Below are 72,089 nucleotides of genomic sequence, written 5' to 3' on the forward strand. Positions count from 1 at the left end.
TGTTTGTGATATACATAAATGATCTGGACGTGGTCTGATGAGCAAGTTTGCAGATGATATTAAGATTGGTGGAGTTGCAGATAGTGAGGAGGACTGTCAGAGAATACAGCAAAATATAGATAGATTGGAGAGTTGGGCAGAGAAATGGCAGATGGAGTTCAATCCAGGCAAATACGAGGTGATGTATTTTGGCAAATCTAATTCAAGAGCAGACTATATGGTCAATGGAAGAGTCCTGGGGATAATTGATGTACAGAGAGATCGGGGAGTTCAGGTCCATTGTACCCTGAAGGTGGCAACGCAGGTCGATAGAGTGGTCAAGAAGGCATACAGCATGCTTGCCTTCATCGGACGGCGTATTGAGTACAAGAGTCGGCAGGTCATGTTACAGTTGTATAGGACTTTGGTTAGGCCGCATTTGGAATACTGCGTGCAGTTCTGGTCGCCACATTACCAGAAGGATGTGGATGCTTTAGAGAGGGTGCAGAGGAGGTTCACCAGGATGTTGCCTGGTATGGAGGGTGCTCGCTATGAAGAAAGGTTGAGTAGATTAGGATTGTTTTCATTGGAAAGACGGAGGTTGAGGGGGGACCTGATTGAGGTCTACAAAATTATGAGATGTATGGACAGGGTGGCTAGCAGCAAGCTTTTTCCAAGAGTGGGGGTGTCAATTACAATGGGTCACGATTTCAAGGTGAGAGGGGGAAAGTTTAAGGGAGATGTGCGTGGAAAGTTTTTTTATGCAGAGGGTGGTGGGTGCCAGGAACGCTTTGCTAGCGGTGATAGAGGCGGGCATGATAGCATCATTTAAGATGCACCTGGACAGATATATGAACAGGCGAGGAACAGAGGGAAATAGATTATTGGAAAATAGGCGACAGGTTTAGATAAAGGATCTGGATCGGCGCAGGCTGGGAGGGCCGAAGGACCTGTTCCTGTGCAGTAATTTTTATTTGTTATATTTGTTATTTTTTTAAATTTATGTCCCCTTGTAATGATTTGTTCCACCTGAGGAAAAAGTTTCTGACTGTCTACTCCATCTATTCCCCTGATCATCTTATAAACCTCTATCAAGTTGCCCCTCATCCTTCTCTGTTCTGATGAGAAAAGGCCGAGCACCCTCAACCTTTCCTCGTAAAACCTAATCTCCATTCCAGGCAACATCCTGGTAAATCTCCTTTGCACCTTTTCCAAAGCTTCCACATCCTTACTAAAATGAGGCGACCAGAACTGCACACAGTACTCCAAATGTGGCCTGACCAAGGTTTTGCACAGCTGCATCATCACCTCACGGCTCTTAAATTCAATCCCTCTTCTAATGAACGCTAGCACACCGTAGGCCTTCTTCACAGCTCTATCCACTTGAGTGTCAACTTTCAAAGATTTTTGAACATAGACCCCAAGATCTCTCTGCTCCTCCACATTGCCAAGAACCCTACCGTTAATCCTGTATTCCGCATTCATATTTGTGCTTCCAAGACCGTTCAAGACCTCTCCTATCTCTTCTGACTCAATACACAATCCCCCGCTACTGTCCTTGATCGGACCCACCCTCGCTCTAGTCATTCTCATATTTCTCACATATGTGTAAAAGTGCTTGGGTTTTTCCTTGATTCTACCCGCCAAAGATTTTTCATGCTCTCTCTCTTCGCTCTCCTAATCCCTTTCTTCAGTTTTCTCCTGGCTATCTTGTATTCCTCAAGCGCCCTGTCTGAACCTTGTTTCCTCAGCCTTACATTGGTATCCTTCTTCCTCTTAACAAGACATCCAACCTCTCTTGTCAACCATAGTTCCTTCACTCGACCATCTCTTCCCTGCCTGACAGGGACATACATATCAAGGACACGTAGTGTCTGTTCCTTGAACAAGTTCCACATTTCAATTGTGTCCTTCCCTGACAGCCTATGTTCCAATTTATGCACTTCAGTTCTTGTCTGGCAGCATCATATTTAACCTTCCCCCAATTGTAAACCTTGCCCTGTTGCATGCGCCTATCCCTCTCTATTACTAAAGTAAAAGTCACAGAATTGTGGTCACTATCTCCAAAATGCTCCCCCACTAACAAATCTATCACTTGCCCTGATTCATTACCAAATACCAGATCCAATCTGGCCTCCCCTCTGGTCGGACAATCTACATACTGTGTTAGAAAAGCTTCCTGGATACACTGCACAAACACTATTCCATCCAAACTATTTGATCTAAAGAGTTTCCACTCAATATTTGGGAAGTTGAAGTCATCCATGACTACTACCCTGTGACTTCTGCACCTTTCCAAAATCTGTTTCCCAATCTGTTCTTCCACATCTCTGCTGCTATTGGGGCCCTATCGAAAACTCCCAACAAGGGGACTGCTCCTTTCCTATTTCTGACTTCATCCCATACTACCTCAGTAGGCAGGTCCTCCTTGAACTGCCTTTCTGCAGCTGTTATACTAGCTCTCATTAATAATGCAACCCCCCCTCCCACCTCTTTTACCACCCTCCTTAATCGTATTGAAACATCTATAACCAGGACCCTCCGACAACCATTTCTGACCCTCTTCTATCCAAGTTTCCGTGATGGCCACCACATCGTAGTCCCAAGTACCGATCCATGCCTTAAGTTCACCCACCTAATTCCTGATGCTCCTTGCGTTGAAGTATACACACTTCAACCCATCTCCGTGCCTGCAAGTACTCTCCTTTGTCAGTGTTACCTTCCCCACTGCCTCACTACACGCTTTGACATTCTGAACATCGGCTACCTTAGTTGCTGGACTGCAAGTCCGGTCCCATTTCCTTGCCAAATTAGATTAAACCCTCCTGAAGACTATTAGAAAACCTCCCTCCCAGGATATTGGTGCCCCTCTGGTTCGGATGCAACCTGTCCTGCTTGTACAGGTCCCACCTTCCCCAGAATGCACTCCAATTATCCAAATACCTGAAGCCCTCCCTCCTACACCATTCATGCAGCCACGTGTTCAACTGCACTCTCTCCCTATTCCTAGCCTCGCTATCACGTGGCACCGGCAACAAACCAGAGATGACAACTCTGTCTGTCCTGGCTTTTAACTTCCAGCCTAACTCCCGAAACTCATTTATTACATCCACACCCCTTTTCCTACCCACGTTGTTGGTACCAATGTGCACCACGACTTCTGGCTGTTCCCCCTCCCCCTTAAGGATCCTGATGTCACGATCTGAGACAGCCCTGGCCCTGGCACCCGGGAGGCAACATACCTTCCTGAAGTCTCGCTCGCGACCACAGAATCTCCTATCTAGTCCTCTAACCATTGAGTCTCCTATCACTATTGCTTTTTTATTCTCCCCCCTTCCCTTCCGAGCCCCAGAGCCAGACTCAGTGCCAGAGACCTGGCCGCTAGGGCCTTCCCCTGGTAGGTCATCCCCCCCAACAGCATCCATTATGGTATACTTGTTTTGAAGGGGAACAGCCACGAGGATTCCCTGCACTGTCTGCCCGTTCATTTTCTTTCCCCTGACTGTAACCCAGCTACTCTTGTCCTGTACCTTGGGTGTGGCTACCTCCCTGTAACTCTTCTCTATTACCCCCTCTTCCTCCTGGATGATCTGAAGTTCATCCAGCTCCAGCTTCAGTTCCCTAACACAGTCTCTGAGGAGCTGGAGTTGGGTGCACTTCCTGCAGGTATAGTCAGTGGGGACACCGGTAGTATTCCTCACCAGTCACATCCTACAAGAGGAGCATGAAACTGCCCTAGCCTCCATCCCCTCTTACCTTACAGAATACAGCTGCACTGTGGAACAACTGGAACTCCACCCTCCGACTCTGCTCCCAGTCAGCTGTACTCTCTGTAAACTCCCAGCTCCCTTCACGCTCTTGGGGGAAATATAGGAAATGAAATGAAAGGTGCTCCTTACTCCCTCCTCACCAAACTCCCTAAGTCACCAAACTCTCACTATAGCACTCAAATGCACCCAAATTCAGCACTCAGTGCAAAGTCTGCACTGTAACGAGTTCAGATTTATACTGTCACTCTAGCCTCTGAAAAGTGGCCTAATCCAATTAACTAATTAATAAGCTCCAGCAAGTAGTTACAAGTAGAACCTTTGTTTAAAGCTGATTGAAAATTCACCTTCTTCTCAACCAGCAGAAACGTTTAAGTTAATTAACTAAATAAAAGAAATACTAGACTTTAGATACAAATAAAAAAATAAACCCTTAATATCCCTCAGTCACCAAACTCTCACTATAGCACTCAAATGCACCCAAATTCAGCACTCAGTGCAAAGTCTGCACTGAAACTAGCTCAGATGTATTCGTCCTTTAACACTTCAGTTGGCTGATTTCCTACTGGCTTATCAACCACAGTCGGCATCACTCCCACCTGTGACCCAGCGATATAATTGCCCAAGATAAACTGTATTCCTGGGCAAGATAGTTTCTCTATTACTCCTACTACCACTTCACCACTCTTCACTGGACTTTCCAACCTTACCTTGTATAATGGGGCACTACTCCTCACCCTGAATTCCACATATTGCCACCTTTTCTGGCAATATTCTTCCCAAACTACATAACTCCTCATCTCTTACCATTAAAGATTGACTAGCTCCCATATCTCTTAAAATTGTGACTTATTTACCTACTCCTCCTGATACACATGAGTAAACTTTACTCACAAAAGTAAATTCTTTAAAGACATCTGGCACCTTCTTGTCAATTACCTCTTGATCAGGCTGTCCAATCTTTTGCACCTCCTTTGCTTCATTTGGGCTTTCCTTCACCACTTTAACAAATCCCACTGTATTATCCTGTTTTACCACATCAGCCTTCCCAGTGCTTTTCTTCAACCGCCACCACTGTGACTTTACATGGTCTAGTTTCTTACAGTGAAAACATTTGAAACTTTTCATTTCTTTTCCACCATCCCGGATTTCTTTTTTAATCTGAGGTACATTCTCCTTATTACCTACCATCAGATCACCTTTACCTTTACCACTTGAGTATTTCCCATGTCCGCAGTTTCTATCCTTCACAGGCTGAAACTGATGTCGGAAACCAAGCTTTGATTTATGAACTAATTCATAATTACCTGCCACATCTGCTGCTAACCTTGCAGTTTTAACCCTCTACTCTTCCACATGAGTTCTCACCACATCAGCAATTGAATTTTTAAACTCCTCCAAAAGACGTTGCTAAAATAGTTTTTTTAAATTCAGGGGACAAATGCCTAATCAGCAAAGCATGGGTCTGGCACCATTTGTATTGTGACGGTTTGCATGGTGTGCCTCTGTCTTGTATTGGAGGGGTGAAGCATTTTGTTATCATATTTAAATCACATTCCCACACTACAATTAGAATTGAATTTGTATATGATAGCTGCCGGCTGGGCTTCCCCAGTGGAATGATGGAGAGAGATGCCAACTGCAGCAGGTACAACATTCCTTTGAGGCCAGGAGGAGCAGGAGTGCCAACCTCGACCCCTTAAGGGAGCCATCACCCTTCCCTTCTGTCAAATATAGCCCCTGCTTGCTGCTGTAATTGGTGATTTTCCTCCTGCCCTGTCACATGAACCAAACCCAAGTTCAATCTCTCCTTCATTACTACTGGGTTCCTCTCCCCTCCATCTTTATGAAGTTCGAACACCAAACTAGATCGCCCCCATCCAATTTCCAGGATCCGTATATAGGTCAATGGGTAGGCCGCATGCCTTTTCTGCGGCCAAGGGCCTTCTGTGTTCCACGTTCATATAGATTGCCTGAAGTTACGACCCTTTGTTCAGTTATTTAAGGGGGCTGCTGCTCATCATTTCATTGCACTTTAGCCCCACACTCGTAATCTTTGTTCACCTGACATGGAGGGAGGCAGAGAGGGAGGAGGACCTCCTCAAGAGCCTGTTAGGGCCAGGCAGTGGGCAGTCAAGGAGGTTGACCAACTCGGCTATCTGCCCCTGTACCATGGCTACATTCACAGCTGGGTGGCCTTGGAGAGGAGCACACGGTGTCCAAAAGCATACTTCAGGTTTTCTGTGACTGGTGGGCTCCGCAAGGGCTGGGGTACCTCATTAATGGCCATGCTAAATTTCCCCTTAGTGTCCAAAGATATGAAGGTTAGTTGATTTTACAGGGCTAGGGTGGTGGAGAGAACCTGGCTGGAGTGCTGTCGCTAATGTCATGGGAGTATCCCTTGAACAAATGTTTTTGTCTTGTCACATGGCTTCAGTAATGTCATTGTCTGGGTGGAGCTGGGCTGTGGCACAGGGTTTTATTTTTGCTTTGAGTTTGGACTGGTTTTGCACTGCACAGATTGAAGAAGTGTTTTTAGATCTTCATTTTGAAAGCTGTTCCCAGACTGCTTGATAACTTAAAAGAGATAATTGCTTTCTGGAAGGAATTCAAACTTGTTGTTTGGAAAGAAGAACAAGAGTATCAATAACAAGTCTTGTACCAGTAAGAACGCCGTGTGCTGGGCCTCGCTTTTGAAAAGGGGTTTATGGTTTTACTTGGATTTTGTTATTGATTTGGAACAGTTAAGGGAGAATTTATTAAGGGTTATACATAGATTACTGTAGCTGTGTGGGGTCTTTGTGTTTGTAGTTGATAATAAAATTCTTGTATGTGTGTGTTTATACAAATGTTAACTAAATTTGTAGAATAAAGCTTGTTTTTTGATTAAAAGCTCCTCAGAACTCTGTTGCATAACACTTGAAATGCAGCCTCTTGTGCTCATCGTAACCAAAATCAATAAACAGTTATAGGTCAGGTGAACTCCATAAAATACTTTGGTGTTTTCTAAGCCCTCGCCCATAACACTAAATACATGCTTCTCAGACAAAAGTCACACCCTTGACAATGATTGACGAAACCCCCCCCCCCCCCCCCCCCCCACTACCTGTCTACATTGTAATATCTTAATTTTATCTGATCTGTTCTTCTATACAGTGCTTGATTTGATCACTTGCACATCCTGAGTCTGTGTGTTATAATGGGGAGAATTCTGGGTTTATCAACATCATCAAGATGGTGAATGCATTTTACCTTGTGTGATAGTTTTCTTTTATAAATTTAGAGTACCCAATTAATTTTTTCAAATTAAGGGGCAATTTAGGATGGCCAATTCACCTAGCCTGCACATCTTTGGGTTATGGGGGCGAAACCCATGCAGACACAGGGAGAATGTGGAAACTCCACAAGGACAGTGACCCAGAGCCAGGATCAAACCTGGGACCACGGTGCCGTGAGGCAGCAGGGCTAACCCACTGCGCCACCGTGTTGCCCCTTGTGTGACCGTTTTAACATTAACATGTGCAAGGGTTGTGGGGGCCAATCTGGACAGAGTGGAACCAACAGTCTTTACCTTTAAAGTGCTGTTAACAGCTTAGCCGCAGTGCTTTAATGGCCAAAGAAGTCACTTAAACCTGGGCATGCACAAACCATTATGTTTTCTGATTGCACCAGCAATCTCTTGGTTAACATATTCATGAAAGTCAACCCATTGTGTCTGTGTCGTTGTTTGAATAATTCTTTTCCAGCTCCCAGCTTATTATAAAAGTTCAGTTAGAGGTCCCTTTGGTTCGAGGGATACGAAATTTGGCCAATTTTGTTTGTCAATTTGCAAACTACCTTCGCAGTCCAGTCGCTTGACCCTTAAATGAAGTGCATTCTTCCTAATGGACTGACTTTGGGTGATGACCCAATGACCTGTCTTCAGGGTTGGACGTAGTGCTCACCTTGACAGAGCATATCAGATCATTGAATATTTTCCTGCACCGGATCCAGTTTCTTCTCATCACATTTCTGCCATGACTGTAGCCTCCTGGGTAGGATTTGATTTATTAAAATATAAATTTACAGTACCCAATGCTTTTCTTCCCTAATTAAGGGGCAATTTAACATGTCCAATCCACCTACCCTGCACATCTGTGGGTTGTGGGGCTGAGACACAAGTAAACATGGGGCGAATGCGCAAATTCCACATGGACAGAGACTCAGGGCTGGGATCGAACCCGGTCCTCAGCGCTGTGAGGCAGAATGGGTCGGCGTTGATGGCCTCCAACTACTGCCCTCTGAGGAGAAGACCTTCCTCTTCTCCCTCACAGTCTCCAGCAGCACCGCGAATTCGGCATCTGAGAAATGAGGGCCTGCCATACCAAGCTTCCAGGCTTCTTGCTCTCCTCAATTTTTATCAAACGCAATGTTAATTACCTTACCTATTTTACATAATCCTCTTCACTTGTGCATGAGTAATTGCTGAAGGTGGTGTACTGTGAATTGTAGATATCCAACAGAGCTTCACTGTGAATCTTCAATGGCAACTTTCTAGGAATCAAATGACAGCCACAGTACTCACTGCCATGGTGAGTTTAAACCTGGCTCACACTCGAGGGTCAGCCTGCCTCCTTCCCTGCCAGCACAATCGTTAATTGCCTGGCAAACCCGCTTCCATATCAATGAATGGATTGCCCCCGTGAAAGTTGTGGTTCATTTCTGTTTCCCATGTGGCAGGACTCCAGACCCAAAAGCAGTCCCCAACATGAAAAACCAACCCTAATATGGGTGGCATGGTAGCACAGTTGCTTCACAGTGCCAGGGGCCCAGGTTTGATTTCTGCTTGGGTCACTGCCTGTGCGGAGTCTGCACGTTCTCCCCGTGTCTGTGTGGGTTTCGTCCGCTGGCGTCGCTTTCCTCCCACAAGAAATATGTGCTGTTAGGTGAATTGGACATTCTGAATTCTCCCTCAGTGAATCCGAACAGGCGCCGGAGTGTGGCGACTAGGGGACTTTCACAGTAACTTCATTGCAGTGTGAATGTAGGCCTACTTGTAACATTAATAAAGATTATTATTATTATTTTACAGGCAGCCTTATATCAAAGAAAATATAATCAGTGCATTCAGCATCAGTAAACTTGTCACTATAAGAAATGTGTCTTTGACGTCTGAATACCTTCCATTACAATTTTCAGTTATCGGAATGTGGATAACTTGACAGGAGTTGCTGCTAAATTTACTGAATGTACCATGTGTGGAAATCTGGTGAATTGAGTCTTTTGACCCAAGTGTTAATTTTTAATCAAACACAAGGTTAATTAACTTCTCCATTTTACATAATCCTCTTCACTTGTGAATGTATAGCTGCTGGAGGATTGCAAATTGAAAGGTAATAAAGTAGTCTGTAATCATTCTAACATAGGTTTGCCTTCCTAATAACTTTTGGTTTTTACCAATGTGCCTGATGAAAGTAATGGAGTTTAACGGGAAGGTAAAAGGAAAGAATCTAATTGTGAGCATCCTATTTTAATACTCAGAGAGATAAAGGTCGAGATTCTCCGACCCGGCGCTGGGTCAGACAATCCCCGGGGGGGGGGGGTGAGAATCGCGTCCCGCCGCCCGACACCAGCTTCCGCATTCTCTGCGCCATTTTTCGGGCGCTCATGGGATTTCCGCCACGCCGGTCGGGGGCCGTTGGCAGCGGCTCCCCCGGCGATTCTCCTGGCACCGATGGGCTGAGTGGCCGACGAATTTGGCCAAGTCCCGCTGGCGTGGATTACTCACCTCACACACGAGGGACCTGGAAGGTAAGTGTGCGGGGTCCGTCCTGGGGGGGCCTGACCCACGGTGGCCTGGCCTGCGATCGAGGCCTACCGATCGGCGGGGGGCTGGTTCCTACTTTACTCTGTGCCAGACCCCTGTAGGGCTCCGCCATATTTCCCGGGGGCCAGCGCGGAGAAGGGAACACCCACACATGCACGGAAATACGCCAGCCATTCTGCGCATGCGGGGGATCGCGCCAACCGTTCCGTGCTTGCGCGGGCCGTTCCCCGCCGGCTGGAGCTGCAGGGATGACTCCGGCGGCAACCTAGCCCCCTAGAAAGGTGAGAATTCCTCACTTTCGGGGGCCATTGACGCCGGAGTAGTTGGTGCCGGTTTTCTCGCCAGCGTGGGGACATATTCAGAGAATCCCACCCAAAGAATCACAATAGGCTCAATGACCATTCTGTGTTGCATCCAAAAAATATATGGTCAGGAACATCAACAAAGAAACCAAACAAGTGAAATGAATCAGTTCAACATTTTGACGGAGTACCTGGAGAGAGGGATAATCACAGGTTACAGAGGTGTGAATTGTCTCAAGCCAGGACAGTTGGTAGGATTTTGCAAGCTCAGTCCAGATGGTGGGGGGTGAATGTAATGCGACATGAATACAAGGTCCTGGTTGAGGCCGTACTTATGTGTCCGGTAATTGGCTCTAAGTTTTTGCTCGGCGATTCTGCGTTGTCGCGCGTCCAGAAGGCCGCCTTGGAGAACGCTTACCCGGAGATCAGAGGCTGAATGCCCTTGACTGCTGAGGTGTTCCCCAACTGGAAGGGAACATTCCTGCCTGGTGATTGTCGTGCGATGTCCATTCATCCGTTGACTAAGCGTCTGCATGGTCTCGCCAATGTACCACATTTCAGGACATCCTTTCCTGCAGCATATGAGGTAGACAACGTTGTCCGAGCCACACGGGTATGTACCATATACCTGGTGGGTGGTGTTCTCACGTGTAATGGTGGTACCTATGTCAATGATCTGGCATGTCTTGCAGAGATTGCCATGACAGGGTTGTGTGGTGTCATGGTCGCTATTCTGAAGGCTGGGTAGGTTGCTGCAAACAATGGTCAGTTTGAGGTTGCGCGGTTGTTTGAAAGCAAGTAGTGGGGGTGTGGGGATGACCTTGGCAAGATGTTCATCTTCATCGATGACGCATTGAAGGCTGTGAAGAAGACGTTGTAGTTTCTCGCTCCGGAATAAAGAAAAAAGTTTTTAAAAATTAATAATTGGAAACAAAGGAAACAAACAGGAACAACTCTTATAATTGATGCTGTATATATTTATGAAGGAAATAGATTGATTTAAAGAATCTAAAGGTGTTGACTGCATTCAAATGTGCCACCATATCTGCTGGGCCTGTCCTGCCAGTTGGACAGAACATACGCAGGCATGGTGATGATGGTGTCTGGGATATTATCTATAAGGTATGATTCCATGGAAACGATTGGTCTGTGAGCCAACCCTCCCAAGTCCGGTACAAGTCCCTAGGTGTTAGTAAAGATAACTTTGCAGGGTCAACAGAGCTGGGTTGGCCATTGCCGTTTCCAGTGCCCGGTTTCATTCCTTTTTGTTTCCTTTGTACAACTGAGTGGTTTGTTTGGTAAATGGACAATGGCCTGAATTTTAGGCCTGATAAAATTGGACATTTTAAATTAGGAATTAGACATTTTAAATTAAACCTCAGTCAGCTCCAGGCAGGCCTGTTGGAAATTCGAACAGCCAAGTTCGAATCCACTAAACAGAGACCAAGAGTCGGGACAGGTATCTGCCTGCCCTGGCAACAAGACATTAGGAGATAGTTGCTCCCATTCAAATTGTTCAATTCTTGTGGATTGTCCAGATAAAGCTAGACTTTCTGGCACCCAGTTACCACATATGGAGTAAGGTTACATGTGAACATTTCATCCAGAGATAAACATCTGGGGTGGGTTCCTGGTGGCCTGCGAAGTTGCAGTCGGCAACTCCATTCAGTGTTGTGACCCCTGCCACAGACCTCATTGGTTGAGGGCCAGAGAACTTTCTGGAAAAGCATGAAGAGCAGTATAAAGATCGACCACCCAGGATACAGGAACATAACGTGAAATACGGACTCTACAGTGCTACAAACTTTGCTCACTTGTTTGGTCGTTGGCATTCTATTTCAAGCGAAGACTCGGCGCAGAGGTAACAGAGAAAATTCAATGACAGACCAGAGGAAGGAAGGGAGCAGTGTGTGAGATCTGCCTTGGGGGATGAAGGCCCTGATACAACCAAGATTCAGAGACTTGGACCCGCAGCTCGACTGAGTTCATTGACACGGGCAACATGACGAATCTTGGGATTATTATTATTTAGGATATTTTCATAGATCATAGAATTTACAGTGCAGAAGGAGGCCATTCGGCCCATCGAGTCTGCACCGGCTCTTGGAAAGAGCACCCTACCCAAGGTCAACACCTCCACCCTATCCCCATAACCCAGTAACCCCAACACTAAGGGCACTTTTTGGAGACGAAGGGCAATTTATCATGGCCAATCCACCTAACCCGCACATCTTTGGACTGTGGGAGGAAACCGGAGCACCCGGAGGAAACCCACGCACACACGGGGAGAATGTGCAGACTCCGCACAGCCAGTGGCCCAAGCAGGAATCGAACCTGGGACCCTGGAGCTGTGAAGCAATTGTGCTATCCACAATGCTACCGTGCTGCCCACGGGAGGGTAACTGTTTTACTGTGTTTAATCGTAAATTTAGTTGAATCATAAACTTGTCTTTGTCCCTTCATCTCGCAAATGAGGACACCTGGATAAAACGTCTGAGTAATAAACTGGTCCAAGCGCCTGATGTTTTATAGACAACACTTGCTAGGTCATTTCAGATGGCATTTATGAGTAAACCACATTTCTGTGGGTCTGACGTCACATGTAGGCCAAACCAGGTGAGGAATGGACATTAGTGAACCAGTTGGGCTTTTACAACAACCAACAATGATTTTGTGGTAATTGTTAGACATCTGCCATGGTGAGATTCAAATCGGGAATCCCAAAGCACTACCCCAGGTCTCTGGATTACCAGTACAGTGACAATAGTACTGTGCCATTAACTCCGCCAGACTCTTGTGGCACCGTTACCAATCCTCAAGTCCACATACCTGCCTGACCACCTGCTCTCAATGTCTTCTGAGTGTGATCCTTCAGGGCCTGGGAATAATGTTTTCTCACCACTGTTGCCTCCAGCACTGCATCTGTCACACTGGATCCCTCTGTTCCCTGGCGTTGAGTTTGCCATAATGTACATTCCAACCATATCGTTCAGTGCAGCTTCCCCCCCCCCTCCTCCCCCCCCCCCCCCCCCCCCCCCCGCCAAGTGGGAATGCCTGCCTTTAAAAAGGGAAGGTTAGCTGAACCACATGGTTTGCTGTGCCTTCTCGCTGAGCCCAGAGGTCACAGGCAGAGACAAAGAGTAGGAAGTGACCCACTCAACCACAACGTACAAGGGATCAACCCTTTTACAATATGTTACAAGATGTTGGAGTTGGGATGCAGGAACATCAAGTGAAATACGGATTCTATAGTGCTACAAACTTTGCTCACTTGTCTGGTAGTTGGCATTCTATTTTAAGAATAAGATTTGAAATGGCAGAATCAGTTGCTTCTACTAGTGTGATGTTTTCAAGCTGGAAATATTTACCATCAGAAGTTGCTTTAACCTCCAAGAAATCTTTTGGCTCTTATCTGAAACAGGAAGGCGAATGTTCAGGTTGGTAGGGGAGAAATTAAAAAGAACATCATTACTCACATTAAACCTGTTATTGATTTTGCATTGAGTATGGTCGAACCAGCTGAAATTCTAGAGCATGAGATACATTTAAACTCACATTTAATAAAATTTCAATGTTGACCTATCGTGCTCCATTCCCAAAGTACAATCTCTGACCTCCTCTCAACAGAATTTCCATCAATAGAACACATTTTAACTTTTTAAGCCCTGGCATGTGGAGAATGAGTCCACAATGAACAAAGAAAGGAGATGCCAGGTCTTAACTTGCGAATCAAGTTGCATCGGCCCAGTAGCGAACCCGAACAGTTGTGCATTGGGACCCTGCGGAAGCCCTGTCACATGCAAATGCATGGTAAATATACACTACATTCAAACACAGTGACCAGCATTTTGCGCTGCTCGGCGAAAATCCTCAATGTCCCATGATTCTTCCGTCTTGACGAACTCAAGGTTGCACCAGATCATGACAACGTCGCCAGGAATTACGGGATGGCGGCTCGGTGATGGGGGATACCCACTGTAAAGATGCACTTTCGCAGACTTCATTAATGAGCACAAGAGGTATTTATTAATAAGACTTGTGCAGTAGCCTCATTGCTGTAGCTAGCTCGCAAAATGTCCCTACCTAGGAACCATAGGGTGAGTCCCAATTGGTCACATAGGCCATGTGACCGGTACTCTGCTGTGTTACCCTTTAAGGGACAAGCACCACACCCACTGAGAAAATATAGGAGATCTTGTGGCACAATGATAGCATCCCTGCCGCTGGACCAGAAGCTCTGGGTTTGAGACCAGCACCAGGATATATTGGCCACGGAAACAGTTGCGGTTCAATGGATTGATAATCAACTTGGGAATCCTTTCACCCCCCCCCCCCCCCCCCCCCACCACACATACACACACACACACACACACACTGTTCCCCAAAGGTAAATAACAATGTGAATTGAAGGTATGCCAATAAATTGAGAATGTGGCTCGTGACACCATTTCAAAGGACTTCAATGACGCACAGGAGCGGTGCAACCGTGTACATCTAACAATGCATCAGGTGATGGAGCGGGCAATAGGACTTTGAAAGAGATGCTTCTGTAGCCTGAAAAGGTCAGGGGGAACTTTGCAGAACTCATCTGTGATCGCCTCAAATATTGTAGTATGTTGTGAAATGCAACTTCGCCCTCCAACAAGCACTGAACCTTGATCCTGAAGATGATTTAGCACCAGCAATTGACAAGCTGGAAGAGCGCAATGTGGAGCCAAATGCAACCATGCCTCCTGGAGCACGTGAGGAGGCCCAAGTTCCAGCCATCAGCAAAGTAGTAAGAGATAGCCTGGTTTCTACTGTTGTTGGACATTGAGTTCTGAAAATTCATCACCGGTCCACCCCCTTCGTTCCTCCCTCGCTATTTCCCTTCCAAAATAAAATGAGACATCTGTATGAAATTGTTTTATTCAAGTTTAAAAGATGTCAAAACATTGAGGTAGTTATTAGTCAACATTTCAAAGTTCAGCTGTTTAAGTAAAAGGTTACTCTGTTCTCAAATATTTAAAATGTCATATCACTTCCATTATTTCTGTGAATCAGTATTTCTCTTAAACTTTACAGACTAATGCAAATCTGTCCTTCCAGTATTAAGTACACTGAATAATTAAATATAAGATAACTAGAACTGAATAACATAATTCAAATACACAACAAACTTGAAGTGGACAGTGTGTTTTTAAATACAGGCATAAATATACTAAGAAACAAAAACAAAGCAAAAATAAGTCAAAACTAAAACAGAGAATGCTGTCGATAGTGGTCAAATGAGAAATAAATAAGGAAGACAAAGCAATAAAATTAAAACTAAATATCAGTCATGAAAAATGGGGGGGGGGGAAATTAGGTAGAGGAGGCAGCGCGGGAGGGAGAGAGAGAGGGGAAAGCTTAATTTTTTCGGCATCCGCAACCCCCCCCATTGGTTGCTGCTGGTCAGAATGTACAGGCTCTGCAGCATGTCCAACAGTAAATATCTTTGGACTGTGATGCTGTCGGTCAGAAGGTGCAGACTTTGCAGCATGTTGTACAGTAAATATCTTTACACTGGGATGCTGCAACTCAGAATGTGCAGACTGTGCATCATGTCCAACAGTAAATATCTTTACACTGTGCTGCTGATGGTCAGTGTCATAATATACACCAGTATATCATGGTGCAGACACACACACTGATGGACATACAGTAGGACCAATCAACATGCATAACACCGCAGCCAATCACCAGTTAGAGCACACTCACTATAAAGACAAAGGGCATCAGTTTTCCCGCTCATTCGGGATGCAGCCTTTCAGAAGTACAAGAGCTTACAGTTTACAGTACAGATTCTCATAATGTGCTGAATGATCAGACTGGTTAAGACAGGCACAGGTCTTTAGTTAATCTAACATCGTGTTAACCCACAGTAAGAGTATGTTCAACAGTTTATAGTTCAATAAAATAGTGTTGTACTATTTTAATTGTTGGTGGCCGGTATGTGTTTCACGGATCCAGAGCACCCAGCACATCAGTCAGAATGTGCAGACTCTACAGCATGTCCAACAGTAAATGTCTTTACACTGTGGTGCTGCTGGGCAGAATGTGCAGGAGGTGCAGCATGTCTAACAGTAAATATCTTTGCAATGTGATGCTGCTGGTCAGAATGTGCAGACTCTGTGGCATGTCTAACAGTAAATGTCAGTGCGCGATTAATTCCTACCCCATTTGACCTGGTGTCACATCACAACTGAATTAACCAATGATTTTTAGAAAAATACCCAAACTCTTTGGTCTTTGGCTGTCCAATAATTACAGTCACCAGGTTTTTAAATGTAAACACTATTATGTTTTATTAATAACATGAACTCTAATGAAATGCAGCAAATACAACTGGTGAACTATTATCTCATCCCTAATTCCTCGCTTTAACTTGCCCCCTCCCTCTGCACACACAAGACAGACAAACACGGAGGAGAAGAAACGGGTAAAGATGAGCAAAAATGGAAACTAAGTCTTTTTTTCAGATGGTTCTTTCCAGCAGCTTACTCTTCTTCAAACTCTATTTCCAGTCCGAGGAAGATGTAGATTAATTCAGGCCTCAGAAATACAACACTTACAGCCTTCCTGGAGAGAGACAGAGCGGGTCCTGGTGTTTGTTTGCAGCCTGTAATGGTTTTCCTGTCGATGCATTTATTCAGATTCTCTGCAGTTCCAGAAGCACAGCACAACAGCCTTTCTGGAGGAAACATGGTGGACATAGAGAGTCGTTGTTTCTGTGCTTCTAGGAGTCAAACTGAGCTTCTTGGGACTCTGAAAATAATTCCACTGGGCCAGGATCCAATCACACCTGCTACTGGGCAGAGTACAGTATTTGGGGCCAATTCATCGATCAAATCGACATCTCCCCCCTCCATTGCTCTATTTCTGGTGTCGAAAAGTCTGAAGATCCTGTTCAAACTAACAGAAACTAGCAGAGTGTTCTCTCCTGTAACTTCTAAGTTCCTAATTCTCTCTGGTGCTTGACTTAAAGATACACATCCATTAATCACCCATGGACCAAAATAATAATGGCAAAACAAAAATAAAGGAGAAATAAGGGAATAAAGAGGAGCGAACCAGACACTTTACACTGGGTCAGAATGAGCGGGCTGTGCAGTGTATCCAATAATTAATGTCTTTACATTGGGCTACTGCTGATCAGAATGTGCAGACTCTACAGCAAATCACAATCCAGGATTTTAAGATTCAGAAATTACTTTTCGCGGGTGGGACAATGGTGAAATGATTAGCATTGCTGTCTCATGGTGCCGACGACCCAGGTTCGATCCTGGCCCCGGCTCTGTCTGTGTGGAGTTTCCACACTCTCCTCGCATCTGCGTGAGTCTCCCCCTCACAACCCAAAGAGGTAGGGTAGGTGGATTGGCCATGCTAAATTGCCGCTTAATTGAAAACATTTTACAACAGTAATTACTTTTTCTATGCAGATATATACATGCTCTGGCAGCATGCATTAAGTCATGCAGTTTCTAACGGCAGTTATCCATCACCCTAGTCCAATTTTCATTGACTGTGCTGCCACCTCTTTCCATGAAGCTTCTGAAGCTTCTTTGGTGGTTTTGACTTTCATCCCTCATCCTAGCTACATCCTATAGCTGCACCTCTCTTCCACTTCACTTAAGAGGATATGCAATTCCTCATCAGAGAAGTTTTAACTTCTCTTCTTCAACACAATCTCCTGTGTTGCTATCTTCTGCATGAGAAAATATGAGTCTGTTTCAGCACGTTACACTTAAAATCAATTAATAACATTAAAGGTTTAAAGTGAATAAGAAAAACTAAGTTTACTTGTAAATATTGATGAACAATTACATTTAATCATTAAAAGAAATACAAAAAAATCTTAGAATTTGTCAATAACGAAAGCATTAATGCTTAAAAGGAATAGCAAAATAAAATAAAAAGCTATGTCATACCTGTGAAATTGTGCAGATTCTTCAGAACTCAAACATGTTCTTTAAATGCTTATATTGTCTGCGGCTGTGATCATGGGGCTATCCCAGATCAAGTTTAGGTCATTTTGGGGCGTCACACTTCACTGGGACCTGCATGAATTGCTTCAATGGACCTCAGGAACAGGTCAGGATCGGAAGTGTTGTGTATTTAAGTAGCACATTCCTGCTGGTGGAACATCATGCAACCTGTAGTGACATCAGCAGAGTGTTTGCACAGGCTTTGGGTTTTCCTCTGAGACCCTTATGAGCAACATCTCGCAAATAAACATCAAGAAATCCATATGTGTGGTACCTCATACTTTTTCTCTTTGTGGTGATTTAAGAATATGACAGGACGGATGAGAGGAAGTCTGTCATGTAAATGTGCACCTATTTATTGCAGTCCTATCAGTCGAACATGTTCCGACACTAGTCCGACATTATGGCCCCACATGTGGTATTCTGTTAAGTTTTTGTAGTTAGGTTACTTGAATAATTCACTACATTTCCTTTGAAATGTAGCAACTTGTTCAGATTGATGGGTTTTATCTTGCTATATTTAGGCTTTAAAAATACAACATGCATTCATTTTTTAAAAAATTATTTTTTATTTTAGAGTACCCATTCTTTGTTTCCAATTAAGGGGCAATTAAGTGTGTCCACTCCACCCACCCCACACATCTTTTTGGGTTGTGGAGGTGAGACCCACACAGACACGGGGAGAATGTGTAAACGCCACACCGACAGTGACCTGGGGTTGGGATTGAATGCGGGTCCTCAGCACCGTGAGGCACCAGTCTGCACCACCGTGCTGCCCTAGAACTTGCATTCATGCAGCACCTTTAATGCAGTAAACATCCCATAATGATTCACTGGTGTGCAATCGGACAAAAATTGACACCAAGCCGAAGAAGAAGACATTACGACAGGTGACCAAAGACTTGGTCAAAGAAAATCCTTTAGGATGGGTCTTACATGAGGATAGAGAGGGGTGGAGAGAGTTTGGATAGTTGTATTACAACTGAAGGCTTACATTAGTAAAGTGAAGGATGTGGGGAATGGAGATAGACAGATTGCTTGTAGGGTTGGAAGAAATTGATGAAGAAATGGAAGGGGTAGGCTAAAGAAGAATTTGAACACGAATGAAAATTTTAAAATGGAGGGTCTTGGGGACCAAGAGTTAGTGCAATTCGGCAATACAGGAATGATGGGTGAATGGGAATTGGTGCAAGTTCTGACACTAAGTAACCTTTCAATTTGGTCATAAACTCCCTAATTTCAACATGGTTGGGTTGAATTTCTGTCGGGTTATTTGCCCTCCCACGGTAACTTCAGTAATAGGTCGGCAATGAGGAAGAGCAGAAATGACCAGTGATGCCATTTCTCTGGGGTGTCCACCAATTTTCTAATGAGATTGAGATGTAACATGAGAAGGAACCCCAGATAAGTTCTAATTGAGAGTGGTTTAATCAAAAGAACCAAATCCATCTGACATACTCTTCTAAACCAACCATCAGATTTGTCCCAATGATTCTGAATTTACAATCCTTGAATTCCATTCTGCATGAGAATTCATCCAGCCATTTAAAAAACGTCTCATGGCTTTTTGTTGCACTGTTCATACCGATAATCTGTTCAGCAATTCTGTTGCACAACATCAAGTCAAGTTGGCACAGTTATATTTCTTTATAGTTTTATTTCTTTGTTGCCACAAAGAGATAAGGGGCGGAATTCTCGGCTCCCCACATGGCGTGGGAGAATCGTGGGAGGGCCTCCTGACATTTTGTACACCCCCCTGGCACCCCAGCGATTCTCCCCCCTCGGAAAAATCGCCGCTCGCCGTTTTTCACGGTGAACGGCGATTCTCCGAGCCCGATGGGCCGAGCGGCCGGCCCTTCACGCCCGTTTCACCACGGCAGCAACCACACCTGGTCGCTGCCGTCGTGAAACGGGTGCCAGATGCCCGTTTGGGGCATCTAGGGGCCCGATTTGGACGGGAGCATCGCGACTGTGCTCGGGAGGGGACAGGCCCACGATCCGTGCCCACCGATCGTCGGGCCAGCGTCCAAAACGGACGCACTCTTTCCCCTCCGCCGCCCGGCAAGATCAAGCCGCCACGTCTTGCCGAGCGGCGGAGGAGAAAGATGGCACCATGCATGCGCGGGCTTGTGCCGTCTGCGCGCTGATGTCATCCGCGCATGCGCGAGTTGGAACCGGCAACCCGCGCATGCACGGATGACATCAGAAAAGCGCCGTTTACACGTCATTTCCGGCGTGACGAGGTCGCGGCCGGGAACGACGGGGGCCCGCTTCTAGCCCCCCGGTTTGGGGTGAATTAGGTGCGGGGAGCTGGCCGATTTCACGACGGCCATCCTGATTTTTATCGGGAGTGGAGAATACCGCCCAAGGTATGTGGATCCCACACTTTGTATTCTTGTAAAACCCGAGAGGTTTATTGAAGGTGTTGCTCATACAATCAAGATGGTGATCTGCTTAAAATCCATGCAAACACTCTGCAGACATCGATTCATATGACTTGATGCAGAACCAGCAAAATTCCCAGATACATAATATCCCTGCCTTTTTACTTCATTAGTACATTGACAACAAATTATATAACTGATACCTTATTTCTTTCTATACATCTAAATAATTAAATAAGACTCTCTGTGGTGGACGTCTGTTCTTTTTTGATAGAATTCAGTGTTCTTGAACTTGGCTCCTAGCGACCTCAGAAGTGTCCTCTTTCCTTTCTTTAGATGGTAATTCTGAAGTAGTTATTTCAGTATCAATCACTATAGGCATGGAAAAGTCCTCAGATACAGAATCTAAACTCGCCACTCTCTCTGGTCTTTGTTCCAAAGTAGTTCTCCAGATCTTCTAAAGGTAGAACCTCTTTGAGAAGTTTCTGCTGACTCATTTTGTGCAGTAAGTAACTGATCAGCATGATGTCGCCAAACTCTTTCATCATACATCTGTACAATGTATGATATTAGGCCTGTCTTTGCTGGCATCATTGCTGGTAATCATTTCTCACTGGTGGTGTAACTCCGAGCTCGTACTCACTCTCCCTGGTTAAATAATCATCCTTTCGAGATTATTTCCCTCCAAGCAATTTGTGTTTGTTGTTGCCTTTTGACAATCTCTGAAGTATCAGGTGGAGTTAACAAATCAAACTGTGTTCATAGTTTCCTCTTGAACAACAGCATTTCATGTGAACTTCGTGTGGTAGCATGAACAGTGTTCCAATAAGATATTAGAACCTTGTTTACTCTTCTTGATAATATTCCCTGGTGTAACAATGCACCAAAAAGTTCAGCTAATCAATTTGTTACTGGATACTATGGAGCTGATTTCATATGGCGGATACCACTCTCCTTCAAGTAGTCCTCAAATTCTTTTGAAGTAAACTGTCTATCATTACCACTGGCAATCTGCCCTGGTGTTCCAAATCTTGCGAATATTTTGTCTAGTTTCTCAATTGTCTGTCAGTCACCTTTGCCTTCATTCGTGCGGCTTCTGGCCATTTCAAGTGCATGCCCACAATCACCAAGAACATGTGACCCTCCAGTGGACCAGCATAATCTATGCGTAGTCTCTGCCATGGTTGCATCAATCTCCGCATAGATGTAATGTTTATAATGGTGGAGTGTACCTGAGTTTTGCACCAGATTGATATTCCCCAAGTTTCTCTTAAATTTGAGTGTCTAATCCTGGCCACCAAAATAACTGCATGCTAATTCCTTCATCCTCACCAGAAAGGGATATCCATCATGCAGTTGGTCAAGGACTCTACTGCGTAAGCACGGAGGAATAATCACACATATTTCCTGCAATAGAATTCTACACTATACGGTCAATTCAAGTTTTCTTTATATAATGTAGGGCTTGAGGTCTGGATTTTTTTAATGAATGTCTGAAAGCGTTTCTTTTTGAACCAAATCAATCATCTTCCCCATCACTGGATTGGTTCTTGTATATCTTTAATCTTGAGATGAAGTTTCTGGTACACGATCCATGAGAAAGAAATATAACATATTGATGAAATGTTCTTCATGGTCATGCTTGACTTGTAAAGGAAATCGTGATAAGGCATCAGAATTTGTACCTGCTCTGGCTCGTGAAACTGGATATTGAGTAGGAGTCCATGTATATTTTCTCTGTTCCCATTTATTTTATTTTATTTTTATTACTTTGGACCATGGACCTATAATCGGGATGTACCTTTAAGCCGAAGATTCAAGGTTCAAGTAGCTTATTTGCCAGGTCTTCCCGTGTTTTGTATTATGGGGAGGAGACACTAGACTCCTCAGCACCAAGTGGATATTAGAAACATGGTTGTGGAGGAAGTAGGTTTGATTGGTTAACTGACAACTGGTGAGTTGTCCAGGGACAATGTTCTGCGTGACAACAGTCAGTGATTGGTTCCTCCATAATGCTTTCTGAGAGAACTGGGTAGAAGTGTTTAGACCTTGGAACTGAAAGGAATGCTCTCTCTTGCTTACTGAAGGGAAATAACTGCTCTATTGTTCTGAAAGCAGTGAGTGTCTGGCACATCCTTTGCTGTGAACCTTTAAATAATGCTAAGTTTGCAGGGAAGGTAGATAACTTTGCCAGAGAAAGCCATCTCAAGCCGAGAAGGGTGAAGTACAAAAAACAAACGTGCTGTTGCGGGGGGCTTCCCTTTTTGGGGGGGAGGTTACTCAGGGGGAGATCGGTCGGGGGGGGGGGGGGGGTGTTCAGGCGATCGGAGAGCTCAAGTGGTTCGTGAGGGGTGATATTTGGGTGGTCGGTTGGGACGGCCAGTCGGGGTGGGGGGGCTCGGATGGTTGGGGAGAGCCTGGGGGATAATGGAGGCTTAAGTGTTCGAAGGCATAGAGTGGTCACTGAGAGGGAAGGTTGGGTAGTTAGTGGGGGCTTGGTTATTCAGGGGAATTGAGTAGTTAATGGGGAGGTTTGGTCGGTCATTCGGTAGGCGAGTGGTTGAGGGGCGGGGGCCAGGTAGTTGGGGGCGGTCAGTGGAGAAGTTGGCTGGGGCCCTCCAGTTGATCGCTGGGTCAGTCGGAGGAGTGGGTTGTTCAAAGGGGTCAGCCGGGTGGGTCAGGTAATCAGGGGGATAGTCAGTGGCAGGGTCAGATGATTAGGGGGAGTCCGCTAAATGGTCAGTACTAAAGTCCCCCAGGAGCTAGAAGTTCAGTTGTTGTGGGTCGAGGAACCATGAGGGATCCGGGTAGTTGGCAGGGTAGGATGGTCCGTGGGCAGATCAGGTGGTCAGTGGGGGAGTGTCAGGTGGTTAGATCATAAGTGAAGTTGTGGTTTGAGTACTCGGAGATATTTGGATGGTCACTGTGGGGGGATTCAAGTGGTGAGTGACAGGACTTGGGTGGTCAGTCAGGGGGTCAGGTGGTTGGGGTGGTTAAAGGGGATGGTTCATGGAGAGGTGGTCCCTTAGGATGTTGGTTGGTGTGTCGTTTAAAATGGGGATCAGTCCATGGTGTGGGAGGTCGAGTGATTTGGCAGATGATAGGGGGTGGTTTAGCTCACAAGGCTAATCGCTGGCTTTTAAAGCAGACCAAGCAGGCCAGCAGCATGGTTCGATTCCCGTACCAGCCTCCCCGGACAGGCGCCAGAATGTGGTGACTAGGGGCTATTCACAGTAACTTCATTGAAGCCTACTCGTGACAATAAGCGATTTTCATTTCATTTCATGATCAGATGTTTAGGGGGAATCCCGTGGGGTATCAGTACAAAAGTTACCCAGGAGTTCGAAGTTATTTTAATTTTGTAACCTTTCCTGCGTAACTATCAGTGTAAGAGGGTCAGGAAACATTCAGAGTTTGCGATTTACATCGTACTTTCAGGTGATTATGATTGTTGAGCCTTGACCGAATGGAAGTTTGAATATCCTGGGAATCTTCTGGGCATTCTTTACTGGTGAATCCTGGGGGATCGTTGGGGGGAGGTGAGAGGGATTCCCCAGTGTATCTTTAGGGTACCCCCCCCCCCCCCCCCCCCATTTCTGACTTCTGGAAGCATGAGCTGGATGATTGACTCTTTTAAGTGAAATCACTATTTTTGCATAAGAGAAATTTTAACGACCGATCCCTGGGCAAGGTCCCCAATTTGTTTTGATTCTGGATGAGATTCCCCTAAATTGTTGCACTCCTGGGTTGGTCTTCTTCCGACATTGGACGGCGGTCCTCCTTGTTTCATTGCCTGAACTGACAGTCGCTGCTGCTGCCTCCCAGGCAGCATGGCTGACCCTGCTGCTGGTCCTCCAAACCTCTTGGCGAAACAGGATGGTCGTCTCTCATCCACAACGTTGAGAAGCCTGGCCAGGGCGGCATCACCAAACTGAGGAGCTGGTCTGGCATTGCCGTGCTTGTGTGTTGACTGGGTGTGTGCATTTAAAAGCAGCTTCTTCTTGTTGGCAGCGAGAAGTTGAGGCATGAATCAGGCCAATCAGACAGCGAGGGAGCCAGTAATGGCAAAAATATCATGGGGGCTCATTTTGGGCGCTATGTGCCATGATCTCGCCAATGTGTTTGTCGAGAAACGTGCCCAAAATGTCACTTTGAAATGTTTCCATTAAATCGCGTCCCCTTGTCTTTATGGGCACTTTCTCCCGAAGAGGGCAGGTCTAGCTGGGGATTTTCCCAACTCCCACTACCCACCTCGAGGATAACATTTCAGGAATTTGTGTTGGAATTGGACATGCTCTTCTGATCCCGAGCATATAGTTGCGGAGCAGCAACCCTTGCTTACAACAAAGCCGTTTAAGTTCAGGAATCAATCAATGAACCCTCCATTTGGCTCCTTGTAATAATTTGAAATCTTTCCTGTGATGAAGATACAAAAGCACAACATTATATTCCAGGTGTGGCCACCCCCAGGACAGGTGTAACTTCAATTTAACCTCCTGTTATGGAGAGGAGGGGGGGGGGTGAATTTAAACAGTATTAATTTCCCCTCTCACCACCCAACCATATACAGAAAGGTGTTTTTGATTTGCTTCCTTCTTTATAAGTTGGGGCATATTTCCCAACCCCTCTGTTTTAGTGCAATTTAATTTTCCAGACCCGAGCGCAAACATGAGATAGGATAAACTCAAAGTGTTTGTTTATTTGCATGGGAGGAGGGTCACAACATTGCCTTTTAGCATCCATACAGTAAAAGAGAGATAGAGAAAAGATATACAATGAAGAGACCACAAAGAAAATAAATGTTGTTTCACGTGGGATCAATAGTCCAGAATCAAAGTCCAATGAGACATTCCTTCTGGGAAGTTGATGGGCTGCAAACTGTTGCCAAATAATTCACTTTTCCGGTATAATTGATTTAACTCAATGACATAGGCCTGCAGAGATGAATCAGACTTTTAGGTGATGGTGCAGAATTTCCAGCAGAAGCAGTGTAGATGAGGTCAAGTGTCAAACTGGGGCCATAGCTCCTTGTCTGTGAAGTGGCAGTCAGGTGATGAAAAAGCAGAGTGATACCACAAGCCAGATTCCCATGTCTCCACACTGTCTTTGACAAAGGATCCCTTGTCTCGATCCCCAAGGTAATTAAATGTTTTAACCATTAAGAATTGAAAGGAAGGTTACAGATTAGCCAGTCTGGGTTATGAAATGCAGATAGCTTTTGTATAGTTCTTTCAATTTGGTCTTTGCAGCCGACAAGTATCTTCAGGGATAACGATGTCCAAGTTTCCCCAATACTGCCAGGTTGCTTTTTTTGCTTGGGGTCAGACACAGATTGAGTTATTTTAGTTATTTGTCCAGTTTGACATTTTAGCGACAACACTGAGCATATATCTGTATATTTTATACAATAAAATATTATTTCATTATTATTTCTTGTTTTATTATTTTATTTAATAAAATATACAGGATGAGCTCTTAGTCCCCCACACCTCCTAAGATATATATCTTTCACCCTTAGACTGATATTTTAATTGCTTTCTTCACCACATGTAAACACAGATCTTACCAATTTTAGCAAACCCTCCAATTAACTTTTCCTGTTGCCTCAAACACATTGCATTCAATATGTAATCCTCATTCTCATTACTTTGCCTTTATCTCAAATGCATCTGCTGCTCTAAATCAGGTCACTAATGGGATATATTTAATAGAATTTAGCTGTTCCTGTATAGAAGGAGATTCAAAAAGCAAGTTAGGCTCAACAATATATCCACCAGGATCCTGTTGGAGAATATCCTGAGGCCCAGCTGTGCATCATTTTCATCAGCAAATGTTACAGGTGATCAAGAAAACAGAGTATTAACATTGGAATTAAATATTCTCAATATTTTTAAAATACATACATTCGGTAAATTAATTAAATGTATATTTATACCCAATCCCTTGGCCATATTGGGTTTGCAAATGTATTGTAACCTGCGCGACTACACAAAACAAACTGGCCTCCTAAATCAACTTGAGTCAATGTCAACATTTTGAATTCAGCTCAAACATTCATTATGCTGCATGTGTTTTATCAGTCCAAATGTGTACTGACTGGTACTTGTAATCAGCACTACCCATCAGTATAAGAGTTAGGCAACATCCTGCTGTTGGCTATTAAACCTCTTCAATGAAATTACCTCAGAGCACAATGGGTTTAGTTCTTGCAAAGAACAATTTTGAGATATCAGGACAGAAAGCCATGATAGCCTGCGGCTGGTGGGCCCACCCTGGCTTTTACATCGAGTTCATTTTATGCAATAGTTTAATAGAAATTCTAAGAAAATGGTTCTCCAGTAAAATGGAAAAATGGAAGAAATGTAGCAATGAATTCAGTACAATATTGTTTGTGAGATGATGCATTTTATAAAAGTGACAAGATTGTATAGGTTTCCACATACAATGCCTTCAGGCTTCCTATTTCTGTGGCACATGCCATGAATTTAATATGTCTTTTGTAATTTCAAGCTTACATTAACTCTAAAAATACGTTTCTGTTAGCAGAGGAAAAAATATTTTTTCAGTTATTATGGAATTTAAGGGTTGATTTGCAGTGAGCCAAGTTCAGCTGAAAAGGAATCGACATGTAAGGCAGCTAAAACTCCTGAAGATACACCATGATGAACCATCAATCGAACGCGAGACGAGTTGCTGTACGAAAGTTAGGCTTTAATAAGCTAGAAGTTAGCCCTGCGGTCGACTACAGTAAATGGACGACCGCCGGGCGTTCTGGGTATTTATACCTCGCTCTGGAAGCGGGGTTAACTCGACTAACAGTCACATGACTGGTCTCAACCAATCGGTCGAGAGGCATATGACCGACCAGGGCCAATGGTAAGCCAGTGTTCTGCACCAATGGCAGACAGCCATGCAAATCATACCACCACACACCATGCTGCAATTTGTATTTAAATTGTGTGCACACAGTCGCTACGGGATTAAAGTTTAAAATCCCAAATTATAGGGACTCAGGAGAGCAATTTTTAAGCAATTGTTTTAAAAGGTTTCATATTCAATTATTTTTTAGTATACTATCCTTTTTGCTGACAACCTTTAGAGTCCAAAGGTAGTTGCCGCAGCCAGTGCCCGCAATTAACTTTAATGTTGTGTCAGCCATGACTCAGTTGTTAGCACCCTCATCTCTGAATCATAAGGTTCTATGCGTACGTACAGGAAATCAAGGCTGGCATTTTGGTGCAGTACGGATGGAGTGCTGCACTGTTGGAGGTATGCCGCCTTGTAGATGAGAAGTGGTATTATCCCTGGTGTCCTGGCCAATATTTAACCGTCAGTCAACATCCCAGAAACAGATTATCACATCGTAATCACATTGCAATTTATTGGAGTCTGTTCTGTGCAGATCCTATGTTACAACATGTCTGCACTTCAAAAAGTGTTGATTTATGATGTGGAGCTATGCCAGAATCATTGAATCATAGAATTTACAGTGCAGAAGGAGGCCATTCGCCCCATTGAGCCCTTGGAAAGAGCACCCTACTTAAGCCCATGCCTCTACCCTATCCCCGTAACCCAGTAACCCCACCGAACCATTTTGGACACGAAGGGCAATTTTGAATGGTCAATACACCGAATTAATTGAAGTTCCAAAGTCTGAAACGGGAGAGAACTTCAATATAATATTTAAATTAAAGTGTGATCATGTGATGTTGATACTTGGGTCATTGTCAGGTAATTGTGTGTCCATTACTCCAGTGGATGTATCTGGCCATTTGTAATCTGTGTTCAGAATGTTATAGAATGAGCTGCAAATGTTTTGTTCATGTGCATAAAAGACAATTAATAAAATTCAGAGCATAATTTTGAGGCTATCTCGACATTGTTCTTCTACATTTTTCTTTTGTTCAAGACCATTTGTCCAGAGATGCCAAGGGGTTCAGGCCATGCCCGACTGTGCCCACCTATGGGTGCCCTCACATCTGCACCTACAGGTATAGATGCACACACCTGACTTTGCCAGAGGCTGACAGTACGTAAAGGATCTAATTCCCAAAATAGATTGCAACAGTAGGACTGATGGTACAGATTATGATGTGCAAAGACCTGACTTATTTTAATGCTGGATAACTCATGCCACACACTAAAGAGGGGATTACAGAATGATCAACAGTTGGCAAAGTCTAATTGATGCCATCAACCGTATACACAGATCCTAGCACACCTAGCTGGCATTTACTGTGATGGACTATTGCCTATCAGCCAGGAACACAGATGTGCAAACTCTTTCAAGGACACCAGCTGATATCGTGCACCAGAAATCTGTGCCATTTCTATTACACCATGCCTCTGGATGGACGTTTGGATGTTTTTGATGCTGCGCTGAAAAGCTGGAACCAGTACGCACAAAGGATGCGTTACTTTTTCCGGGCAAACAACATCACCGAAAATGAGCGCCAGGTGGTCATATTGCTCACCACCTGCGGCCCACATACGTTTGGGGTGATTAGGAGCCTTAGGTACCCAGCTGCTCTGGACACCAAGGGGTTTGATGAACTTGTGAACTTAGTGGGGCAACATTTTAACCCAGCCCCATCCACGATAGTCCACCGTTACCCGTTTAATACCGCTGAGAGGACCCCAGGAGAATCCCTTGCCGACTTTCTATCCAGGCTACGCAGGATTGCGGAGTACTGTGACTATGGTGAGATCTTGTCAGAAATGTTACGCGACCGTTTGGTTTGCGGTATTAACAATGCGGCCACCCTGAGAAAGTTGTTAGCCGAGCCAACATTGACTTTTCAACAGGCCATTCCAATAGTATTGTCCCGATAGAGCGCAGAACGAGGAGTGCAGGAGCTACAGGGAATGGAGGTGCACACCTTGGGGAGCAACCCCTTCTATCCAAAAGCATCCCCCTGCACCCCTGCGGTACCTTGGGCGAGGCGACGTCCGGATCGACGCCAGTGGCCGTCGGACATTCCTCCCCGAAGGGAGCCTTCTCCAGAACCAATGGATGAGGAGACATGTCCGTGTCAGACTTGTAGGCGCCGACCCCGTCGCGGACGCCGGTCCTGGGGGCGCCAGAGGCGCCGTCGTTCCGACAGAAACTGGGCCCAGCCCAGGGGCCGTACCTTTCATTTGGATGAACCTGCGGCGACTACTCCCGAGGACGTGGAGATGGATGATGACTGCCTGCAGCTGCATTGTGTGGCAACTCCCCGTGTGGCCCCCATTAAAGTGACAGTACTGGTCAATGGTATTGACCAGTATTGACCTGATATTGGGTATTATCAGGCCCGTCCGTTTCGCTGACTGGGCATCACCAATTGTACCTGTACTGAAGCCAGATGCCACAGTTCGCTTGTGCAGCGACTATAAATTTAGAATGAATATGGCTTCCCGATTCGACTGATAACCAATGCCTCGCATAGAGGATCTCTACGCGAAACTTGCAGGCGGACTCTCGTTCACAAAATTCGATATGAGTCACGCCTACCTACAGTTGGAGCTGGACCCTGCCTCCCGGCCATATGTAACGATTAATACAAACCGAGGCCATATGAATATACACGTTTGCCCTTTGGAGCATCCTCTGCCTGCGCTATTTTTCAACGCATTATGGAGGGCATTTTGAGAGGTTTACCGCGTGTTGCTGTCTACTTAGATGATGTTTTGATCACAGGGATGTCAGAGCAGGAACATTTGGAAAATTTGGAGGCTGTCCTTAGACGCTTTTCGGAGGCTGGAGTCCGTTTACGTCACGCAAAGTGCGTCTTTCAGGCGAAGGAAGTAGTCTTCCTGGGTTATCGGGTGGACCGCGAATGTTTGCACCCCGTCGTAGAGAAGGTTCGCGTGATTCAACAGGCCCCCGCCCCGACTGACACTTCGCATCTTCGTTCGTTTCTCGGCCTCGTAAACTATTACGGAAAGTTTCTCACCAATCTGGCAACTACGCTGGCCCCGTTGCACCTTCTGCCAAAGAAGAATCACACCTGGGTTTGGGGTCAGCTGCAAAAAAACGCTTTCCAGCGGGTAAAACAACAATTGTCGTCGTCTGGGTTACGAACCCACTATGATCCTGGAAAGCCTTTGCTCGTCACATGTGATGCATCCCCGTATGGAATTGGGGTCGTCCTGTCCCACAAGATGGAGAACGGAGCCGAGCGGCCGATAGCTTTCGCCTCCCGCACATTGACTGCAGCGGAACAAAAGTACGCCCAGATCGAGAAGGAGGGCCTGGCAGCGGTCTTTGCGGTGAAACATTTCCACCAGTACGTATATGGCCGCCACTTCACTATCGTGACTGATCATAAGCCTCTGCTGGGACTTTTCAGAGAGGATAAGCCAATACCGCTCATTGCTTCCGCACGGATCCAGCGCTGGGCTTTGTTGCTCACTGCATACGAGTATTCTCTGGAGCACAAACCAGGAACCCAGATAGGGAATGCCGACGCACTGAGCCGATAGCCTTTATCGACCGGCCCCATGTCGACCCCCACGACCGGTGAGGTGGTTGCAACCCTAAATTGTTTGGACACCTTGCCTGTCACGGCATCACAGATCCGTGAGTGGACCCAGATGGAGCCAGTCCTGTCAAAGGTTCGGCACATAGTCCTGTATGGTGGGCAGCATAGACAGCTCCCAGGCGAGCTGCGGGCATTTTCCTCTAAGCTGTCCGAATTCAGCGTGGAAGACGGCATCCTTTTGTGGGGGACGCATGTGATTATCCCGGAAAAAGGGCTGGAGCTGATACTGAAAGACTTGCACAATGGGCATCGAGGTGTGACCAAAATGAAAATGTTGGCCCGGAGTTATGTCTGGTGGCCAGGCCTTGACACCGACATTGAGAAGGTGGCCCAAAACTGCTCCATTTGCCAGGAACATCAGAAGCTACCGCCGACTGCGCCCCTACACCACTGGGAATGGCCAGGGTGGCCTTGGGCGCGCTTGCATGCGGATTTCGCCGGCCCTTTTCAAGGATCCATGTTCCTTCTATTAATCGACGCACAGTCTAAATGGTTAGAGGTGCATAAGATGGTAGGCACAACGTCCTGCGCAACAATCGAGAAAATCGAGGTAGTATGGGCTGAGGTTAGAAACAGGAAAGGAGAGGTCACCCTGCTGGGAGTTTTCTATAGGCCACCTAATAGTTCTAGAGATGTAGAGGAAAGGATGGCGAAGATGATTCTGGAAAAGAGCGAAAGTAACAGGGTAGTTGTTATGGGAGACTTTAACTTTCCAAATATTGACTGGAAAAGATATAGTTCGAGTACATTGGATGGGTCGTTCTTTGTACAATGTGTGCAGGAGGGCTTTCTGACACAATATGTTGACAGGCCAACAAGAGGTGAGGCCACTTTGGATTTGGTTTTGGGTAATGAACCAGGCCAGGTGTTAGATCTGGAGGTAAGTGAACACTTTGGAGACAGTGACCACAATTCGGTGACCTTTACATTAGTGATGGAAAGTGATAAGTATACCCCGCAGGGCAAGAGTTATAGCTGGGGGAAGGGCAATTATGATGCCATTAGACATGACTTAGGATGTGTAGGTTGGAGAAGTAGGCTGCAAGGGTTGGGCACACTGGATATGTGGAGCTTGTTCAAGGAACAGCTATTGCGTGTTCTTGATCAGTATGTACCAGTCAGACAGGGAGGAAAGGGTAGAGCGAGGGAACCGTGGTTTACCAAAGAAGTGGAATCTCTTGTTAAGAGGAAAAAGGAGGCCTATGTGAAGATGAGGCGTGAAGTTTCAGTTGGGGCGCTTGATAGTTACAGGGAAGCGAGGAAGGATCTAAAGAGAGAGCTAAGACGAGCAAGGAGGGGACATGAGAAGTCTTTGGCAGGTAGGATCAAGGAAAACCCAAAAGCTTTCTATAGGTATGTCAGGAATAAAAGAATGACTAGGGTAAGAGTAGGGCCAGTCAAGGACAGTGGTGGGAAGTTGTGTGTGGAGGCTGAGGAGATAAGCGAGATACTAAATGAATACTTTTTGTCAGTATTCACTCAGGAAAAAGATAATATTGTGGAGGAGAATGCTGAGACCCAGGCTATTAGAATAGATGGCATTGAGGTGAGTAGTGTTGGCAATTCTGGACAAGGTGAAAATAGATACGTCCCCGGGGCCTGATGGGATTTATCCTAGGATTCTCTGGGAAGCCAGGGAAGAGATTGCTGAGCCTTTGGCTTTAATTTTTAGGTCATCATTGGCTACAGGAATAGTGCCAGAGGACTGGAGGATAGCAAATGTGGTCCCTTTGTTCAAGAAGGGGAGTAGAGATAACCCCGGTAACTATAGGCTGGTGAGCCTAACATCTGTGGTGGGTAAAGTCTTGGAGAGGATTATAAAAGATACGATTTATAATCATCTAGATAGGAATAATATGATTAGGGATAGTCAGCATGGTTTTGTGAAGGGTAGGTCATGCCTCACAAATCTTATCGAGTTCTTTGAGAAGGTGACTGAACAGGTGGACGAGGGTAAAGCAGTTGATGTGGTGTATATGGATTTCAGTAAAGCGTTTGATAAGGTTCCCCACGGTCGGCTATTGCAGAAAATACGGAGGCTGGGGATTGAGGGTGATTTAGAGATGTGGATCAAGGGGCAGCACGGTGGCCTAGTGGTTAGCACAACCGCCTCACGGTGCTGAGGTCCCAGGTTCGATCCCGGCTCTGGGTCACTGTCCGTGTGGAGTTTGCACATTCTCCTCGTGTCTGCGTGGGTTTCGCCCCCACAACCCAAAAATGTGCAGAGTAGGTGGATTGGCCACGCTAAATTGCCCCTTAATTGGAAAAAATATTGGGTAATCTAAATTTAAAAAAAAAAAAAAAAAAGAGATGTGGATCAGAAATTGGCTAGTTGAAAGAAGACAGAGAGTGGTGGTTGATGGGAAATGTTCAGAATGGAGTTCAGTTACGAGTGGCGTACCACAAGGATCTGTTTTGGGGCCGTTGCTGTTTGTCATTTTTATAAATGATCTAGAGGAGGGAGCAGAAGGATGGGTAAGTAAATTTGCAGACGACACTAAAGTCGGTGGAGTTGTAGACCGTGCGGAAGGATGTTGCAGGTTACAGAGGGACATAGATAAGCTGCAGAGCTGGGCTGAGAGGTGGCAAATGGAGTTTAATGTGGATAAGTGTGAGGTGATTCACTTTGGAAAGAATAACAGGAATGCGGAATATTTGGCTAATGGTAAAATTCTTGGTATGGATGAGCAGAGGTATGGTGTGGATGAGCAGAGGGATCTCGGTGTCCATGTACATAGATCCCTGAAAGTTGCCACCCAGGTTGATAGGGTTGTGAAGAAGGCCTATGGTGTGATGGCCTTTATTGGTAGAGGGATTGAGTTCCGGAGCCATGAGGTCATGTTGCAGTTGTACAAAACTCTAGTACGGCCGCATTTGGAGTATTGCGTACAGTTCTGGTCGCCTCATTATAGGAAGGACGTGAAAGCTTTGGAACGGGTGCAGAGGAGATTTACCAGGATGTTGCCTGGTATGGAGGGAAAATCTTATGAGGAAAGGCTGATGGACTTGAGGTTGTTTTCGTTAGAGAGAAGAAGGTTAAGAGGTGACCTATTAGAGGCATACAAAATGATCAGAGGGTTAGATAGGGTGGACAGCGAGAGCCTTCTCCCGCGGATGGAGGTGGCTATCACGAGGGGACATAGCCTTAAATTGAGGGGTAATAGATATAGGACAGAGGTCAGAGGTGGGTTTTTTACGCAAAGAGTGGTGAGGCCGTGGAATGCCCTACCTGCAACAGTAGTGAACTCGCCAAACATTGAGGGCATTTAAAAGTTTATTGGATAAGCATATGGATGATAAGGGCATAGTGTAGGTTAGATGGCCTTTAGTTTTTTTCCATGTCGGTGCAACATTGAGGGCCGAAGGGCCTGTACTGAGCTGTATCGTTCTATGTTCTATGTTCTATGTTCTATGCGTTTGTCTTTCAGTACGCATGGCCTCCCCGAGGTGCTAGTCACGGACAATGGCACTCCGTTCACAAGTGAGGAGTTTGCGAGGTTCATGAAGATGAACGACATACGCCATATCCGCATTGCCGCTTAACACCCGGCTACAAATGAGTTGGCGGAGCGCGCAGTGCAGACAGTCAAATGAGGCCTAAAGAAGCAGTCTTCCGGGTCAATGGACATGTGACTGGCTCATTTTTTGTTTTTATGTAGGACCACCCCCCCATGCGGTGACTGAGGTAGCTCCCGCAGAACCCCTAATGGGCCGGAGACTTTGCACCCGCCTTAGCATGGTTTTCCCGGACATTGGCGCAAAAGTACGCCGCACACAAGAACGGCAGGGACATGGTTTTTCTCGGCGTCGGCCGATTCAGCAGTTTACGCCCAGTGACCCAGTGTTCGTTTGGAATTTTGCTGGTGGTGCCCAGTGGGTCCCTGGCATAATCTTTCGCCAAACAGGCCCTATCTCTTACCAGGTGCAAGCCTAGGGTTGTCTCCAGCGCAAACATGTAGACCATGTTCGGTCCAGAAGACTATCCCATCCAAAGATTCCCTGCCCCAGGAGCTAATTTCTACAGCCACAGAGACCAGACACAATGGAAAGTATTCCTCACAATCTTCCTCTGGTGCATCACTCAAAGCCTGCGCTGGTCGTGACATAACTGCGTGGAGATAAAGACGCTGAGATAACGGAGGCAGCAGACTCTGACTCTGAGATGGAGACACAAGACACCTCAGGGGGGCAATCCTCGGGCCCACGGGCCGTGGATGTACAACCGTTACACCGTTCATCATGGAAGTGCCGGTCCCCATCTCGTTACACGCCGCCCGATCCAGCACCTCGTGCAAATGGTGTCCGGCCTGCGTCTAAACGAATCTGACGCCCTCCTTCGCCAGGGTCTTCAGTGGATTCCTTGGACTTTGGGGGGGGGAGGGATGTTATTACCTGCCTGCTTACCATTGGCTGGGGACTAATGACAATCCCACAATCCTATGGGAGTATGACCTGCCCCAATGAGGGGGGGGGGGGGGGGGGGGGGGCGGAGAAATCATTAGCAGACTCCCTGCATGAATAGAGCTGGCCAGTTTGAACCAGCAGAGAGAGAGGAGTGAGCAACAAGGGAAGTTGCTGCTGCTGCTGTGTATATATATATATATATTATATATATATGTTATTGTAAATAAATGTTATTTCTTTGTATCCTGAAAACTCGTGCTGGATTCTTCGTGGCCCTCACAAAAGAATGTCTACTTGTTTTCACTGAAATATTGGAGTCAAGCAGGGAAGTAATCGTGACATGTTGAAAAAGAATATGCACAATGTAAGACGTGTGCAAAGGTCGCAATTTATCTGGCTCTCAGTAAATGGTGACCATTTCTGTAGCTAGGTTGTATCACAGCATTTCTATGGCTGGAATTTTATTGCTGGAGCAGGGGCCCAATGATGGGCCTGAAAGCCTGGACAGGAGAGGCGACTTTTCTTTGACGTTCTGTGGAACCCCTGGTCATATTACTAGGTCAGGCAACTAATTGGTTGCCATTGAGGCTACCAAGCATTTAAAGCATATCTGCTCAGCCCAGGAGCTGCAGGCCAGTTGGAGGGTTGGCAGAAGTCTCAGCTGCACCACTGGGAGTGATATCCAGTGATGGGATGGAAGAAGAGGCTGCAATGATAGGACATCCAAGGTTCAGCTCAGCAGGTAAGTAGAGTACAGAGCAGCTGGGACCAGTCAGCCAGGTTCTGGCAATGGGAAGGAGTTTGGTGGTTGTTACTGAAGACGGGACACCGTTGACACAGGAGAGGCCATTGCCACTCTGGTGGCCCACCATGACTCAGAGAATGCCCCTTTTGGTCTTCCCACCCACTGTGTCAATGGCGGCGAGAAGAGGCCCTTAATTGGCCACTTGTCCAGCTCAAGTCGGCCATGTTTAACCTTTCCCGTTGCTGGTAAAATGGCAAAGCGTAGGAAGACGAAAGACACTCCAAACCCCTCATCTCCCCCCAACCCCCCGCCTTCCCTTGCCATCTTACAGTCACCCCTGCCCACTCCAGCCTCCCAGCCCATTCCCCGAAGCTTTGTGAAATTCAACCCCATATAAGAAATAAAATGAAATGAAAATCGCTTATTGTCATGAGTAGGCTTCAAATGAAGTGACTGAGAAAAGCCCCTCGTCGCCACATTCCGGCACCTGTTCGGGGAAGCTGGTACGGGATGTGAAACCCCTCAAAGTTTTGAGTGTTGCCAAGGGTTTCAAATGTCAGTTATTTCTGTAATGCACATTCTGCGGCTATGCATTGTCAGAAATGAAGTAAGTCGATACAGGGTCAATTTTGAGTAAGCAGTAAATTTGCAGCAGATTGCCCAGGAGTGCTTTACAACACACAACCCATGTATATGATAAATATCGCTGCCAGACAGGTTGACTAAGCCAGCTTCCTCAAGGCACGTCGGGCGGAATTCTCCGCTGATGGCCAAAATCGTGGAGACTGTCATGAACTCGGCCGAGGTTCACGATGGCCTCGCGGCCCGCTCCTCGCACCTAATTCACCCCCACCCGGGGGGCTAGGAGCAGGCCCCCGTCGTTCCCGGCCGCCGGAAATGACGCCCGAATGGCGCTTCGCAGATGACATCAGCGCGCAGACGACACGAACCCGCGCATGCGCGGTGCCGTCTTTCCCCACCGCCGCCCGGCAAGACGTGGCGGCTTGATCTTGCTGGGCAGCATGGGGAAAGTGTGTGTCCATTTTGGACGCAGGCCCGACGATCGGTGGGCACCGATCGCGGGCCTGTCCCCTCCGCAGCACAGTCGCGGTGCTCCCGTCCCAATCGGGCCCCTGGATGCCCCAAACGGGCATCCGGCGCCCGTTTTACGAATGCAGTGACCAGGTGTGGTTGCTGCCGTGGTTAAACAGGCGTGAAGGGTCGGCCGCTCGGCCCATCGGGCTCGGAGAATCGCCGTTCGCCGTGAAAAACGGCGTGCGCCGATTTTTCCGAGAAGTGGGGGAGAATCGCGGGGGCGCCACGGGGGCGTAAAAAATGTCGGGAGGCCCTCCCACGATTCTTCCATGCCACGTGGGGAGCGAAGAATTCCGCCCGTCATCTTTCATTGTGCCTATTCCCTCCTTCTTGAAGATGTGCAACAGAGTATTGTGCCTGCCTTCCATCTCACATAGTCATGTTGCTCTCCTATGTTTGGGGATGGAACCCCAGAGGGGAAAATAAGACAATTCACCTCCTCCCCACTTCATGCAATAGAATGTTCACTGCATCAACATTCCCCACTGTTATCCCCCATAGGTTGGCCAGTTTGGACTGGGAGATCAGCTGTATACAACTGATTATGTCAAAGGAACCAGTGTGAGGCAAACTGTGCTTGTAGCTTTGTTGGTAAGTCCCCAGTCTAACTCTTCACACTAGTCTTTGTTGTCTATTCTCTACTTCAAACTTCTACTAGAAAGCATAGCACTGATGTTTGATCTTGGTACCTAAGCTTGCTACCCAGGAACAGCTATGATGTACATTTGTCACTGTGGGTTTAACAGCTAACATAAGTATCAGCTGTGCTATAATCCCCCTGGCAAAAATACCACATTTAGAGTTTGTGATCTTTAGAGGATTTGATGAAAGTTGCACAGCAAGCTGGAAAAAAAGACTTGACTATTTCTTGGTCACCCTGTGTTATATAGTTTATATGGAGACAAATGCCGCGAATCATAAAAATAAACATGCCATCCTTCATGCAGCTCTTTCGGGGAGGCAACCAAACATTAATTTCAATCTCACTACAGATCCATAGAATGTGTGTACTTCTTTTGTCTGAAGCAGTGTTGTTCCAAACGATAGAACACAAAGTACTTTGTAAACTTTACAACAAAATGTCTTTCCTCAATCGCTCATGGTGTTATTGAATTGAGTGTGTGCTTGTTTCCTACAGAGTAGTTGTAAGAAGTCCTGAAAACCTCAGGAGATTGGGAAAGGCATTTATTTCTACTCTGACTCAATTTGCCTCATTGTGTTCTATATTCACAGGGTTCTATTTAAAGGATGCTTCTATTGCCTCCAAAAGACATTCCAAGCAGACCTCACGGCCGGGATTCTCCCCTACCCAGTGGGGCGGGGGGTCCCGGCGTAGCGGACTGGCGCGAACCACTCCGGCGTCGGGTCTCCCCAAAGGTGCGGAATTCTCCGCACCTTTAGGGGCTAGGCCCGCGCTGGAGTGGTTTCCGCTCCGCCGATGGCACCAAAACCGGCGCCAACGGCCTTTGGCGCTACGCCGCACAGCGTCGGGGCTGGCCGAAAGGCCTTCGCCGGTCCGCGCATGCGCCAGTGCGACAGCGGCCGCTGATGTTACCACCGGTGCATGCATGGTAGGGTGGGTCTCTTCCGCCTCAGCCATGATGGAGGCCGTGGCGGCAGCGGAAGAAAAAGAGTGCCCCGACGGCACTGGCCCGCCCGCCGATCGGTGGGCTCCGATCGCGGGCCAGGCCACCGTGGGGGCATTTCCCGGGGTCCGATCGGCCCGTGCCCCCCCCCCCCAGGACCCCGGGGGCCCGCTTGCGCCACCAATCCCGCTGGCACCAGAGATGGTTTGAACCACGTTCGCGGGATTGGCCTGTCAGCGGCGGGACTTCAGCCCATCGCGGGCCGGAGAATCGCCGCGGGGGGCACGCCGATCGGGGAGGCGTGATTCCCGCTTACGCTGATTCCTGGGTGGCGGAGAATTCCGGCCACGGCGGGGGCGGGATTTACGCCGGCCCCGGGCAATTCCCCGACCCTGCGGGGGGTCGGAGAATTCCGCCCCATATCATTTAATTCTGAGACTATTGATTCTAAAAGCTTTGGCTGGGATTCTCTGTTCCCCGCGCCGAAATCGTGCTCAGCGAGCCCGCAGACCAGTGAAAAGCCAAGAATCCCGGCTTTTATTTTTAAAAATATTGGATATATTGAATTAAATTTAGCTGCCTTTTACTTTTCATGGGGTGGAATTCTCCAGTAATGGGGCTATGTCCCCACTCTCTTGAAAGACCACGTGCAAAGCACTCTGGACTTACCTGGAGTAAGTCCAGGGTGATTCTATGATTTGCAGGGGGCTAACAGAGCCCCGGAGTGCTCCTCGCAGCTCCGCCTGCCAATACGGGGCCCTACACCTCCGATCAGGGGTCCGCGAATGTGCACAGCGGCGGCCGCGCTGCACGACATGGCTAACCCACACCGCAGAGCGACAGCGAGAAGATAGCCCCACCCCCCCAGATCGTGTACGCCCGCAGACCAGTGGCCCCCGATCGGAATTCCGTCCGTCCAGGAGGCCCCCACCCCTGGTGAAGGAGCCCCCGCCACACCACGCCGAGTGCCCGCCGGGTGGAACCATGAGAGAACCACGCCGGCGGGAACCCAGCTAGTTGACTTTGGAGAATTGCCACAGGGGCCTTTTTTCAATGGACCCCAACTGGCACCGCTTCAACCGCATGCGCCCGATTCGCACCGATTCTCTGGTGACCGGAGAATCGGGGAGCGGAGTCGGACCCGATCGTGGGTTTGACGCCCATTCGCCGCCCCCGCACCGAGCGCAATTCCTGCCGGAGGCTCGGCGAAACCTGCTCATGGTGTCTTGCATTGTTGAGCTTTGCCATCATGGAGATTTCTTAATCAATTACCCTTTAATTGGCCAAAATTATTGGGCATATTGGGATTCTGGACACTTGGAAAGATAGTAATAACCACACTATTTGCAGGGAGGCACAGTAGGTCATATGCCACCATTTTCAGGATGTTACAGTCAGGTGGAAGGCCTCAGAATTTTCCTCTATTTGCCATCCTTATAACCTTCTATTCTTGGTCTATATGCTAATCTCTGAAACATTGGGAGGGGATTCTCTGGACCCTTCCTTTGAAACTGCCTGGACCTGTCAATCAAGATACCTTTAAAGGGAAATTGTTCATCAAATTGAATGTCGACAATGCAGTTCAAATCTTTTAGGCTTCTAAGAATGCACACAGGCTTGAAAAAGATAAGGGGAAATTACATTTACTGTGAAAATACGACTTCAAAGGTTTCCCATTTATTAAAGGGAAGACTTTAACCTTCATCTCACAGATCTGTCGTCTTGATGTACTGACAGACAGTTTAAAGTGTTTAAAAGCTGCAGATGCGAAGATCAGCCAAATGACCTACATCCCAGGAAAGACCTATGACCTGAGCCCCTCCAGCCCAACCTAAGCACCCCCCCCACCCCGACCCCCACTTTCCCTGAAGGACTCACCTCGGCAGCCTGGAGGAAAGCGTAGGGCGGCGACTCCCTCCCTCCCCTTTTCCCCCCTCCCCGGAGCACAAACTACCAGATCCCCATTTCTCAGGATTTTCAGCAATTCAGCCAGTGGGATTCTTGGTTGGTGGGGCTGACCATACCATGGGGCAGGTGAATCAGTCGGCCTGCTGATAATGATATTAAAATTAGTTTAATGAGGTATTTGCATTTTCCCACCGGGTCTAGGCACAAAACCCGTCATGTCCAGTGGGGCAGGCTGGGAGACTTGCGAACAGTTTGTCGCCCTGTCTGAAACCCATTTTATGCCTGATGCCCGATTTGATAGGCTGTCACAAATCCCATTGTTAGCTAGTGGAACCAGGGAATTTCCCCCCTTAGTCTACGAATGTGAAAATTGCTCGCATTGTCGATATGAATGGAGCTCTACGACCCTTAACCTCACAAGCATTAATATGCTGCCTGGCTCATTGGCTTTAAATCATGGAAGAGATTGAATTTTATCCAACTTAATAGTGGCAGAAATTAATCTATAAAGCTTATCTGCCACCAGAAAGTTCAGACCCTTGCCGGGATTCTCCCCTACCCGGCGGGGCGTGGGGGTCCCAGCATGTCGGAGTGGCGTGAACCACTCCGGCGTTGGGCCGCCCCAAAGGTGCAGAATTCTCTGCACCTTTAGGGGCCAAGCCCTCACATTGAGGGGCTAGGCCCGCACCAGAGTGGTTCCAACTCTGCCTGTCAGCGGCAGTACTTCGGCCCATCGTGGGCCACAGAATTGCCGCGGGGGGCCCGCCGACCGGCGCGGCGTGGCACGATTCCCGCCCCCGCGGAATCTCGGGGGGTGGAGAATTCGGGACACGGCGGGGGCGGGATTGACGCCGGCCCCGGGTGATTCTCTGACCCCCCCCGGGGGGTCGGAGAATCCCGTCCACTATCTCTGAATCTTATCCTTTTGACTGATCAGTCATACTAATGGTTTAATTAAGACCCAATAGTGTGTAAGCTCAATATCTTGAGCTTACCCTTCAAACCAAAAACTCTATCTCCAAGACTGGAACTTCTGCCCTCAGCAGCATTGCTCATGTCCACTCTAACCCATAGTTTCAGGGATGCTTATCCATTAACCTATCAGCTGCAGGCTCCTTACCAGCCTGTGAAACTCCTTCCCGCTCAAATTATAACTTGGCCAAAACTGCTCGACAATCGCTCTATTCTTGTCAACCTCTGCTGACTTTGCCCTCCACAACACTATGAATTCAAAATAATTTATACATATTTACCCACCTAAGATTGAAACCTTTGCCTACCCAACTTAAGGTTTCTACTCTTCTGACGTTGTGCACCTGTGCACCCTCACATCTCTTTGCTCCGGCTTCAGCTATTTTAATCCGAAGCACTGAATTCTTGCTCTAAACCCATCAGCTTTACCTTCAAATGTCTCTTTAACATGTATCCCTTTGTCTGTGCCATTGCTACCTAATTTTCATTGTCTGTTTATATAATTGTAAGCTATTGATGCCGGCTCATTTATATGAACAGACGCAGTGTCATGTGAAGCCTTTTATACTGCTCATCTAAATAAATAGTAGCATTTATTGGATTTTAGAATGATTATACAGTCTCAAGTACAAATTTGCAATCCAGCTACAAAAAGAGAAGTGCGGCACAGGACAATGTGTCACAGTTAGTAATTAAAAATGTCTTTTTATGCAGTCAATCACAAGACTGGCAGTTTAATTGTACCCAGTGCATCTGGACCAGATGGGATATTTCTAGCATTCCAAAAAGAAACAAACAGATAGTCTTTCTTGTTTTTCCAACGTTACATTTCTACAGATTAGAACGAAGACCAACTTGCATGAAGGTACATAGCATGCACCTGAGGATGGATAATGCATTTTTAATTTCTGAGAATGTAAGGCATGAATCAGGGAAGTATAGATCATTTTGTCCAACACTGGTGCTGAAGAAATGCTTGGAGCACTTTGTAGGCCATAACCAATGCTCAGTAAAATAATATAAAGACTGGAAAAAGTAGCCAACATAGTATTCGAAGAACTAAGCAATGTATCATGAATCTGCAGGAATCCTTTAAGGAGGTAACTAGATTATTTCACCCCCTGCAGACAATGGCATTCGGACCCCAACCCGCGATGCTGGCCGCTGTGGTTATGGCCGCAGCCCTGTAAGATACCCTGCGGCCACGTGAGCGGAGTCGGCTGAGAGAGGAAGGGAAGCTGCAGCAGAGGAACGGACTGCAGAGGGACAGGTGGCAGCCACACAGGCTGGAGGGCTGGCCACCCAACAGACCGAGGAGGAGGTGCTGTGGAGGAGCCGCATGAGTCCCCGTGTGTACTGGCACCGCATATCATTTGAGGACCTGCTGGACCGGGCATGCTGACGGAGACTGAGGATTAGCAGAGGGACGTGTGAGACCCATCTGCCAGATGATGGCACACCTGGCACCGCGGGGGAGTGGGGGAGGGCACCACTCCTGGTGACTTTCAAAGTGACGGTCGCCCTGAACCTTTATGCAAAGGGGTGCTTCCAGTTCCGAGTGGGGACCTGTCTGGGGTCTCGCAGGCCTCGGAGCATAGGATCATCTGTGCCATTACGGACACGCTATATGCACAAGTGGACCAGTACATACAGTTCTATCTGGACCACACCCAGCATGATGCCCGGGTACCGGGGTTCGCTGTCATCGCCGGATGCCCCAGGTCCAGGGGGTGATCGAAGGGATACATGTCACCCTACGGGATAACAGGCCGCTGTACACCAACAAAAAGGTGTTCCACTGCATGAATGTACAGCTGGCCTGCGATCAACAGTTTTGCATCATGCATGTCTCCGCCAGATACCCAGGCAGCGTGCAAAACTCATTCACCTTGGCACACTCGCTGATCCCCGACATGATTAAGCAGCATCCCCCTGGCTGCAGGTTTGGCGACAAGGCTTATGCACTGCGGTCGTGGCTGATGATACCTATCCGGAGGCCACCGACCGATGTGGAGACCCACTACAACGACGCCCTTACAGCGACCAAGGGTGTGGTCAAGCCGTGCTTCAGCATCCTGAAGATGCACGTCAGGTGCCTCGACCGTACTGGATGCTGTACGAGACAGTACGAGGCTGAGAGGCCCGTAACTTGGTGGCCTGCTGCGTCCTCCACAATATAGCACAGCAGAGGGGCGAAGTGCTGGATGAGGAAAAGGGCAGGTCTTGTCCGACGAGGAGGATACGGGGGAGGGGGACGATTAGCAGGACATGGGGCCTGCCCAGGTAGGTACGGGAGTCTGCACAACGCCATCGCCAGGGCCAACACGCACGGGCCGCCGTCATCACGACACGGTTCACCAACTAGGACGGAGGGTGGGGGGTTGCTGGCCAGGGGCACGGACACCACCATCCCAGAGCCACACCCCCTCACCTCCCACAACACCAAACTGTCCGCATGCACACCCCTCCATGATATATACCTATGGCGCTATGAGCTGGGGGCACTGGGTTGGTAGTGACAGCGGCTCTGGTGAATGGGATGGAGGATGATGACAACCCACTCTGTGATGAGCTCTGAAGCTCCACATTGTATGACAATGTTTGACCCATGCCCACAGTACCACCTTCCACCCGGGTGATCCTTGCATGCAAGCTAGCCAGTCACTCACACGGCTCTGTCGAATCCCTGGGGGTGGTGCTGGGGACGGCCAGGGCAGGGTGGGGAGCAGGGAAGGAGGATGGTGAGGATGGTACATCCAGGGGACCCGCACTGGTCCCCCATCCCCCACTTTGCCCAGCCAGCACTGACCAGCCCATCCCCACACCCATCAGACAGAGCACTGAGGCAGGTTTCAATGGTGTTAACAGATGTTTATTATGGAGAAATATATACAGTCTGTGCCCTAGCCCTATAACTCAACTGTGCCCTGCACCCGTGCCAACTTAACTGGTGTCTAGCTTTCTGGCCTTACGGGCCCTAACACTATGTCTAGGTGGTTCCCCAGACGGTACAGCAGGAGTGGAGGTAGTCTGCTGTAACACCTGCCCTGCAACAAGAGTCCCCCTTTGGCACTTGTCTCCTGGGATCTGGGACCATCTCTGTCTGGGACTGAGCCACATCACACTGCGACTGTGCCATAACCGTGAGGGTCTGTGCCACATCAGCCAGTGACTGAGCCACCTCCGTCTGTGTCTGGGTCGCCCACCCTCTGGGACCAGGACACCTCCCTCTGGGACTGGGGCACCTCCCTCTGGGACTGGGACACCTCCCTCTGGGACTGGGCCATCCCGCCCAGTGTTTGCACCACGCCAGCCAGCGCCTGGGCAATGCCGCCGACATTCTCAGCCATGGCCTGCTGCGACTGGGCCACTCAGAGAGCTCCACTGCAATCTCCAGGTGGCTCTGGCAGAAGGCTATCTGGCTGTGAGAGGGCAGCCCTGTCCTGGGTCTCGGTCCCCGCCTGCACAGAATGCCCCAGGCCTTGGGCACGCTGACCCATATCTGACACCATCGTCCCTTGCTTCCATCGCGGACATGGGACGCGATTCTCCGCTCCCCACTCCGGGTGGGAGAATCGCGGGAGGGCCCCCCGACTAATTTCACGACTCCCTGGCGCCCCCTGCGATTCTCCCACCCCCCCCGGCTCGGAAGACTCGCCGCTCGCCTTTTTCACGGCGACCGGCGATTCTCCGACCCAGATGGGCCGAGTGGCCTGCCGTTCGCGACCGTTTCACGACGGCGGCAACCACACCTGGTCGCTGCCGTCATGAACATGGGCGCCAATGGCCCATTTGAAGCTTATGGCGGGCGGAGAGGGGAGTGAGCACCACGGCCGTGCTCGGGAGGGGACAGGCCCGCGATCGGTGCCCACCGATCATCGGGCCGGCGTCTCAAAGCGACGCACTATATCCCCTCCGCCGCCCCGCAAGATAAAGCCACCACGTCTTGCGGGGCAGCAGAGGGGAAGACGGCCACTGCGCATGCACGGGTTGGAGCCGTCAGCCGTCATGACGTCAGCCGCGCATGTGCGGGTTGGAGCCGGCCAACATGCGCATGCGCGGCTGACGTCACATTGGCGCCGCCGTTGCGTCACTCTCGGCGCTGCCCGGCGGCCGAGAGTTATGGAGCGCCGCTCCTAGCCCCCCCCGGGTGGGGGTGAATACGGTGAGAGGAGCGGCCTCCGAGGCCGTCGTGAAACTCGGCCAAGTTCACGACGGCCTTCACGATTTTTCCCGGGAGCGGAGAATTCCGCCCATGATGTGGAGATGCCGGCGTTGGACTGGGCTGAGCACAGTAAGAAGTCTTACAACACCAGGTTAAAGTCCAACAGGTTTGTTTCAAACACGAGCTTTCAGAACACTGCTCCTTCCTCAGGTGAATGAAGAGATATGTTCCAGAAAGTCAAAGATGCCAGACAATGTTTGGAATGAGAGCATTTGTCTATTGCAAACCTTTTTTCCAAATCTGTTTCAGTGCAGATGTGTGTACCGTGAATTTTAACAAGTATCCTCCTCTCACAATAATGCAATGTTATTATCACGATCAGTGCAATGGGGAGATTTGTCAAAACAGAATTGCTTAATGCTTCTGCTTGGAGCTGCACACATTAATTTTATATTATCAGTTCTAGTCTCAATAATTTTTCAACTTCTATTACAATGGTTTTAATTCAGCAACTTTGGTAAGATTTGGGCCCAATGCAATTTGAAGTATTTCACTTTATTAAATCAATATTTTCAGCTAGACCATGGCTAATTGCAAACACCTCACCCCCCCCCCCCCCCCCCCCCCTCCCCGCCCGCCCATCCACGTCCCGGCCCCACCACCCCCACTTCACTCTTATCTGTGTAACTGGGTATTTTTCATCCACCACTGTGAAATGTTTACTACATGTGAAACCTACCCAGAGTTTACATAGTATTCTTATTCCTAGATAAAATAACCGTAGCTGCCATTTTCTGCATGGAAATAGGTGAGTTGAACAATTTCTGATGAAATTCAGACCGTGAGTTATTGTATCTTACATACACAGGTTCAATAATCAGTAACAAGTGAATCTGGGCTGCAGGGAAATTTTTAACTCTTTCCTAATCAATGCAAGTGGAATGCAGAATAGCTATTGGCACCTGATGTGAAACTCAGAATAGAAAATCTATTCAAATAGGGCAGCTCAATTCCCTGCTCTATTGTCCCTCGCTAGTCTCTGATTTTAGCGTTGTACTTTTTTTGTGGTGGATTCGGTGCTTGCTGGACTCAAGTGGGAATGTGCTGGATGCCATTTTGTAGATCTCAACAAAGTAATTGTAACCTTACGTATGCTACCTGTAAATGTTAACTACAAGAACCAAATACATATATGCAGTAAAGGATTCAGACTAGGAGCTGTTTCCATGCTTTCTTGTAAACATGGCTCTGTCCAACAGTAGGTTTAAATCAAATGTTGTATTACTTCACAGTGTGGATGGTACTGTACTCAGCCCAAGTTAACCCTTTCTGTGCCTGACCCTTATTCTACACCTCCCCCCCCCCCCCCCCCCCCCCCCCCAAGTTTAAAAAAAAAACGTATTTCATTCAAACTTGTATCAAAGTAGGTTACAGCAAATAAACACCCCGGGAAACATTCTTCCCAACAATCAACTATACAGTTTGTACAGATTCTTCTCCTTTTTCACCCCCCCTCCCCATCACCCAACCCCCCACCCCCACCCCCCTATGACAAACAGCTCCTCAAACACGGTCACAAACATCCCCCACCTTTTCTTACCACCACTCCAGCAAAATTTGGCGCCGTGCAATCAGAGAGGCTAAGGCCAAGACATCGGCCGTCCTCCTCTCCATGAGCTCCGGCTTCTCTTAAACCTCAAATATCGCCACCAAAGGGGCAGGGTCCACTCCTTCCTCCACTATCCTGGCTAAGACCGCGAACACCCCCGCCTAGAATCTTCCCAATTTTTCACAACCCCAAAACGTATGTACATATGTGCATGATTTGTTGGCCCCCGCCCACACCTCTCACACTCATCTGCTACCCCCTGAAGGAACCCACCTATTCTCGCCCGAGTCCTTTGCAATCTATGCACCACCTTAAACTGTATCAGGCTCATCCTTTCACGAGAGGAGGTCCCGGTTACCCTTCGCAGTGCCTCACTACATAGTCCCCAATTGATCTCCATTCCCAACTCTGCTTCCCATTTCTCCTTGATCTTCACCACCCGCTCGCCTCCCTGCTCCCTCAGCCATTTATATATATCTCCAATTCTTCCCTCCCCTTCCACATCCGGAAGCAGCAGTTGCTCCAGACCTTTCGTGCAAAGTCCCTAACCTATAGATACCTGAACTCACTACCCCTAGGCAGCTCTACCCTCTCCCTTAGCTCCTCCAGACTGGTGAACCCTTCCTCCAAATACAAATCCCTCACTTTGACCAGCCCCACTTTCCTCCAACTCCTGTATACACTACCCATCACCCCCCGGCTCAAACCCATGATTCTCGCACAGCGGCGTTAGCACCAACATCCCTTCCACCCTAAAATGCCTCCTCAGCTGATTCTATATCTTCACCGTGGACTGCACCACTGGGCTCCCTGAATACCTACTCGGAGCCATTGGCAATGCTGCCATCACCATAGCCCTCAAACTAGACCCCTTACAAGATTCCTCCTCCATAACCCACTCTACCCCTTCTCCTTCCCACCGCCGCCGCACCTTGTCCACATCCACTGCCCAATAATAATGAAGCAAGTTTGGCAAAGCCAACCCCCCTGCTGCCTCTGCCTCTGTAGCAGGGTCCTCCCCACCCTTGGCACCTTCCCCGCCCATACAAAATCAGAGATAATTGTGTCCACTTTCCGAAAAAAGGCCTTTGGTAAACAGATCGTGAGAGCCTGAAAGATAAACAAGAACCTCGGCAGAATATTCGTTTTCACCACTTGGGCCCTCCCCGCAAAGGTTAAATGCAGTGTATCCCACCTCTTAAGATCCACCCTGACCTCCTCCACCAGCTTTGTTAAGTTCCACTTATGGAACCCCGTCCATTCCCTCGCTACCTGAATCCCCAAGTACCTAAACCTATTCCTCGCTACCTTAAATGGCATCTACCCTAAATTAGCCCGCTGTGCCAGCTCATTCACCGGGTTTACCTCGCTTTTCCATACATTCAGCTTAGAACATAGAACAGTACAGCACAGAACAGGCCCTTCGGCCCTCAATGTTGTGCCGAGCCATGATCACCCTACTCAAACCCACATATCCACCCTATACCCGTAACCCAACAACCCCCCCCCCTTAACCTTACATTTATTAGGACACTACGGGCAATTTAGCATGGCCAATCCACCTAACCCGCACATCTTTGGACTGTGGGAGGAAACCGGAGCACCCGGAGGAAACCCACGCACACAGGGGGAGGACGTGCAGACTCCACACAGACAGTGACCCAGCCGGGAATCGAACCTGGGACCCTGGAGCTGTGAAGCATTTATGCTAACCACCATGCTACCCTGCTGCCCCCGTTGTATCCTGAAAACCTTCCAAACCTCCCCAACAGGCTCATAATCCTTCCCATTCTCTCTAACGGATCCGAAACAGACAGCAAGAGGTTATTGGCATAGAGCGACTCCCGATGCTCCTTCTGTCGCCTCATTATCCCCTGCCACTCTGCCAACCCCAAGAGAGCCATTGCCAATGGCTCTATGGCCAGCGCAAACAGCAGTGGTGACAGCTGGCACCCCTGCCTCGTACCTATGTATAAGTCAAAGCTTCGTGAGCTCATATCAATCGTCCTCCCCCTCGCTCTTGGCGCCACATCCAGCAACTGCACCCAAGCCACAAATCTAGGCCCAAACCCAAACCTTCCCATCGACCTGGGGCTTGATCTATCCACCCTCGGCTCCAGGACACAGTTAAAATCTCCTCCCATGATCAACTGGTATGTGGCCAAATCCAGGATTGCTGCCAGCAACCACCTCATAAAATCCACATCATCCCAATTTGGGGCATACACATTTACCAACACTACCGATGCCCTTTCCAATACCCGACTCACAATCACATATCTCCCACCTGGATCCCTCACCTCCTTTGCACTCACGAATCCCACTTTTTGCTCATTAAAATCGCCACTCCCCTCCATTTCAAATTAAACCCGGAGTGAAAAACCTGCCCGACCCACCTTCCTTAACCTAACCTGGTCCTTCACACGGAGGTGTGGCTCCTGCAAAAAGACAACCCCCGCTTTCAAGCTCCTGAGGTGCATGAACACCCACTACCTTTTAACCGGCCCATTCTGTCCCACGTTCTGTTCCACGTTACCAACTTTACCGGAGGCTTGCGCCCCCAATCACCTCCACCGCCTATCATCTTCCCCACTTAACTCCTGCCCCTTTAATTCCACTCTGTACCTAGCCCATCCCAGATGGCCCCTTTCTTCGCCTTTGACAATGTCATCTCTCACCCCCTGCCCCATCACAGAAATCCCCCCCCCCCCCCCGCTTTTCCCTTCCCCTTCTTCCCCCCCCCCCCCCACTTCCCCTTTCCCCCCTCCCCACGTCCACCCCTCTTGGCCTTCTCCCCCTCACCTCACTTCCGTTCACCAGCATAACCTGCTGGCACGGCTGCCCCTGCCCAAAGGCACATCCTAATGACCTCCCTCTCCCTCTCTCCCCCACTCCTCAGCTCAAAGAAGGCAGCCTCCTGCTGGCCTTACCCTCCCCCACCCAACCAAGGACTTCTCCTGAACTCATGATAGCCTTCTCCAAAAGCAAACAATCAGATGTTAAACACAAACAGTCCCATAAAACAGGAGGGGGGATGGGAACATCCATCCCCACATAAATCTTTCACCCCTACCACTCCTTACAATCTCAACATTGAACAGAAACCCCCCCTCCCCCCCACAAAAAAAGGCGAAAATCCCCCAAATCCCTACGGCCACTTCAAACATGCTCCTGACCATTACATAGTGCCATCACCCCAGTTCCCAAGCATTGTCCACTCAGTTCTCCCCCCAGTTTATGCTCCTCAATGAAGTCTTTGGCCGCTTCTGGGATCTCGAAATAACACTCCCGGCATCTGAACGTCACCCATAATTTTGCCAGGTAGAGCACCCCAAATCTAATCTGCCGCCGCTGCCTAAGCCTTGTTGAAACCTGCCCGTAGTTTTGCCAACTCGGCTCCGATGCCCAGATAAATCTGGACGTTATTTCCCTCCCAGTCGCTTCTACAATTCTCCCTGGCCCACCGTAGAATTTTCTCTTTCTCCACAAATTTATGGAGTCTCACGATAACCGCCCATGGCGGCTCCCCAGCTCTAGGCTTTTGCCTCAAGGACCTATGCGCTCGGTCCACTTCAGGTGCCTTATCTAGCACACCTTCTGCCACCAGTCTCGCCCTCATCCTCGAGACGAATCTCGTGGCACTCACACCTTCCGCTCCTTCATGCAGACCCACTATTTGCAGGTTTGATGGGACCATCAATTCACTCGAGACACGATGGGAAGTAAACTGTGGTTTTAATAGACTTACAACTGAGCCTGCCTGCGACCAGAAGAACTGAGGGCAGGCTCACAAAGCTGCAGCACTTTATACTTCCGGTAGTGGGAGGGGCCATGGGAGGAGCCATGGACGGAGCCGAGGGTGGAGCCCTGTACAAGCTCCTCATCTCCCCCTGTGGGCAGAGCCGCGCAACGGCTCACAGACAGAGCCCACAAGGACACAATACTATACAGTGTGAATTACACGAAGTACATTCACCACATTCACCCCCTGTAAAAAATCAAGTCCGGCGGGGGTGACGGATCTACAGGTTGAGCCGGCCCGGTGGCCGAGTCGTCTTTTGGGATCGGCGGTGCACCGGGGTTGCAGCCTCTTCGGGTGGCTGGGTGGTGATGGGCGGTGTGGATATGAGGGTGGACTCCGGGGGTGGTTTGGTTCGAGCTTCGTTCCTGACCAGTGCGACAGGCGAAGGGGGGCGCAGGAAACCTATAGACGTGGGGGCGCATCCTGCAGGTGCCAGGTCCCAGAGGGAAACGGTGTCCTGACGGCCGTCGGGGTGTTCAATAAAGGCATAGTGTAGGTTCGAGTGCAGCAGTAGTACCCTTTCTACTAGTGGGTCCGTTTTGTGTGTCCAGACGTGCTTCCGGAGGAGAATCGGGCCCGGTGTTCTCAACCAAGATGGGAGTGAGGCCCCCGTGGTAGTGCCCCTAGGGAAAACAAATAATCGCTCGTGGGGGGTCTGGTTAGTGGCAGTGCACAGGAGGGACCTAATTGCATGGAGCGTGTCAGGGAGGACCTCCTGCCAGTGGGAGGTCGGGAGATTCCTGGTCCGTAAGGTCAGTAGGACGGTCTTACAGACCGTCACATTCTCCCTCTCCACCTGCCCGTTCCCCCGGGCTTATAGTTGGTAGTCCTGCTCGAGGCGATGCCCTTGTCGAGCAGGTACTGACGCAGCTCGTCACTCATGAGGGACGAACCCCTGTTGCTGTGTACGTAGCTGGGGAAACCGAACAGGGTGAAGACACTGTGCAGGGCCCTAATGACTGTGTGGGAGGTCATATCGGGGCACGGAATAGCAAAGGGGAAACGGGAGAATTCGTCTATGACGTTGAGGAAGTACACATTTCGCTTGGTCGAGGGGAGTGGCCCTTTGAAATCGATGCTCAGGCGTTCAAAGGAGGTGGGCCTTGTCTGGTCTATAAAAGTGTGGTTTGCACTCCGCGCAGATCGAGCAATCCCTGGTGATGGCTTTTACCTCCTCGGTGGAGAAAGGCAGGTTTCGGGCTTTGACGTAGTGGGCGAGCCGGGTGACCCCCGGGTGGCAGAGGATGTTGTGGATAGCCTTTAATCGGTCGTCTTGCTCGCTGGCGCATGTGCCGCGGGACAGGGCATCTGGGGGCTCGTTGAGCTTCCCCGGCCGATATATGATGTCATAATTATAGGTGGAGAGTTCGATCCTCCACCTCAAGATTTTATCGTTTTTTATTTTGCCCCGTTGCGAGTTGTCGAACATAAAGGCAACCGATCTCTGGTCGGTGATGAGGGCAAATCTCCTACCAGCGAGGTAGTACCTCCAGTGCCGTACGGCTTCCACAATGGCTTGAGCTTCTTTTTCGACTGAGGAGTGTCGAAGTTGCGAAGCGGAGAGGGTTGGGGAAAAGAAAGCTACTGGTTTACCTGCCAGATACCTGTCCGCATACTGGGGGACCCACTGGGCGTAATAAGAGAAGAATCCCAGGCGCCTCTTGAGGGCCCTGGGACAATGAGGGAGAGGGAGTTGTAAGAGGGGCGCATAAGGTCCGGGTCGGGGCCCAGGACTCCGTTTTCCACGACATAGCCGAGGATGGCTAGTCTGGTAGTGCGGAAAACGCAATTTCTCCTTATTGTAGGTGAGATTGAGTTTCTGGGTGGTTTGGAGGTATCGGTGGAGGTTGGCATCGTGGTCCTGCTGGTCATGGCCGCAGATGGTGACGTTATCCAGGTACGGAAACGTGGCCCGCAGCTCGTACTGGTCCACCATTCGGTCCATTGCTCGTTGGAACACCGAGACCCCATTCGTGACGCCAAAGGGGACCTGGAGGAAATGGAAGAGGTGGCCATCTGCCTCGAACACCATGTAGTGACGGTCCTCTAAGCGGATTGGGAGCTGGTGGTATGCAGACCTCAGATCCACCGTGGAGACCACTGCATGAAGTACATTCACCAAAAGGTTCTATCTTCTCGAGGTATTCTCCTGCTCTTCAAACTTTGCCCTCAGCATTTTACAAAGGTCTCCTAGGAGCCCCACCTCCACCTCCAGAGCCACCACATGATCACTGTGGTCCGAGATCACTCCTTCAATCTCTCGAATCTGTGATGCACCTCCAAACACCTCTCCATTCGCTCCAAAGTACTCTTCAGGGGTTCCACAGCTTCTGCAATGGCCTTTGCATGATCCTCATGCATTTCTTTCCTCTGTTAATAGAATTCCTCCTTGATAAAAGTTATCAGTATCTGTATCTGGGGCCAAACACCTTGCCCCTCCCCCGACTGCATGCTGGAAGAGGCTGTCTGTGAAGCACAACACTGTTTCAACTTTCCAGCCAAATTTCTCACTGCTTTCTGCCGGGCCTGGCGATTAGAAGACATACCATTCCAGGGGTAAACTACTCCTCTAACATTCACCTACGCCTTTTCATCAAAATTCCACCCGGATCTGCGTGAAAAGAGCCCTTTTCTGTGATTTTAAGTAGGAACAGCCCTGTATGTGACCACTCACTCCATGGTCACAACCGGAAGTGCCAATGTTGACATTCTTAGTGAAGTGGAGATATCCAACACTGTTCCTCACAGAGGTTGAGCGGGAGAATTGCTCCCTGAACACCCTGCTCAGTTATGTACTCCTACTGACTGCCCTTTTCCCCGCCATCTTCCTCCTCCTTCTTCTGCTCTCTGTTGCTTCCTTTCATTCTCCCTGTCATGTTGTTGTCCAAGGGGGTGCAAATGACTGCATATATGTCAAGAAGCATAAGGTTTGTGCAGAACTCTTGAAGTCAGAATAAAGTCATGCCACCACACAATGTGTTGACGTCAACAGCTTTAAACAACCCTGGAACCCATTGAGTGCCTGTAGAAATCAATTAGCATCTTACCTGAAGTTACTTGATGATTCCTTTAAATATTGCTGGTAGGGGTCCTTCCTGCTACTCAACATGTGGGTGTTAGTTGGAGTGTTGACAGTGATGGTGTCGAGTAATCACAATGTGCCTACTCTGCAGACTTCTGGCAGGCACTCACCGTGTACGTATCAACACCCTCACAAAAATGGGATCAGGCATTGCTCGTAGCCTAAGAGTGTGCAGCAGAACAGCACCATTTTGGAAGCAAAACAGCACCTATAGCAGCGAAAAATGAAGGACTTATAGAGCATTATTTTGTGACATGAGAGTTTAACTGTCAACAAGAACCTGTGATAATTTTCAACTTTGGCTTTGCAGTTTTTCTAAATATGCTTGTTGTCGATACAAACAGCACATTCAGAAAAAGATCTGTTACACAATGCTGCTGACTATTAGAGAGCAAAATAAGACAAATGAATAGAAAAACAGAACATTTCACAAAAGCTAGGACATTTTATAGATTTGAATCATTCATGTAACTGTTGCATAGTTACTGAAAGGATGACATGTTCTCGGAAATTCAGATTTCTTCTGTTGCTGAGAACCATTTTGTTTTCCGATTTTCTGGAAGAACAACACGGAAACTGAGACACAGACTGACTTTCTGTCATGGAATTATAAAATCCCTACAGTGCCAAAGTAGGCCATTCAGCTCATCCATTTACACTCCACCATCCACCCCACCTTATCCCTGTAACCCATAACCTAACATGCATACTAAGTGGTAATTTGCCATGGCCGATCACCTAACCTGCACTTCTTATGGCTGTGGGAAGAAACCGGAGAACCCGGTGGAAACCCATGCAAACACAGAGAGAAAGAGCAAACTCCACACAGATAATCATAAGACCAAAAGACTATGAGACATAGGAACAGAATTAGGCCACTCGGCCTATCGAGTCTGCTCCGCCATTCAATCATGGCTGATATTTTTCACATCCCCATTCTCCTGCTTTTTCCCCATAACCCCTGATCCCCTTATTTTATAAATGTTTTTTTATTGAGTTTTCATATTTTATATATGACAAATGACAAAATCCCCTTATTGATCATAAACCTATCTATCTCTGTCTGAAAGACACTCAGTGATTTGGCCTCCACAGTCTTCTGCAGCAAAGAGTTTCATAAATAATCAGCCAAGGCCGGAATTGAACCGCGGTTCCTGGCGCTGTGAGACAGCAGTGCTAACCACTGTGCCACCATGCCGCCCCTATCATCACCTATTTCATAGACTCAGAGAATTTACAGTGTATAAGGAGGCCATTGTGTCTGTCGAGTCTGCACCGGCCCTTGGAAAGATCACTCCACCCAAGCCCACACCTCCACCCTATCCCCAAAACCAGTAACCCCACCAAATCTTTTTTGGCACTAAGGGCAATTTAGCTCGGCCAATCCACCTAACCTGCACATCTTTGGACAGTGGGAGGAAACCGGAGCACCCGGTGGAAACTCACGCAGACACGGGGAGAACGTGCAAACTCGGCACAATGACCCAAACTGGGAATCGAACGTGAGACCCTGGAACTGTGAATCAACTGTGCTAACCACTCTGCTACCGTGCTATCCGGATCGGAAATTTATTGCTTTACAAATTTTATCAAAAAATTTATGATTTGGAAAGTACTACAATGTTGCTAGAAAGTGAAAGGGTATTTGTGTTAAATCCCATACCGTTCCAACAAAGATGTGAAAAGAGTGAATGAAAAGTAAGAAAGTAAATCCTACCTTTGTGTATCAAGGCATTGTTAGAAACATGATTACAGAGAAATTCCCCTGTCACATAACAGATTAATTGGGAAGTATTTTTGCTCCAGATCAGACTGGATTTTTCAAAATGTCTCTTTTGGGACATCTTGGCAATCAGGTGTCATAAGATATTGGTAATGAATGTGTAATTGAAATAAATGAGGGGAAGAAGTTCATTGAAGAGAGGTGGGTCCCATTAGTGGACCTGGAAGTTAGTGGGATTTCCAAGCATGTCGGGAGCGACCAGCCAACTGGGATCATTTGGTGACTGATCGGTAAGTCAAAGAGATGAGCGAGGACCATCTATTTACATGACGGGACAGAAGTCAATGCAAGAATTTCAGTCTCGGCTGATAGAAATGCAGGAGCTGGCTTTATTTTAAAATGGCAGCCGGTCCTGCTTTCAAAATTTTAAGGGTCTTTGAGTGTTTTCCTGAAAGCTGCTGAATTAGAAAGAGAAGCAGCTCAGAACAACAGGACAAACTAATGGAGGTTCTCAGTGAGGAACCAAACACACCAGAGCTCACTGGTCCATGCCACACCCACAGATAGAGAAAAATATATTGCAGACAGAAGCTCCACAGTCAAGTGAAGGGATTGCACAGACCACAGAGAGAATAGCCCCAGGGCATAGCGATGCTTTCCTGACTGATCTTCTCTAGGCAGACTGGGAAGAGGAGGATGTAGTGTTCACAACTGATGGAAGGAAGAGACCCTTCTGGCTTAGGGAAGCCCGTATGCAGGTCACAGTGGAGGTGCAACAACCATGGGGTACAACAACGAGACTGAGTCCAGTGCAGGATAAGGGTGAATGACGTACTACACATCACAAAGATACTTCGGAGAGAATGTCATGCACACTATGGAGAAAGGTGGGCAGGAACTGAAAGGTCATGAATTTCGAAGAAAGGATGGGTGGTGATGCTCACACTTAGCCCTTAGTCTGTTAGATTAAATAGTGTCAGTGTTTTCAACAATTCATTGAAGTCTTATTGCTGTCACGCTTAACAAACACTTGTATCTCTTAAACCTGTGTGCAAGTGGCTTTGTGTTTTATAACTTTCTCCTTTGAATGGAGCAGTTCAGAAAAAGAGGAAGGTGTATGTAGATTAATTGTTGAAAGGACATGTGACATGGGTGGCTAGATATGCAGCCTGGACAGCAGCACGCTGAAAGCATGTATGCATCAAGTTTTCTCAGGCCTACCTGGTGCCTATCTTTATCCCTCTGCCCTCGGCCTCAGGCAAATGTTGTTGTCTCCCTTCCTGCTTGATCTCATCTTCTGCATCACCTTCGTCAGGTGAGGCTCGTGTCTCCTCAACATCCTCTGGGTTCAGCTGTTCTGTCCGGCCTGTTTGGCTCACTTGGCTAGACAGCTGGAGTTTAATGCAGAGTGAAGCCAGCATTGTGGGTTCAATTCCTGCACTGGCTGAGAATATTCATGAAGGCTTTGCCTTCTCAACTTTTCCCTTCACCTGAGGTGTGGTGATCCTCCGATTAAATCACCACCAGTCAGCTCTTGCTCTCAAAGGGGAAAGCAGCCTATGGTCATCTGGGTCTATGGCAACCTTACCTGTGCAGCACCAGGGTCTGCAGCATACAACATAGAACAATAATACACAACAGCGTGCCTGGGTCAGGCTGTAAAGCTCCCTTTGAGCAGTCAAGACATGGAGCCACATTTTCAGAAGACCTATGCTCTTGCTACAGACAGGCGAGAGGCAAACTGAGCTTCGTTATTCTCTTCCCATCTGTCCACGAGTAGAAGTGTTTTTGAATTGTTTTTAAAATAGGCTGTGACATGGTTCCTAAACCCTCAATTTGTGTGGTCCTATTTTACTGCCAATTGGAGTGTAATGTGGGAAAGAGTGAAGTTGTTCACTTTGGTAGGAAGAATAAAAAGGCAGAGTATTACTGAAATGGAGAACTGCAGAATGCTGAGGTGCAGAGAGATTAAGATGTCCTTGAGCATGAATCACAAAACGTAAATATGCACCTGAAGCATATAATCAGGAAGGTTTTATGAATGCTACCTTTCATTATGAAAGGAATTGAACAAAAAAATGTTATGGCTGGGATGTTATGCTTTAGTTATCGAGGGCCTTGATGAGAAAAATCTCGAATACTGTGTGCGGTATTTAAGGAAGGATGTAAATGCATTGGAGATGGTTCAGAGGAGGTTTACTAGATTGATACCTGGAATGAACGGGTTGCCTTATGACGATAGGTTGGAAAGGTTGGGCTTGTTTCTACTTTAGAAGAATGGGTTGACTTAATTTAAGTTTACACGATCCTGAATGGCCTTGACAAGGTGGATGTGGAAGGATGTTTCCTCTTGTGGGTGAGTCCAGAACTAGGGGAGCACGGTTTTAAATTAGGTGTTGCCTTTTAGGATTGTGATGAGAAGAATGTTTTCCTCTCAGAGGGTTGTGCGACTTTGGAGGTGGGGGTCATTGAATATTTTTAAGGTAGAGGTAGATTGATGCTTGTTGGGTAAGGGGATCAAAGGTCATCAGGGGTAGATGGGGAATGTATAACTCAACACAAAGAGATCACCTATGCTCTTATTGAATGGCAGAGCACGCTTGAGGGGCCAAATTGCCTATTTCTGCTCCTATTTTGTATGTTTACATGTTTATAGGTAATATGCAGCAAGTTATTTTTATTATTAACTCAGAGGTTATTTTATTTCACATTCAAAGAATGGGGCGGGGGCGGTGGGGATTGTTCATACCATCACACACATGTACACACACTAGAAAAGAGGGAGTTGGTGCAACTATGGATAACAACAACAATAAAAGAAGCACTGAAATGAATATTAGTTCAAATTATTTCCAGAGTCCAGGAAGTCAAAATCCAGAGCGTGCTTCCTTCATTATAGAGTTCAGTTCAGATTAGTACCTGGTTGGACACAACAACAAGAGAGTCCTTGAAATGAATGACACTGTAGCACAGTGGATTTCTGTGCTGAGGTGACTTTGCAAGCAATGATCAGAGACTTTATAAATCAACAGGTTTTGGGGAGTTGACAGGTGGGCGGGTTTCTCCGACCCCCGGCCGGGTTGCAGTATTCTCCGGTGCTGTTTTTCGGGTGAGGGCGGGATTCACGCCATGTTGGTTGGGGGCCGTTGGCAGTGCCCCCCCCCCCCCCCCCAAGCGATTCTCCGGGCCCCGATGGGCCGAGATTGGCAGGTAAATCGGTGTGGGCGGTCCTCGGGGGGGGGGGGGGGGGGGGGGGGGGTCCCTGAACCATGGCGTTGCTCTCCTTCCATCTGTGTTGTTGACTGGGGCAGTGTGTTGTGGGGAAGCATCGTTTAAGTTGGGCTGCAGCATGTGAGCCTCGATTTGTGCCAAACACGGACCTGCCGAATCTAGTGTAATTTCGTATGGAACCGGTTGCGTTCCACGTGGCGACGGTGCTAGCCCATTTAAAACTGCTGAATCGGTGCAGCTGTTACGCCATTTCTCATGTCATAAAACACCACTGTTTCCATGCCGGCGTCAGCACTTAATCTCAGAAACGGAGAATCCAGCCCTGTGTCTCTGACATCTGGAGGTAGATCATCCTTGTTTTGAAGACTCTGAGATGTGCTAGGAATTTCAATCTGTCATCCCCAGTTGTCTACCTCTCTGGCCGTGTGTTGACTCCTGCTCAGCTCTGCTGTGCAAAGTCTCCTGTAGCTGAATGGTCTGTAACAGTGAGGTTTCAACCCGGAGTTGTGTTTCAATGCACATCTCTTCCAGTACTTGTGCGTGAGTAACACTGCTGGAAGATTCCCATGTTTCTAACACTGTCCTTTTACTGACTGCAGATTTTAAGGTGGGGTGGGGGTGGGGTGGGGGGGGGGGGTGGGGGGGGGGGGGGGGGGGAATACAGTCTGTGGGCCAAATCCAACATGTATATTACTTCTGTCCCGCCATGACTCCCAGATTGAATAAAAACAACAAAACAGATTGTTGCATTTCTCTCAAAATTTATTTTATCGGGGAGTGTTGTACAGCAGGAAGCCGACGCAATGCTAGGTATAGGCTTATGATTAAAAGCAAATTACTGCGTATGTTGGAATCTGAAACGAAAGAGAAAATGCTGGAAAATCTCAGCAAGTCTTCAGCATCTGGAGGGTGAGAAAAGAGCTAATGCTTCGAGTCTGATTTCTCTTTGTCAAAGCTTATGATTGGTTGCTATGATCACCATAAGACATAAGAGCAGAATTAGGTCATTCGGCCCATTGACTCTGCTCTGCCCTTCAATCATGGCTGATATGTTTCTCACCCCCATTCTCCTGCCTTCTCCCCATAATCCTTGATCTGCCTTTTTAATCATGGCACGGTAGCACAGTGGATAACACTGTGAAAGAAATTCCTCCTCATCTCTGGTTTAAGGAATTGTTCCTTCAATCTGAGGCTGTGCTCTCATGTTCTAGTTTCTCCTACTAGTGGAAACACCCTCTCCACCTCCACTCTATCCAGAGCCAGGTTCCCAGGTTCGATTCCCGGTTCGAACACTGCCTGTGCGGAGTCTGCATGTTCTTCCCGTGTCTGCGTGGCTTTCGTTCAAGTGCTCTGGGGCTTTTCACCATAACTTCATTGCAGTGTTAATGTAAGCCAACTTGTGACACTAAAAGATTATTATTATTATTATTGATCAAAAACGTATCTATCTCTGTCTTAAAGACACTCAGTCACTTGGACCCCACAGCTTTCTGCGGCAAAGAGTTCCACAGATTCACCACCCTCTGACCAAAGAAATTCCTCCTCACTTCTGGTTTAAAGGATCTCCCCTTCAATCTGAGGCTGTGCTCTCATGTTCTAGTTTCTCCTACTAGTGGAAACATCCTCTCCACCTCCACTCTATCCAGGCCTTGCAGTATTCTGTAACTTTTAATGAGATATCCCCTCATCCTGCTAAACACCATTAAGTACAGACCCAGAGTCCTCAACTGCTCCTCATATGACAAGTCCTTAATTTGGGGATCATTCGTGTGAACATCCTCTGGACCCTCTCCAAGGCCAGCACATCCTTCCTTAGATACGGGACTCAAAACTGCTCACAGTATTCCAAATGGGGTCTGAGCAGAGCCTTATTTAGCTTCAACGGTATATCCCTGCTCTTGTATTCTAGCCCTCTCAACATGAATGTTAACATTGCATTTGCCTTCCTAACTGCCAACTGAACCAGCATGTTAACCTCAAGAAATTCCAGAAATAAGACTCTTAAGTCCCTTTGTGACTTCCAAAGCCTTTTCCCATTTAGAAAATAATATATGCCTCATTCTTCCGACCTAAGTGCATTACCTCATACTTTTATACATTGTATTCCATCTGCCACTTCTTTGCCCACTCCATTAGCCTGTCCAGGCCCTTATGCAGCCTCCTTCGTTCCTCAACATTACCTGTCCCTCTACATATCTTTGTATCACCTGCAAACATAGCAACTTCAGTTCCTTTTTAGAGTTTATTAATGTACATCGTGAATAGCTCTGGTCCCAACATCAACCCCTGCGGAATACCACTAGTGACCGGCTGTCATCCTGATAAGGACCCCATTATCCCCACTCCCTGCCTTCTGCCAGTCAACCAATCCTTTATCCATGTGTGTACCTTGCCCCTAACACCATGGGCTCTTATTTAGCAGCCTCCTGGTCGGCACCTTGTCAAAGGCCTTCTGGAAATCCAAATAGATCACGTCCACTCTTTCTCCTTTGTCTAAGTTCCTTGTTACCTCCTCTAAGAGTTCTATCAGATTTGCCAGGCATGGCCTTCCCTTCATGAATCCATGCTGACTCAGTCATATTTTACCATGCATTTCCAAGTATTCCGCAATCTCATACTTAATAATCGACTCTAAAATCTTATCAATGACTGAAGTCAGGCTTACCTGCCTATAATTTCCTGTCTTCTGCCTGCCTCCCTTCTTAAAAAGTGGTGTTACATTAGCCATTTCCAATCCTCTGGGACCCTCCCTGCCTCCAGTGATTCCCAAAAGATCACCACTACGATCACCACCAGGTGACAACACCTGCTCCCAGTGGTCATCAAGGTCATCAACATTTATGTGATGGGTCCTTCCAGGTGCCGAGTGGGGACCTGTCCGGAATCTCACAGACCTCAGGCATAGGTGCGTCCGTGCTGTCATGGAGGCCCTTTATGCCCAGTCAGCTCAATACATCCATTTCAATGTGGACCGAACCCACCAGGCTGCCGGGCAGTAGAGTTCACCATCACTGGGATGTACTGGCTCCAGGGGGTGATCGATGGTGTGTATGTCCCCCTACGAGCACCTGCAGGTGACAGGCCACTCGATACAAACCGAAAGGGGAATCACTCGATGAACGTGCAGCTGATATGTAACCATCAGCTGTGCATCATGTACATCTGAGCCCTATACCCGGGCAGTGTGCACAACACCTTCATCGATTCCTGACGGGTTTGAGATGCTCCCCCAGCTTGGGAGTTTGCTCCTGGTTGACCAGGATTATCCACTGCGTTCGTGGCTAATGACACTGATCCAAAGGCCACAGACAGACGTGGAAACCCGCTTAAACGATGGCCATGCAGTGCCCAGTAGCGTGATCGAGCAGTGCTTCGGCCTCCTGAAGAAGCGTTTCATGGTGCCTGGACTGTTCTGGGCGGGACGCTGAGAGGGTCTCCCACATCGTTGAGCCCTGCTGCGTTCTCCACAACATGGGGCAGCAGAGGGCAGCTACGATCAGATTGCCTCCAGCAACCCCTCCGTGATACATTCCTGCCGCACTATGGGGTGCGGGCTCTGGATTGGCAGTAACACTGGGTCTAGTCCATGGGATGGAAGATGATGACAACCCGCTCTGTGATGAGTTCTGGTACTCCGCATCGTTTCAGAACGTCCATCTCCTGCCCACCGTCCACTTGGGTTATGCCTGCATGCAAGCTGGGCATTCCCTTACATGGTCCCATCGGATCTCTGGGATGACGGTGTGGGGACGGTTGCGCGTCGGGAGTTCCTACCTGCACCTGCTGTACCGGAGTATGTGTGTGGAGTGCACCAGATAGTGTCTCAGGAGCCTCTTCTCGAAAGTGCCCAACCAAGGCCAGTGTCTCTGGGATTTGTTTTTCTTTTCCTTGTACTTAGTGCATGAACATCAATGTATCAACCACACATAAGGGTTTGCTGAACACAAAGCTATGTAGCTTCATTTATTGAAGATTGAGAAGTTGGTAGCAGTATTACACAGTTGGAGAACTTGTATGCATGTCTGAGTTGGTAGCTTCCTCGCAACAAACCAAGTCTAAATCACATGATACATTGTATCATTTCCTCCCTGAAGATGTAAACAGAAAACATAACCGTACCCACTTAGAAATGTACCACTTAATAGGTCAGCAGATCATGAAGCAGGGAGGCTTGGCATCAAGGGTTGAAGATGGTGTTGGCGACTGCAAAGTTTGCTTGAGAGGCTATGGGACATCCCTGCTTCTCCTGGCTCAAGTCTGCTCGAAGAAATGGTTACCTTCTGCAGCCAGTTACTCCTATTTCCAATCCACCGATAGTTTCCCCCAGCTTTGTGAATCTTGGGCTGGCAATTATTATGAAGCTTCCATGCACGTGATGGGAGTTTAATTTTCAATATTATAATGAAGTGTTCTGACTCTTCACAGTCATATAAAGACATGTTACATAACCCACCTCTGCAGAAATGGCAACGGGCACTTACGTTAGAGGGTGAGGTAACCATTTCATAATTTTTAATTATTAACACCCCGCAACCTCTCCTGCCCGCATCGATGGATGTTATTAATAGTTCTAACTGCCAGCTGATTTTTACCTTAAACTAGCTTGATACCATGATCATTGTTGCCCTTACTATTATCTCATCCACATGATCTACCAGGTAAAGAAGCCATCCCCTATGGACAAGCCCTCCGTATACACAGGACCTGTCAGACGAGGAGGAGAGTAACAGACACCTACAGATGCTGAAAGATACTCTCATACGAACGAGATATGGCGCTCGACTCATCGATCGACCGTTCCAACGCGCCACAGCAAAAAACCGCACCGACCTCCTCAGAAGACAAACATGGGATACCACTGACAGAGTACCCTTCGTCGTCCAGTACTTTCCTGGGGTGGAGAAACTACGACATCTTCTTCGCAGCCTTCAACACATCATCAGTGAAGATGAACATCTTGCCAAGGTCATGCCCACACCCCAATTACTGGCCTTCAAACAACTGCGCAACCTCAAACAAACCATTGTTTGCAGCAAATTACCCAGCCTTCAGAACAGCGACCACGACACCACACAACCCTGCCAGGGCAATCTCTGCAAGACATGCCAGATCATCGACTAGGATACCACCATTACACGTGGTAACACCACCCACTAGGTACGCGGCATATACTCGTGCGACTCGACCAATGTAGTTGACCTCTTATGCTGCAGGAAAGGATGTCCCGAAGCGTGGTACATTGGCAAGACCATGCAGTCACTGCGACAACGAATGAACGGGCATCGTGCGACAATCACCAGGCAGGAATGTTCCCTTCCAGTCGGGGAACACTTCAGCAGTCAAGGGCATTCAGCCTCTGATCTCCGGGTAAGCGTTATCGAAGGGGGTCTTCAGGACACGCGACAATGCAGAATTGCCGAGCAAAAACCTATAGCTAAGTTCTGCACGCGGCCTCAACCGGGATCTTGGATTCATGTCGCATTACATCCACCCCCCACCATCTGGCCTGGACTTGCAAAATCCTACCAACTGTTCTGGCTTGAGACAATTCACACCTCTTTAACCTGTGATTATCCCTCTCCCTAGATCTGTAATGATTTGATTACCTGCAAATGCTCGCATTCCAAGCATTGTCCAGCATCTCTGACTTTGTCTATATAAATGTTTCTGGAACATACCTCTCCATTCACCTGAGGAAGGAGCTGCGCTCCAAAAGCTCGTGTTTGAAACAAACCTGTTGAACTTTAACCTGGTGTTGTAAGACTTCTTGCTGTGCTTACCCCAGTCCAACACCGGCATCTCCACATCATGGATGAATTATAGTCTTGTAACTCGTTGTCAATCGTCCCATTATTTCTTGTTCATTTTACACTCGTCAAACGTAATACCAAGGCTTTGCTAGAACAAACAGCTTTACATGTTACTTTATTGATGCTGATATCTGCCCATGGAAAACAAGTAAAACGATTAGGGTTGGATTCTCCGGATCCCAGCCACGTGTTTCCCGGTCGCGGGCTGTTTGCTGACGGTGGGATTCTATCCTCCCGCAACTTATCAATGTGATTTCCCAATGAAACCATCCCACGCTGCCGTGAAACCCATTGGTGGGCGGCAGCGGGAGAAGTGAATCCTGACCACCAGAGAATTCCGGCCCTTGTCCTAACGACTGAAATTACTTAAAATCCTTCAGTCACATCTGGTGTAGTATTAGCTCATGAGAGAGTATCTGTGTCCTCCCTTAACTGAGTGAACACTGCAGAAAACAGAGATAATGGGGCGCAGGATAATCTGAACTGCTGATGGTGAGGTTAACATCTCAGACAGAGACAGCAAATAAATAAAAACAGAAAGTGCAAGAAAAATCTCAACCGGTCTGACAGTATCTGTGAAGAGAGAATTAGTTAATGTTTAAGTCTATTCCGAGTCTTCTCTGGAACTGAGGAGAGATAGGAATATGATGGATTTCATGCCCCGAAAAATGTGATTTACTTGTTATGCAATTACCTCCCTGTCCAAGGCCTCAAACATTCCTTCCAGGTGAATTAGCGATTTATTTGCCTCATTGTCAACATTCCAAAGAGACCGTTACCTCCTGGTCAACTAGTCTATCATTTCCAATACCTAATCTCCTTCCCATGGCAGCTTCCTGTGAACTCAGTGGAGGTGTAGCACTTTCCCCCTTAACCCCCGACCCCATCCTCACTGTCCAGGGCCCCAGCATTCCTTCCAGGTGAAGTGGGTCGAGATGTAACGGCTGCGTGCGCCCGGAATGGATCAACTTGATGCTGATATCTGCCCTTGGAAAACAAGTAAAACGATTAGGGCTGAATTCCCCAGCGGCCAGGGGAGGGCAGGAAACAGGCCGAGTGGCCAGGGTGACCCCATCACGGACTGGGGCGGTGTCCAGCCACATTATGGTGGCCATCTTGCTGCGCATCCACTGACCACCCACCTTGGCCTCTGGTACTGCACAGTGACACTGATCATATGGTTGCCCCCACCCCGCACAACACCCCACCCCGCCGGCACACCGCCTCCCCTGCCCCAAACTCCCCACCCCAAACTCCCTGCCAACCAGCCACCGCCCACCAGTGGACCACCCAGGGCAACACCCACAGCAGCCTCTAGTGAGGCTGGTGTCAGCGAACGGTACCCCTGGCATAAGGGACGAGCGCCAGCGCCAGGGGCCCCCATGATGCCGGCCACCGATGGGGCAGGGGGAGGGCTGTCTGGGGGCGAATCTCTCAGTGCCAACCGGGGCCACCATGTAACCCGTTGAACCTGGCTGGGCAGAGCGGTATGCACCATGCTAACATGTTGGCCTTTCACCCCCTGCAGGCAATGAAGGTTGGACTTCAGCCAACAATGGTGGCCCCTGACCGTGGCTGAGCAGAGGGCCCTGGACGTGGTCGGCGGCCGAAAGGGACTGCCTGTGAAGCACAACACTGTTTCAACTTTCCAGCCAAATTTCTCACTGCTTTCTGCCGGGCCTGGCGATTAGAAGACATACCATTCCAGGGGTAAACTACTCCTCTAACATTCACCTATGCCTTTTCATCAAAATTCCACCCGGATCTGCGTGAAAAGAGCCCTTTTCTCTGATTTTAAGCACGAACAGCCCTGTATGTGACAACTCACTCCCTGGTCACAAGCGGAAGTACTCCCCAAGTCTTTATCCAATGTACTTCAAGGTATTCTAGTTTACTCCATGAATGTACAGCATAGATTACTGCCCCATCTCCCCCCTTTCAGTTGCTGAGTTCATAGGTTAAGGTACTGTGAAGGTCTGTAATTCTCCTATACCTCATTCGAATGACTGTTGGAGGATTGGTGGGTTCTGTTGCTGTAGGTAGACTTTGTTGATATGGAGGTTGTTCTGGTATGTGGATATCGTTTTATCCTCTATTTCCATTCTTGAGTATTGAACTACTCTTTTGCTGATTCAGCACTTGTGGTGGTATTGTCCCATCCCATTTCCTGATGGACAGATGAACGTTGTGCTTGTCTCCATGTTGTTTTCCTCCTCTCATCTTTTCATCATTTGCGTCATCGCTATGTCCTCTGTGATGGAAGATGGTCATTCCTGTTACGAGAATATAGATTTTTTTAGTAAGCTCACCTTTGCATTTGACTGCGTTGTGCGCTATCAACAAGGAATGGCAGCTATTTGGTTCCAGCATAAGACCATAAAACATCGGTACAGAATTCAATCATGGCTGATATTTTTCTCATCCCCATTCTCCTGCCTTCTCCCCATAACCCCTGATCCCCTTATTAATCAAGAACCTACCTATCTCTGTCTTAAAGACTGTGACACTGTCATGCTGGCCGAGAGTTGCAGTGTTTGCTCTGTGGTCACAATGTTGTCCTCATTAATAATCTTTGGAGCAAGAGGTTAAGGCTTGATCCTCTAGTTATTGGTTACTCTCTTGTCTATCCTCCACTGGATGTGTTGTGGTAACCATCTGAGTGGTTGGATGGTCTGACCAATGAGGATGTTCAGCCACTTGCGAAGAGAGAAGACCGTTCAGAATTAAAGTCCCAGTCAGGATACTTTTTCTTGTTTGAGCTGTTGGGAACTTGTAGTTCTGTATAATTTATGACAATGTTTGTCTTGACATTTATGCAGTCCTGAGGTGATTCAAGTTTGCAAGGCACATCTTCTCGTCTTAAAATGGAAATCCAATTGATTATTCTTCTGCGGTGAGGAATTTTAAATTTCTACCTACAGCTTCCAAGCCTTTCTTTTGAACTTTTCCCTGGTAATTTTGCTCTGCATATCTGCTTTGCAAGGTTTTGTTTCTTTTCCATTCACTGACACCATGTTGTAGGGTATTGGATACCGTTCAGTAGGTCTGAAAAATGTTTTTGGCGTCTTAGGTAGATAAACTTTATGTAGTTCTTAACTACAAGAACTATTTACAGACATACTGTAAAGGATTCAACCTCGGAGCCGACTCCATCCTTGCTTCTTCGCACGGCTCTATCCAACATTTCACTGACCCACAGGTTTGGGTCATGTATTTTCTTACATTACAGTGTGGGTAGTCCTGTACTCAGCCCCACGTTAACCCTATATGTGCCAGACCCTTATATTACAGGGAGTGTCATTAATAAGTGGCAAAATACCATTTAGGTCTCATGATGTGAAATGTGAGAGGATTAATTAGCAATATTGTGGTGTGAGATCATTTTGCGAAGAGCGACCATAATATGTAGAGTTCTTCATTAAGATGGAGAGTGACACATTTAAATCTGAGATTAGGGTCCTGAACTTAAAGAAAGCTAACTTTGATGAGATGAGACATATATTGGTTAGGATAAGCTGGCAAAGGATACTTCAGAGGTTGACGGAAGATAGGGAATGGCAGATATTTAAAGAACACATGGATGAACTACAACACTTGAACATCGCTGTCTGGCACAAGAGTAAGAGAGGGAAGGTGGTTCTACCATGGCTAACAAGGAAAATCATGAATAGTGTTAAACCCAAAGAGGAGGCATATAAATTGGCCAGAAAAAGCAGCAAGCCTGAGGACTGGGAGAAATTTAATATTCAGCAGAGGACAACGGGTTTAATTCTGATGAGGAAAATAGGATACAAGAATAAGCTTGCAGAAACCATAAAAACTGACTGCAAAAGCTTCCATTGATTTGCAAAGTGAAAAAGACTGGTGAAGACAAATGTGGGTCCCTTACAGTTAGAATCAGGCAAATTCATAATGGACAACAAAGAGATGATAGACCAGTTGTACAATTACTTTGGATCTGTCTTCACTAAGGAGGACACAAATAACCTTCCAGAAATACTAGAGACAGAGGATCTAGAATGAAGGAGGAACTGAAGGAAATCCTTATTAGTCAGGAAATTGTATTGGAGAAATTGATGGGATTAAAACCCAATAGGTCCCCCGAGCCTGATGCTCTGCATTCCTGACTACTTAAGGAAGTGGCCCTAGAAATAGTGGAAACATTGATGATCATTTTCCAGCATTCTATAGACTCTGGAAGAGTTTCAATGGATTGGAGGGTAAGTAATGTAACCCAACTTTTTAAAAAAGGAAGGAGAGAGAAAACTGGGAATTATCGACCGGTTAGCCTGACGTCAGTCGTGAGGAAAATGTTGGAGTCAATTATTAAGGATGAAATAACTGAGCATTTGGAAAGTGGGGACAGAATCGGCCCAAGTCAGCATGGATTCACTAAAGGGAAATCATGCTTGACAAATCTTATGGAATTTTTTGAGGACGTGGCAAATAGATTGGACAAGGATGAACGAGTGGATGTTCACCTGCACCTACTTTCTGTGTTTCTATGGTGCCAAGAGGACTTTGATGGTATCTTAACTGGGCACTGAGCCAGTGAAGCAGCTGGTGGGGGGGATCAATAGACCTTACAGTAAGTGGAAAATTATATTTTTCCTGCCCGAAATAATTATCCTTGCTCCCATATAGCACCCTCCCGAGTTACTCTCCCTCCCACTTACCTACAAGCCAGTGGGAAGTCAAGAGACAAATAGGGTTGGATGTTTTATTTTGTTTTGGGATCTGACGTTGAGATCAAATGTGAGTGCTGACCCCACACCAAGTCGGGAGCAGCAACCCCAAAATTATTATGGCTGGATTGGCCAATTAGTGGCCAGAGGGCGCACTTGCCACCTAATTAAGTACAGTAGTCAGACTCCGAAGGCCGGAATACCAATAGGAGGCCCACCAGAGATGATTCACTGGCAGCCCACTCACCCAGGTAAGAACTGCGGAAAGAGATAGGTTTCTTCTGGCTGTTGTATTATTTAATTGTCTATTGTCAATTCTTTGCTTATTTTAACATGTACTTTAATTAACATCAATTGCTATTGTGTGATTCTCAACCTCATTGTTTACTTTTTCTTCTGCCGGGGCGGGCCACGGTTGGGACGCGGATCATGTAAACGTCCATTGACCTCGGGTGGGAATTTCCAGTCGCCGGGCGGGCTCGGCCAGAGAATCCAACCCTCAATCTTTCATCAAATTTGTAATTCATTGTCCGTTTAATTTATTCTGGGCCCGATTATCAGGCTCCAGGAATTGAGCTTGCTTTGGCTTCACTTTCTCTCACAGAAAGCAGTTTACATTGTATATTATTTATTCTCATGTTTACTCATAGTCCCCCAAAAGCTCTAAGGTCTGGCATTCGTATTTTGATTTTGACCATAGTCGACTTTTTATCCAATTCTTTTTCTCATTACCTTCCAATGCTCATGCATTACTTCACTTCAGATTTTGCATTGGGAAATAACCACTTGCCTTTCTCAGTCTCACAGTACGTGATTGTCTTTCTTGTGCTTGGAGCTTTAAATTAGCCTGGAGCCCTAGTTCATGCTATTCGAATGAGAAAATAATCCCTCAAAGTCTCGCAGTTCAGCTCAAGTCTATTCCCACAGGACAGTGTTTGAAGCTGAAGCCATCCGTAAGTTAATGAAACAAATATTATATAGCTAGTTTTGAGATATAAACTGGAAACAACTAAAATAATTCAGGAACTGAACTTGAAAGCATAACCCACGCACTGCTCTAAGGCTTCTGTCAATCAGTAAGAGTAGGACTGGCAAAACCTAGACAATTTAAACTATAATTTGTTTTTATTATTTGTTCTCTAGATATATTTGATGCTGGCAAACCACATTTAAAGTTCATCGCTAGATGCTTTCAGAAGATGTTTGTCCTGCTCCTTAAACCACTGCAGTCCCTGAGGTGACGGAGGTCGCATGATGTTGTTAGAATCATAGAATGTTTACAGACAGAAGGAAATTATTCAGCCCACCACCTCTGCGGCAGCTCCCTGAAAAAACAAATTATCTATACCATGCTTTGCCCTACCCCCTTACTCTGCGATTGTTTTCCCTTCAGCTGCATAGCTAATTGCTTTTTGAAAGGTAAAATTGAATCTGCCTCCACCACACTCTCAGGCAGGGCATTCCATTTTGTAACCACTCACTAAATAACAAGATCCTCATTTGCCTATGATTACATTGTCAATCACCTTAAATCTGTGTCCTCTGATTCTTGACCATTCTGCTAATGAAAATAGTTTTCCTTTATCTATTCTGTCTAGACCCCTCATGGTTTTGAACACCCATATTAAATTCCCTCTTATGTCTCCTTTCTAAGGACAATTACCCCACATTCTCTCATTTTTTCACATCCAAGTTCTTCATCCTTGAAAACGTTCTTGTAAATCTTTTTTGCACCCTCTCCAAAAACCTAGCATTATTCTTAAATTGTGGTTCCCAGAATTGGATGCAATACTCCAATTGAAGCCAAGCCAGTGCTTAATAAAGGTTTAATATAGCATTCTTACTTTTGTAATCAATGATTCTATTTCTAAAACCCAGGATCTCATAAACCTTTTTAACCATTTTCTTACCCTGCACTGCCACCTTCAACAATTTATGCATATATGCCCCAGATCTCTCTATTCCTGCGCACCCTTTAAAATTATATCCTTTATGTTATATTTCCTCTCCTGGTCCATTCTACCAAAATGTATCACATCGCACTTCTGTGCAATGAATTTCACCTGCCGGTATCTGCCCAATCTATCAGCCTATCCATGCCCTCTTCAAGTTATCACTATCCTCCTCATAGTTCATGATACTTAAAGTTTTGCATTATCTGCAAATTTTGAAATCATACCCGTATACCCAAGTCCAAGTCATTAAGATACATAAGGAAATATGAAACCCGAAGAGCACCACTGTATACTGCCCTCCAGTCTTCTCCAACACATCACTACCCTGTTTCCTGCAAATCAGCCAACTTCCATGCTGCTATTGCTCATTTTATTCCATTGTTTTCAACTTTGCTGGCACATCTTTTACAAGACATTTTATCAAATGTCTTTTAAAAGTCCACATACATCACATCAACCTCATTACCCTCATCAATCCTCTCTGTTCCTCAACAAAATATCAATCAATTTGGTTAAATATGAATTGTTCTTAGCTTATCCATGCTGG

The sequence above is a fragment of the Scyliorhinus canicula genome, chromosome 4 (assembly GCF_902713615.1).
Source record: "Scyliorhinus canicula chromosome 4, sScyCan1.1, whole genome shotgun sequence".
NCBI classification, from domain to species: Eukaryota; Metazoa; Chordata; class Chondrichthyes; order Carcharhiniformes; family Scyliorhinidae; genus Scyliorhinus; species Scyliorhinus canicula.